The sequence below is a fragment of the Durio zibethinus genome, chromosome 10 (genome assembly GCF_047325235.1).
Source record: "Durio zibethinus cultivar Kanyao isolate XHJ-2024 chromosome 10, ASM4732523v1, whole genome shotgun sequence".
NCBI lineage: Eukaryota > Viridiplantae > Streptophyta > Magnoliopsida > Malvales > Malvaceae > Durio > Durio zibethinus.
This window is the reverse complement of record NC_143171.1, coordinates 22,685,922-22,758,010: the sequence shown is the minus strand read 5'-3', so window position 1 is coordinate 22,758,010 and position 72,089 is coordinate 22,685,922. Positions and strand designations below refer to the sequence as shown.

Below are 72,089 nucleotides of genomic sequence, written 5' to 3'. Positions count from 1 at the left end.
TGTCAAAAAGGTTGTCACACAACCCAATTTGCTTAGGATGACCCACGGAATGTTTTCCTTGTTAAATTTATGTTTTCAAGGTAAATTTTGATTTTTAAATATTCTTGAATTACTAGGATACTAAGAGAATTGTGTGATTTGCTACTTAAATTTTGGTTTAGCACATCAAATAAGTTACTTGATATCCCTTTAGTTTTTATATCCTTAAAAATCAACCTCAATATATTTAAAGTTGAAATATATAATATATATTATTTTGTCCATTTATTTTGTAAATCAGGTTGAGTATGTAAAATGTATAAATGTGATTTCTTTGTTATAAGTTTGGATATGATTTTATTATTTCATTGATCTCTGAACATGATTTCATAATAATATATTGGTATATCTATCGATTTTCTAAATACAAAATATTGTTTTGGAATGACATACGAAATTTGATATAAATGAAATATGTTTTGAGAAAGCATATGAATATTGATTTTGTCTACGTTGGGTAATTGAAAAATATATTTTAGTTTTTGTCTCCTAGTATGACTATGCTCTGACCCTATTAATGGGGGTTAGTTGTTAGTCATGTCAACATGTACTTTGTGATATCGATACTGGTTGACAATACTAATTTTTGTTCACCATACCATAAGTGATATACTTCTGTCCCATTGTACTAAAAGGGTTATGGTGATCTTTGTTTTGTACCATTGCACTAACAAGTTAATTACGATTATCAGTGCAATGATCTAGTTACTTCTGATATACTTCTATCTCATTGCACTACATGGGTAATTCTGATTTTGACCAATGCCATAAAGGTTAAGTGTGGTCATAGTATGTTACAAAAAACTAATAAACTCTACAATTTTGTGTTATTTTATTTCACTTTGTAATATGAGAATTTGATTTTGAGAATATGATTTGTGAAAATGTGTTTGAATACAAAATTATCCAAAATATTTTTGAATCATTTAGTTACTATTTTGGCCTAAATGTTTTGTGACATACCATATCCAATTGAAAGGATGTTGATTACTTGTTAAGCCATTGTACTTATTCTTTTAATTTTTTTTACTTTTTCAGATTTTGATGTTTATATATTAGGAGGCTTAATCTTGACAATTACTTGGATTAGCAAGATTAGCATCTGTCTTTAGCTTGGTATAATTTTTGAAAAAGTATTTGATTATTAATTCTAAAAGATATGCCAGTGAGAATTTTAGTATATTTGACCAACTTGTAAAGGGTATAATTTTATAGATTTGAGATTTTGTAAAATATTATTTTCGAGAATATTGAAGATTTTGGTTTAGTTTGATATTTGTTGCCTTGCATACTTGTGAAATTCATCTTATAAGTATATGACATTATTACGTCATAAATTTTCAGGTTTGGGGCATGACAAATTAGTGGTATCAGAGCCAGGTTTGTGATTCTGGAGATTTTAGGTTACTTTGTTCAATTAATATGAATGTATTAGTTTTGAAAATTCGTACTAAGGAAAAAGTTTGGATTAGTTTGTTAAGGAGTATTGATGATTGTAAGTGAAATGATTTTGATATGAATTTTGGTGAAAAGGGTATCTTAAGATCTATGATTATTATGGAGAACAATTTTGATCTTTCAAATTTTATGAATTTGAGATAGACTATATTTTTTATTTATGAAGATTTTTTGTGTTTAGTGGTTTTTTCGATATTAGATTTCCTAGTTTGATAGATTTTAAGGCTTCAGTTTTGGATTTTGTAATAAGGAGAAAGTTTGGTGAAATTAATTATGAGCAATAATAAGTTATAAGTACTTTTTGTGTTGATTTGATAAGATAGTAACCTTAATGCTCAAGCTGATAGTGGAGAATCTTTTTTTTTCTTTTATCTTTGGAGATCATATAGAATTGAGATTGAAATTTTTTATTTTTGGTGGTCTGTTTTGTGTTTGCTTATGGGTTTTGATGAATTTTCAATCATGATCTTTATTGTATCATTTGGAGCCAAAGTACGAAACATTAGAAATGCGATGAAGTGACTTTGGTGGGATTTTTATATAAATTGGATATTTTAAGCTTAAGAATTATTGTAGAGAATTATTTGGATCTTTTGAGATGTTATGATATTGAAGTTAGAATTTCAATCAATTAAGATTTCAGAGTTTTATGATAGATTTTTATTGAATTTTTTTATCATGGATATGAAATATTTTTGTTGAGATAAAGTATGAAAATTCATATTAATAAGAATTGATATGAGGCTTTAAGATATTATTATTGTTGTAAATTTTCTTCATGAATTATGATTTTAGACTTATAGTTAAGGTCAGTAGAAATTATGATGCAAATGAGGATTTTGATAATATTAGTGTGATTTTGATTTCAATGAGTAATACATAACTTGATGGTAAGAATTAACTTTTCAAAAATTTACTAGACTTCAATTATTATATGGATATGGTATTATGATGTTAGAATCTATCTTAATGGATTTTGTTTATTATATTATACTTATGGTAAATAACATTATATACATAAATAAGGATGTTTGTCTATATTGATATGTTTTATTTTATTGGAAATTGTTTGTCCTTAATGACAAGAGTTAGAATCTTAAGTAATTAGCCTACATTTTAAAAATTATATTTGTATTTGGATGGCTAAGAATTTATTAGTGGTTGTGGGATAAAATAGCAACTATGATTTATGATTGAGATAGAATATGAGTTCATTTGAGTAGTGTTAACAAAAAATATCACATATTATGGTATAAGACATATGATTTGATTTTTGCATGTAAAGTAAGGTTGCAATCGTTGAAAATGTCATTAAAGAAGTAGATTTTGACTGAGTATTAAGAATTAGCAAATTATGTTTTGCTAAGAATAAATCATTTTGAAATATACATAGAGGACATATTGGAAAAAAATTTTCTTTTAGCAAATTTTTAATAGTAATTTGTTGGACTACAAGGAAATTTTGAAGCATTATAATACTATAAGCTTGGTGAAGATTTTGATTAGTATTTAATATTCGACTTATAGAAATCAAAAGCTATTTATATATGAATTTGGAGTTATATTGTATACTCAATAGAATATATCTAAATTCTTGTACCTAGCATCTGTTTTTTGCTTGATATAGCTTTCGAGTGAGTATTTTATTATTGATTCTAAAAGTTTTGCTAGTAAGATTGTAGCATATTCGACCAACTTATAAAGAGTATAATTTTTTAGACCTAAGATTCTGTAAAGTATTATTTTGAAGATAATTGGAGATTTTAATTTAGTTCAATATTTCTTGCCTTCCATGATTGTGAGATTCATTTCATGTGTATGCGGTGTTATTATGTCCTAAATTTTTAGGTTGGGGCATGATAACATTTTCATGTAAAACACATAAATAATTTTCTTATCTCAAAACCAAAAGAATAAAAATTATATCAAATCGACAAAAAATAAATTTTTTTAATATCAATTAGACTTACATTTATGCTTAAATAAATAATTTTTAAAGCAAACTTTTGGTTTGAGAAATTAAAAAAAAAATTCTTAAGCAAATTTAGTTTGAAAAACATACATAAAGTTTTTGTAATTTAAAACAATTTGCAATTGAAGGCTTATAATAAAGATTAGTCACATGCTTGTAGACACTTAATTTTATCTCGATCGATTTAACTTTGTTTGACTTTTTTGCTTGATTTGAATGATTTGATTTAGGCTAATTTGAGCATTGTAATTGGATTAACTTGTTTAGGGCTTGTCTCAGATTAATTGCTTTTGATCATTTTACATAGGATAAAATTCAAATCTGACTTTATTTGAGTTAAAGCCCAATTTAATTGAGGTTAATTCAAAATTTAGTTATTCGGGTTTGAAATTTCGATAGAAGTCCAAGTTGTTTTTTTTAGGTCAAAAAAATTTAATGTTAACCCAAAACCTTGTTTTAGGCCCAAATTAAGTTTTAAGGCCCAATTTAATTTTTATTTCTTAGAATTAATCAAATTAAAAAAATTAATAAAAAAAACAAACATAGGAAATAACAAGAAAATTAAAGTGGCTAACAGTCACTACTGTACCAGAGGGAAACAATTCATAACATACCAAAAATTCTTAGGAGCTTTAGCTCTACGACCTTGCCATGCTGAGAAACATTGGACTGTTTTACAAATAGCCAAATAAAAACCAAGGAGAAAGCTTAACTAAAGAGGGGGCAATTTGCCAAAATTTTGAAAAAAACCATCACCAAGTTCCATTTGAACTGAAAACTTTCTCTAGGCCTACGACCATCAACCCCATGAATGGCACATGCATTGCATTTCTAGGAAATATGCATCATTTTTTTTACGCATACATTCATAAATTCTTCATGGAAATATTATGCCACTCATGAATCTATTTAACTGTTCTCTCATGACATCCCATCATTTGATGAATAAAAAGCATTTCGTGTTGGTAAAAAAAAATTCCTAAAGTTTTTGCAAGAAAGATCAAGCTCATTAAAATTTTTATAAAGTCCAGGTTATTTTCTAGTTTACTTCCTTTTTCATCTAAGTTTGGCAAGAATTTCAACAAGTTGAATATGAAAGAAGATTAAACATTTGGGAGTAAATAGGTCCAAGAGAAAAAAATAAGGTTATGGATATGAAAAACACAATTTTTTATCACAAACGATCTTTAGTCTCTTTAGCTTTGTACATAATTTCGTTTTGGAAATTCTTAAGAGTGGATTGTTGTTTCTTAAAGAATAAAGGAATGATTTTTTATTTTTGGACATTATAAATGATAACATATTGATTGGTTAGATTGGATTTGTAAATATTGTTTATATACTTTGTTTTCTAACTTTTGATTGAGAAAAATTTGAAAGAAAAAAGAGAAAATAAAATGATGTGGAATTGTTTGAGAATAAAGCCCCATATAAACAATTTTCAAGATTATGAAGGAAAATTGGGATAAAAATTTAAAAAAAAAATGGGTCTTTTCAAAAAAGAGAAGAAATATATGTTTGATAAACGTGAAAAGAGTCTTAAAATAAATGGCAATTACTATTAAGAATAAACTTGTTAAATACCTTTGCACCTTTTTAAATACTTTCATGTCCCTAATCACTCAAATGATTTCACTCATCAACCATAACTCTTGAAGAGGCATGAGTTTGAATTTGTGAACCTTGCCTTCGCTTGATAATATTGAGATACAAAAAAATGATAATCTTTTCCTAGGTAATGAACAATTAGACAATTAATTTAAAAAAAAAAAAACTCTTTAGGATTTCTAGAAGACTAAGTAAACATGACAAATTTTCAGATGTGGTAATTTGATGTGCAAAGCTATGCTATAACTTCAAAAATTCCCAAATCACAACCTTTCCAATATTTTAAAATGACTTCCAACACACAAGCCTTTTAGTTTTTCCCGAAATTATCCTTGTCCAGTGTCATAGGGCACATTGACCAAAATTGCCTTTAAAACAACTTGAATTATGATTAACCAGTTTTCTTTCTAGAGTGACATGAACCATTTGACACCTTAAACAAGTTCATTCCACATGACTATTTTCTCACATTAACCTTCATTAAGGGTGATTTGTCAAAATAGGGCATCTTTATTGAATTATGATGGAGGGCATGCAAAAAAAAAAAGAAAAAAAATTATTGATTATGACATCATGCACTTGAGATATTAAAACGAATCCAAAAATAAAAAAGATCTTCATAAATTTATAAAAAAACTAGGAAAAAAAAACCAGAAAGCCTAAATGAAAAAAAAAACAAAAGAGAAAGTAAAAAAAACTAAGAAATCCAAAAAAAAAGAAAAAAAGTTTTGAAAAAAAAAAACCTATCTTTAAATTCATTTTTTCCTAAAAGAACATGCTCTTTAATTTAGGTGATTATGCTTGAGATCTTTCATCATCTTTTCAAAAATATAAAAATTTATCTCTTTCTACTTCTTTAAGCCTGATAAATTTTTTTTTCAAAATAAACTCTAACCAAGGATCACTCCCCACACTATGGCCAAAAGGGATACATTTAGGGGTTAAGTATGATAATGTCCAAAAAGAAATTTAACACGTTAAGGGAAAATGTCCAAGGAAAAGTTTTCAAAGTTTTAAATTCACTCAATGAAAAAATAAAGAAAAATGAAAGAATAAAAGGGGAAAGGAAATAAAAAAAAAAAAAGAAAAAAAAGAAAAAATCAATGAAAAAAATGAAAGAAAAAGAAAGAAGAAAAAAAAAAGAAAAAGGAAAGGAGAAAAAAAAAGAAAAGATGAAGAGGAACAAAAGAAAAGAAAAAGAAATATTTGATTGGAAAGTATAAGAAAATAAAATAACAAATACTCTAAAGCAAATCGTTCAAATAAAAGAATGATTCTTGGTTTAAATTACCCTTAAACATTTATTTTGGGTCTATCTATCAATTTTGTTTTTGAAAACCCTAAATGTTGGCTTACGTTCCGTCCTTAGAAAATTTCATATTGGATCAAGTATAGATACTTAAAATTGAAAAGCTTCTCTTTAAGGAATAGTCATAAAACCCCGAATCTTGTTACCTCTCTTTACTACCTAATTACCCATTTGGGACCATTAGCACCTTTTGGATAAATTTGAATTCTTAAATACTTGGTATAAAGATTGAAGAGACTAAAAAAAATGAGAGAAATAAAAAAGAGAGAATAAAAGAAAAAAAAAGATAAATGTGGCCTTAGGGTGAAAACCCTACAAAAGGGCAGTTTAGAGTAAACTTTGAAGGCCTTAAAGCCACTTCTAATACTAGGTGAGATAGATGCTAACTAAAGGCAATCCAAACCCTTTGAAAGATTCAAATATATCAAGGTTCCAAAAGTTTGAAATGTATTGAAAATTTAAGCTTTCTTTTCTCATTCCCAAATGACCTTTCAAAACTTTGAGCCAATCACAATTGACTTTAACATATATTAAATTGTCATATTTGGATAAAAAAAAAGTGTCAAAATGGTTGACTTTAAAGGAATTCATGCTTTTTTTAAAAAAAAATTATGTTTTATTTATGAGCCTGCATGGAAAACTATACACCTCTTTTATTTTCTTTAAATGGTGAAACCACTTTAAATGAACTGAAACCTCCACGTGCTAAATCATTCAATTCACTTGAAAAGAAATTTTTCACCCTTTTCATTTCTAATAAGTAACACCAATTTTCAAGAGACTCTTATAGCGACATTCATTTAGGTATTCCGTTCTCTTTTACTAAGGAATATAATTGTGTGAGGCAATTTTGTTAACCATTTTGAAAAATTTTGGATAATCATTCATGCTTTGTTGTATAAAATAAAGAAATCATGTTTGGTGTAAAAGAAAATTTGAATTATGATAACCTTTACACTAGTTCAAATTTAAGGAAGAAAAATGTTTTTCACTGAAGAATCATTGTAGTCGAAAAAGAAAGAAAAAAAAAGAAAAAAAATGTTTTCAAGAATGATGGTGCATGTTTTTATTTTTGCAACAAAGCTCAAAACACATGTCGCATGTTGCATATTACATCTTGTATGTTGAAACTAAAAATAAAAAGAAAGCATGTTAAAAATGAGAGAAAAATCAAGAGAGTCTATCTAAAAGCAAAGAAGATAGGAATTGGTAAAACAAATTTAAAAAGAAAAAGGATAAAATAAGTGAAAGAACAGGTGAATGGTAAGTTAAGATCTTTTTAGGAAGAAATTGAAGATTTAATTGGATGGAAAAATAAGAAATAACCAAAATTGAGAAAGATTTTTTTTTATGAAAAATGAATTTTTTTTTTTTGTCTGCATTCATGTTAGGACACATAAATCATTAACTTTTTGCATTTGCATTGGCATTGGCATTTTCAAAACGAAATATTATAGTTGTAGAAAGCATTTGCATTATTGAAAAAAAAATGAATTTGCAAATTTGCATTTATACATTTGGGGTATTTGTATCATGTATGAACATTGTCATCTTTATTTGTAAAAAGCATTTGTATCATGAAAAAATTTCATCATTGGTAAGAATGGTTGTGTTTGCATCCTTATGTAGGGCATTTGCATCATAGAAATGATGGATGCATGTTTGTGGCATTGGATTTTGCATCTTTTCTCAGTGGTGATATCCGAAATCTCTTTAATGGTGATATTTGAAAATATTTGCATTCACTTGGTGGTGATATTTGAGTATCCAAGTTTGAGTTTGCATATTTTCTCGATGGTGATATCTGAGTACCCATATCTAAATTTGCATCTTTTCTCAATGGTGATATCTGAAGACATTTCCATTCACTTGGTGGTGATATCTAAATATCCATGTTTGAATTTGCATCTTTTCTTGGTAGTGATATCGAGGTCTCTTCGGTAATGATATTCGAAAGCAGTTGCATTCACTTGGTGGAAATATCCCATTATCCAAGTCTAAATTTACATTTCTTTTTAGTGGTGATATTCGAAGTCATTCGCATTTATTCAGTGGTAATATCTAAGTATCCAAATTTTGTATTTGCATCATCGTAGGGTCATTTACATGAAAAAAACATTGGCATTTGCATCATGAAAATGTTATGTCATTGTATGAATGCTTACATTTGCATAAAGGCATTTAGATTTGCATCATTTTTTGGAAATAGACACCTGCATTATTATTGTGCATGTCAATTTTGCAAATATTAGAAAAATACAAAAGAGATAAAAATAAAAACTTTTTAAGTAAAAATAAAGAAAAAAATGAGAAGAAAAAAGAAGAAAGTCTTGAAGAAAAGAGTTGAAAAAAAAAAGAGAGAGAAATGGAAAATTTTGTCAAAAAAAATTTAAAAATGAAAAGAATCTCCTAGTTCAAGAGGTAAGAACCAAAAAAAAAAGATAAAAGGAAAGAGTTTGAAGAAAGCAAGAAAAGAAAAAGAAAGAAAGAAAAAAAGAAAAAAAAAATTACAAAAAAGTATAGCATGGGACAAGAAAGAGAAATAAAAAAGAGAAAATAATTTAATCTACCAAAGATGAGAGGTTACTGAAGAAATATACGAAAAATGAAATATGATAATAACTCAAGTTTTCTTTAGAAAAAAGTAAATGTCAAGAAATTTTGAAAAAAAAAAGATTTAAGCCTAGTTTAACTGGCACATAAGTGAGAATTAAGCTTAGTTTAGCTAGCACCCAAAGAAGATTAAGCTTAGTTTAGCTAGCACCAATAAGATTTATGCCTAGTTTAGCTAGCACTGATAAGATCTAAGCCTAAATTAGCAGGCACTTTAAGCCTAATATAGCTCATTTTAAGCCTAAATTAGCTAGCACCTAAGCCCAAATTAACTGTCATCCAAATTTTAAACCCTTAGTTGGTACTTTAAGCTTGGATTAGTTTACACCGATAAGATTTAAGCCTAAGTTAGTTAGCACCCATTGATAAGATCTAAGCCTAGGTTAGTTGGCACCCAGATTTTTAGCCTAATAAAATTGGCACTAGTTAAAAAAAATATTATGATCAAGTTTTCTTCAAAATCACTTGGTGGTGATATTCAAGTTTTCTTTGATGACGATATCCAAAAATATTTGTATATTTTTTTTCGATGATGATATCTAAAGTTCATGAAATCTTAAAAATTAAATTTTTTTTCTATAAGAAAATTTTCAAAAAATGATTTGTAAGTCTTTCGGCATAATCCCTAATACCTCCAAGTAAATATTTGAATGATTTGTAAGTCTTTCGAGTATAATCTCTAAGACTTTTGGGCAAATTTTAGAAAACAAGTTTTAAGGCCTCTTTTTAAAGGAGCATTTTTAGATGTCGAGATTTATAATACCTTCAAATGTAATCTTTAAGTTCTCCAAGTAAGATTTGTAAGTCGTCCAAGTTGAATATTTTTTTAAATTTAAAATTGCAGAGCCTCTATCTAGAAGAGCATTTGTAAATGTTGGGATTCGTAATACCTCCGAGTGTAATCTTTAAGTCTTTCAGGTAGAATATATTTTAAAATTTAAAGTTGTAGAATCTCTGTCTAGAAGAATATTTATAGATGTTGAGATTTGTAAAACCTTCAAGCGTAATTTCTAAGTCCTTTGGGTGAGATTTGTAAGTCTTCTAAGCTAAATCTGTCTTAGTGTCTAGATTTATAAGACCTCAAGGCATAATTTTCGAGTTATTGTGTTTTATTTTTAAAACTCATCAAGCTTCTGTTTAAAAGAGCTTTTCCAAAATTTTAAAGTTGTCAAGCTTCTGTTTAGAAGAGCTTTCCTTAGTTTTTAAAGTTGTCGAGTCTTTGTTTAAAGGAATTTTTCCTAAATTTTAAAGTAATTAAGCATCTGCTTAGGGGAGCTTTCATAGTATTGAGATTTGTAATACTTCTAAGCGTAATCTTTAATTCTTTCATGTAAGATTCATAAGTCTTTTGAACTGAATTTGTTTTACTATCAAGATTTGTAAGACCTCCAAGCATGATCTCTTGTCTTATTTTTTAAAATTGTTGAACTTTTGTTGAAAGAAGCTTTTAAATTTGTCTTCAAAAGTTGTAAGTCTTTGCTTAAAAGAGCTTGTAAGTTTGTTTTCAAAAGTTATGGAACCTTTGTTAAGAGGATTTTTTTAATTCAAAAAAATCAAAAAATATTGAAAAAAAATTAAAAAAACTCAAAAATCAAGAAAACCTAACAAAACGAAAAAAAAGTAAAAAAGGGCAAAAAAGAGAAAAGAACAAAAAAACATAACAACAAAAAAAATTGAAGAATCCTTGATTTGACTCTAAACAAAATTATTGTCTATGTCTTTACTCTATTCTTGATCTCAATAATGTGTAAAGAATCACAACTATAAATACCTAATTTTGTCCAAGTCGATTCAACTTTGTTCAGTTTTTGCCTTTGATTCAAATGATTTGATTTAGGCTAATTTGAGCATTGTAATTAGATTAACTCATTTAAGACTTATCTTAAATTAATTGCTTGTGATCATTTTACATGGGATAAAATTCAAATCCAACTCTATATAGGTTAAAGCCTAATTTAATTGGGGTTAATTGAAAATTTAGTTTTTTGAGCTTAAAGGCCCGATAAAAGTTCAAGTTGTTTTTTCTAGGTCCAAAAAAAATTCAATGTTAAGCCAAATTTTTGTTTTAGGCCCAAATTAAGTTTTAAGGCCCAATTTATTTTTTTATTAAGTAATCAAATTAATAAAAAATAAAAAAAAACATAAAAAACAACAAGAAAATTGAAGTGGCCAATACCACTACTTACCAGAGGGCAATAATTCATAACATGCCAAAATTTATAAGAGCTTCAACTCCACAACCTTGCCATGTTGAGAAACATTGGACTGTTACACAAATGGCCAGATAAAAACCAATGAGGAGGCTCAGTTAAAGATGGGGCAATTTGCTAAAAATTAGAAAAAAAACTATCACCAAGATCAATTTGAACAGAAAACATTCTTCAGACCCACAGCCATCTTCATTATCAACCCTACAATCAATAGCCCACTCATTTTTCGTCATCCAAATTGATAGGGATTTTACACTGAGAAAAGCCAAAGAGTCTTCTAGCAATTTGATCGGCCACCCTCCATTACCATTCCCACTAACACTATAAAAAATCCATGCTACCACCATTCTTTCATACCTTAAACCACCACAATAGCCTACTATAATCCACTAAAAAAACAACATAATAAAAACCTCTTTTTAATGACAAAATAAACCCTCTACCACCACTCAAAACCACTATCCACCATGATCAACCCCTAGCACCACAGCTAAGTTTTTTTCCATACCTACCATAGCCCTATTCATCTGCACCATAGGCCAGCCATCACTCACTCGTACCAAAATTTAGCCACCACTTCACCAACCTTCAATCCCCACAAAGCTAGCACCTTTACAAAATCTCACACCATCCTCCAAACACCTCCACTATTGGCAACCATATACCACCATTACAAACCCAAAAGAAAAACAATAATGAAAAAACCCACCCGAAACCCATCTTACCAAACCATTGAAACCTAAAAAGAAAATCACAAAAAAAACCCATATCCTTGGGAGGGGGAAAGTAGCACCAACAAGCAAAAACCCATACAAAAAAAAGTAAATAAAAAATCCAAGAAAAAAAAAGAAGGCAAATCTCTTAGGGTTTATGATGAATTGAAGATAGGATTTTTTCTAGCTGAGAAAGGGAATGAATTGAAAAAGAAATATTTGCCTTATATAGTATAGTGGAAAAAAAAAGGACCAAACAAGTTGACCCACCAATTTGATCATCAACCTGTAGCAACTCGACCCAATTTGATTCTACCTCAGCCTATCATAGATTGGACCCAAGTTGTAGCCCATCTTTTTGGATCATGTTATTTTGACTTGGATTTGGCCCAATTTATGATAAATTTTATTTTAGTTTTAGTTGCTCATTTATGTATATATTTTAAGAAAATTTTAGTATAAAATAGATGAAATTGTTTGTGAATGATTGAGATTATAGCTTAAAGAAAGGGTTTTCACAAATGAATTACAATAATTTGGAATTAAAAGAATGATTGTTTAAAAAAAAGGAAAAGAAATGGCTTTTTTTTTTAAAAAAAATTGAGAGTTAACGTGAATTCTTGATGATGAGATTTCGAGAAATTTGAATGGAAATTCCCGATAACTCCTTAGGTGAGAAAAATCTTTAAAAAATTATTAAAGTATTGAAATATTTAGAAACTTTTTTCGATACAAAGATTGTCATTTTATTTCATATTTTTTTCTTTCTTTGCCCTTAAATTGAATGTTTTTAAGGAAAAAAATTAAAATATTTATAAAAATATACATTTTTTAGGAAATAAATTTATTTATGAATAATCATATTATTGCATAACTTTTAGAATGAAATGTTAATAATAAAAAATAAGTGAAATTTTTAAGGATGAAATCCTAAAAAAATTCGAGTAGTGATTTTTTAGAAACCTCTAAGTAACAATTTTTTTCTAAAACACTACCAAAGTAATAGGGCATTTAGAATAATTTTCAAAAAAGTTTTTTCTTTTCTTTTTATTTAATAAAAATAAATAAGAATTTTTTTTTTTAATATTAATTTTAAGGATAAATACAAATCACCGATGATGGGATTTCGAGAAATCCGAATAATGATTTCAGAAAACTCTTTAGTTGAGAAAATTCCTTTAAATTTTACTAATGTATTGGAATATTTTTAGGAAGTTTTCAATTCACAAGGTTTGTATTTATCTTTCAAACAAAAAATAAAAAAAAATAAAAGACTTTTGTTACAAATAGAAAATGAAAATTATTTTTTAAACACCAAAATTATGACCATTTTGACATGATTAAAGGATTACACATAATTAATTTGTATAATTTTCAGACAAAAGCCGTGAGGGTGCTAATCTTTTGCCATGTATAGCCGACTCTGGAGTCTAAACTGTTTCACAAATACTAAAAGTATCTTTTCAATAAACTTTAATTAATTTTAAGAATGTAAGTTTTAATAGGTGACCAATCACACCTAATAAAAAAAAATTAGTGGCAACTTTTTTTATTTTTTAAATTTTGTCTAATAGTCCTCAAAACTGTTACAACAATACTCACATGCAACATTGTCTTCTTTGTGTTGTCTTTATGTATTACATTGTCTCATCAGTAGTAAGAAAATTAATAGGAAAGTGGCATAGAGTACTTATGAAATAAATTAGGTTTAATTATGTAATTAATCTTGATACTGAGCCAAACTTTAAGATTTAGTTCATACAATATAATTCATATAAATTGAATCCCCATTCTATATCATTTTGATAATTTCCATCAAATTGATACTTTGTCAAATATATTTCATTAAATGTGCTAACATGATCGTTTGCTTTCTTAATATAGTCATTGATCGTTTCGATATGGTCTTTTATTGTGCTAACACAACACTTAATCTGCTTACATTGCATTTTCATTGAATTTGGAAATAAACTAAAGCTAATGTCGATTTTTATGTCACGTGGCATTCTTAGGTGTTGGGTGTCCCGTATTTCGCCCAAGAAAATGCCACCTTAATATTTTTATTTTTTTTACATTAATTATAAAAACTCTAAAAAATGTTTTAATATATAACATAAAATACCCAAAACACTAAACTTAAATATTTTAGTAAAACAAAACTTAAAAAAAAAAAAAGAAAGAGAATTAAAGCAAAAATTCCCAAAACAAATAGTAAAACATTTTTAAAAAGAAAATAGTATGAAATTACACTTTGACAAACAAATGAACAGGGACAAAAAAATCTTTCATTAATCTAAAAAAAACAAGAAAATCTTTTTCTAAGTAATAAAAATTAAGGTGAATTTACAATCAAATCCCAAAAAAACTTTGCTAAAAAATTAAAAAAAAAAAAACACACTACCAAAAAATGAAATATTAGCTACGAAAATTTTCATTGATAACATTTTATTTTCCATTGGTTATAATATTATTGATGAAAAATTTTCATTAATATAAACCTAATCGGTAATATAACTTCTTTGGTATTATAAAATTTAATTAGTAAATTACGATAAAAATTTCATTGATAAAAACATTTTTACTTCTAGGAGCCTATGATAAGAAGAGGAAGAAGGAAGAAAAAAGAAAATTGTTCGAAGCCATTGAAAGTCTAAAAATCGGAAGGCACTAGAACCAATGCAATGGATATAAGAAAGGGGCAAGAACAATAGGGGTCAAATTGGGGAAAGAGAATGTGAGGGAGGAAAAATAAAGAAAGAGGAAGAGGGTTAGGGATTTTGTTTTCCCAACTTTTTAGGTTGAAATTTAATTTTAATTGATCATCATGTACTATTGACATAATTTTTTCATCGATAATCCATCCTTAATCTGGTTCTCAATAGATTATCATGAAATATTTCGTTAGTAATTTACACATCAACTTTTCTTGTTTCCTTCAAATATTTACCTGTAAAATACTTACAAAATAAAATTTTGTTGATAATAGGTTCATAATTATATGATTAATTTGTTTATTTTATTTTGTCAATATTGATATTAAACAAATTTTTATTAGTAAAAAAATTATACTCATGAATTGATAGCCAAATATATTGAAAAAGGAAAGTTGGGTGCATGTATAACAAAAAAAAAACCATTTTCAATTTTTTCAAGGGACTGATCAAAATAACTCAAATAAGTGAACAATGCTACCTCCAACAATTCCTGATTAATGATCATTTAAAACATAACAATCCAATACACTCACTTGATTATGACATATAAAAATGAAAAAGACATTAAGAAATAACTGAAATAAAAAAGAGCAATACGCCATTTTTATTTGCCATAAGATGCTCACCATCAATGTGATTAGGAGTATAATTAATCAAGTTTGAACCGACACAGTATTAAGCTCAAACTCGAGCTTGACTTAAAGTTTGAGATTTGAAACTTTGCTCAAACTCGATCGAATTTTTTTTTTTTTATCTTAAGCTTGATTCGAGATAGAAATAGAGTTACTCGAGCTCGCTAAATTAAACTTGATTAACACATAAAAATAAGCTCGATTCTTATATTAGACAAAAACTTGATTATTTGTACTTGAGCTCAAACTCGAGTTTAAGATATTTTATTAATTAAAATATATTAAAATATAAAAACTTGATTAGGATTGCGAGCTACTTGAACCAAATATAAAAATACTCAAATTCGACTCAATTGATAAATCTAACTACTTGAGCTCAAACTTAACTTGATAATAATCAAACTAAATTTGAATTTTATTCAAATTGAATCCAAGTAACTTGAGAATATTAATATATTATTTACACATCTAATTGTGACAACAGAACCCAAGATATTAAAACACTTCAAACAAAAAAGGCATGGAAATTCCTATCTTGTATCATCTTCTCCATCTAAACCCATTTCCAAACATTAAATCAGTCAAATGCTAGGATCGGGCAAGGGATTTTTGCAGAAGAAGGAGATTTGGAGAAAATTAATTCAAAAAAGTTAAGAATGGAAGAGAAATAAAAAAGAGTTTTACGTAGAAGTGAGAACACCGGAGGACGATGAGGGACAACAGTACATGGTTAATGACGGGTTGTCGGATTTTAGGATTTAAAAGTGTAAAGGTGAAAAGCAATAATTAAAGACGGAGGATATAGAAAGAAAAATACTTTTTTTTTTCTTTTGAGCAATAGTTAGCCAACCCTACCTCTTAACCACATGAACAATAAAAAATTCTACATGATTAGTTCTCATGTTAATATATGCAATATGAGCATAGTCAATGACACGCAATGCCAACATGATCAATTATCGTACTAGCGATCGAAGATACCAGTGCAAATTTGATATTGTTAATTGTTAAATTAACCTTAACAAATCTTTAAAATATAAGGATGTGATTTATATAAATTATTCTGTAGAAATTAAATCTAAAATTTTAATTAAGTGTAGAAATTAATTACATAATTTGAAGAATAAATAAAAAGAAAAACTTTTATATTAATGAAGTGAAGACGATTCACTTAAGGTGATGATTCGCATCAAATATAAACTAAACAATCAATCCAACTTCTCAGCAAGTTCTTTAAACATCTTTTAGAAACAAAGAAGAGAAATTCCCCACCTCATGCTTTCTCAAAGCCAAACCAATCTCAACTCCCTTGCTCCCATCTCTACTCTCAGCCATGGAAATAGCTTCATTCTCATCAATGGAAACAACAACCACCTTCAATGGCTTCCCCCAACCAAAATCTGAACCATAAACATCAAATCGAGGTGACCCTGCAACACTAATAATCTGCGCTTGTTTTGATAACTTACTTAAATTCAAAACAGTTGACAACTTCTCTTCTATTCCTTCAAGAACCCCTCTCTCCAGCAATTCCTTAACCATGCCACTTACCTTTTGAACAGCTAAAACAAACCCGTTTTCACCAAAGAAATCTCTTGCCTTCAGTATATTTCCTGTAATTGTATTACAATTTCCGAAATAATTTTCTGGAACAGGAGGGTTTAATCGTGGCCTGCAATCGATTGTGAATCCTAAACAAACATTTCTACCACCATCCTCTCCTCTAGCTTTCACTATGCAAGTTGTTATATAAGCAAGTGTAAGCACAAAAGTCGATAGATGAAGTTCTTTCCCACTATCTGATAATTTAGACAAAACCCTTTCTCTTAATTTCTTGAAATCTTCTCGATTGATCTCAACCGTGACTCGAACTAGATTTGAAGCTTCTCGTTTGTTTGGCAAAATCTTCAAGCTTTTCTTATTAGTATCAGAATCTGACCCGATGCTAGCAAGCCATTGCTTCAAATATAACATGTCAAGTCCATCAGGATCTTTTATAACACTCCGATCAAAAAATGGGGTTAGCTCTGGAGGCAAGGGTAAGTTTTCTGTATTACCTTGCTTGCATATATAGGCCCAAGACTTGATGAACAAGGTTGTGGTTTTACCATCAAGAACTGCATGGTGAGCTGTGATTCCAATGCAAAACCCCATATTTGGAAAAAGGGTTATCTGCAAAGATATAGTTGATGCTGAATCATCTGATGTTACGAGCTTAGGTGTCAAAGGGTGTAACTCAACAGCTTCATAGATTCCATTGCCAGACAGAAGGTTAAAGTCTACGTCGGACTCAGCAACTGTGAGTGGCACTCCATCACTTGGAGTGTACAGAATGATGGGATTAGGGGCATTTGATGGCCACTTGAGGTTGCCGGCGAGGGGGAGGTAATGCAGAAGAGTGAGAGCAAAAGATTGCTTGAGTTTGGGAAGGATAACAGAGTTGAAACAAGCACGGGTTAACCCGTTGAGTTGGAAAAAATAAAGCCGCTCAACAGGAGGATGCTTCAACCAGAAAATATCATAAAAAGTGAGTGGAAGAGAGAATTCAACAGCAGATTCAGGCGAGTTAGAGGATGGAGCAACTTGGTTGACCTCAAGAATTTTCATTCTGGTAGGCAACGCAATGGCGGCGCACCTATGAAACAGCTCTTTTCTTGACCTTTTTCTTTTGTTTATCGGCTCTTCACGCCTATAACTATATCTATAATCTATACCAATACACTAATAGTAACATCATATGAATGTCCATTTTACCCTTATAAAATTTTCCCAATTACTTGACACAAATGGAAAAAGAATGTAACGCCTCCCCTGTATTAAACAACAAAAAAACCTTTTCTTTAAATGATAAACCGTTATAATGCCCCTCGTTTCTTAAATAATAATAATTATATCTTTTTAAAAAATGTCAAATAACTATAATGCGTCCTGTATGGCTATATCCCAATGATAAAAAAACTCTTCCTATTAATAACGAATTATGATAATACCTGTCTGTCAAAAATCATAGTTATGAAATTATTATATATCTCTCCTATTATAATTATAAAAATATGTTTATTATCAAAATTATTAAAATATTCTCTTATTATATTTACAAAATGTCTTCCTATCAAAATTGGTCAAAATAACTAAGATTAATAGCACCAATAATCCTCAAACTTTGACACAAATTTTATTTTGTCTCTTAATTTTTAAAAAATTTTAATGAGATCCCTAATTAGTTAAAGTTGTCTTATTTTTATCCTTCTTTCTATTTATTCATCTAAATCGATGAAAATATCAATTGATATTATATGATAACGTGGTTAATATCTCAAATAGTAGACAAGAATCTAAAATAGAATTCTCTTAAAATTTTGATATCAAAGTCGAAATTATCTCAAAATTTTATATATTTTATATATATTTTATAAACTACTAAATTTAAAATTTTTTTATATGTTTTATTATAATATAATTTATTACTTATACTTTTCCTTTTAATAAAAATAGTTTTTTAAAAATTAAAAATAAGTTAAAAATTCAAATTCAATATGATTTTAAAAACAAAAAATTATTTTCTATTAAAAATATTATTTTACTCATAAATCATAATAAAAGTATTATTTTTTATCCATAAAATATGTATTTTAAAATATTAAATATCTTTTATTTTCCTTTTTTCAAATATATTTTATAAAAATAAATGAAGGAAAAGATAAAAAAATAATTCAAGAAAAAATTGATTTGTATATATTTCAAATATATTTTCTAAAAGTTTTATTTTAATTCTTATTATAATTTGATTTATCAATAAAATAATATTTTTAATAGAACATAGATTTTTAAAAAATTAAAATTAAGTTGAAAATTTTAAAATAATCTTGTTAAATTTGTGATGCATTTAAAAAATTAAGTAAAAAATTTTTAAGTCGCTTAAGAAATTAAAAAAAAAAAAACACTCTATATCATTTTAAAATATTATGTAAAAATTTTAAGATCAATTTCAAAAATATAAAAACTTTATATTCATATAAAATAAAAAATATAATTTAGAACATTTTTATTTTTTCTTTTTTATAAAACTTATTTTATTAAATATATTTAAAAAGAAAAAATGAAATATATTTAATATTTAAAAAAATTTGGATAGAAAATAACATGTTTTATTATGACTTATGAGTAAAATAATATTTTTGTTGTTTTTAAAATGTATTGAATTTTTTAAAAAGTAATTTAAAAATGTTAACTTAATTTTAAGTTTTGAATATCTATTTTCTATTTAAAACAAAAAAATATATAATAACTTATATTATAATAAAAAAATGCAAATATAATTTTAAATTTAATATTTTTATAAATCATGTATAAAATATATAAAATTTTGAAATAGTTTTATTTTTTGTCCCTAAACATTCAAAAAATTTTATTTTGATCCCGTATCTACTACTTAAATTTCTAACTGACATCATCACACAATGTTAACCAGTATTTGCCCTCCATTTAGATGATTTTATAAACAGAAAGACCAAAATATAGTAACTTTAGGTAATTAGGGATCTAATTAAATTTTTTTTTTAAGATAAGAGAACAAAATAGAATTTTAGTTAAAGTTTAGAACTGCAGGTGCTATTAACTTAAATAACTATAATGCACCTTATAATTATTACAAAAATGATTTTATGATTACTTCATAAGAAGTTACGTGTAATATTTTATTTTAAAATTAGTATAATACCCATTTTAATTTACATATTAAATTTTAACATGAGACTATAAATTAATTATCTATTAAATTATTAAAATACATTTCTCATTGTTCATAGAAATTTGATGTGTGAAATTTTATTAGAAAATTGCTATAATATTATTTTTAAATTACATATACTAAATTTTAATATAATATAAAATTAATTACATATTAAATTACTAATCTCATTGAAATTATCAAAATACCCTTATAATTCTTTGATTAAGATTTGACATATGTCCTAAATAATTGTAATAGTCTTTTATCATAATTACAAAAAATCTCTCCTACCATAAATTAATTGAAATGATAGTGATGCCTTTCTTACCTTAATTTCAAAAAATTACTATGACACTTTTATTATCATAACTATGGAATTACCTTTTTTTTTTTTAACTTTTTAAAATTATTATAATACTCCTATTATAATTGCAAAAATATCTTTTTTTTATCATAATTGATTAAAATTATTAAAATGTCCCACATCGTAATGATAAACATACTCTTATGATTGTTTTATAAAAAATTGGCATATGACATTCTTTTTTTAAAATTATTATAATATATTTATTAAATTAAATATTAAAATAATTATAAATATATTTAAAATAATAAAAAATTAATAAATAATAATAATAATAAATTTTAACAGAAAAATAATTTATCCCAACATAACGATTAATTATTTCTAGTAATAATGTATAAGAGACGACAATATCAAGAAACAAGAATATAAGGGCAAAAAATATGATCGTTGAATCATTAGATCATTGATTCTGACTCTCGCTTTATTCACAGTTCTCACTTATTATTCGACTGACATTGCTGGCCTCACCTTGAAACAAATATAAAATGGCTCACCCAAATTAATTCGAATCATGAAATAATATTTTCATGCGTTTTATAAGTTTTTCTATTCTTAATACACTCAAAAAAATTTGAATCAATCTTTTAATTTTGTTAATTTTAACAATGCACGAAATAATATTTATGCATAATGTTTTTGGTAAGAAAATATCTGTGATCTGCCATGCTTCCCAGCAACCCCTCCCTTGTATCTTTTCATCCACGTGCAAGTATCCCTCTGATTGATTTCTCACTCAGCGTCGGTAACAAATGCCAAGATTCCATGTCCACAGAACCCCGTGAATTTTCAAAGCTCCCCAGACGCTATCGGTTGCTACAGTAATCTGCCCATCAATATGCCGAGACCCATCAACAACGATACAATTTACGGAAAAACAATGATCGAAACATCATTTTCACGCATCCATTCCTATTTCTCTTCTCCTTCTCTTGGTTTCCATGAGAAAGAGCAATCAGAGGTTTTTATTATTGACCAATTTGGCCAATTCATGAACTGACTGAGAGACCCCAACCTTATCTGGTTCCAAATTGGCTCATTTAATCATCATTTTAAAATTTTCATATGTAAATATTAAAATACTTTAATCTGATAAATTAAATTGTATATTTATTTGAACAATCATGATTGATAACCAAATATGATGGTAATGTTTTTTCACCATCTAGTTTTTTCCTTCGCTCTTTTCTTACTTTCATAGATACTGTGTGTTAGAAATTAAAATAAGACTTTAGTCATATATTTATATTGAAACTCTATAAACTTTCCCACACAATGCTTATTAGATCAAAAACCTACATAATAATCAAATCATACTGAGCAAATACGATATACAAAACTTATATATTAATGATCACTATTGAATTATTTAAGCTCTTATATATGTAGTATATTAAGATTAAATTTACCAATATGTTTTATTAAACTTTAAAATCATTAACTAATTGTAATTCACATTACGAAAATATAAACATTCTCCCATTGAGATAATATTAATTGGGCTATTTAATTCTAATAAATCAATTCTTTAATTTTAAGAAAACACAATTTGAAAATCTGACTTCAGACTAAATAACTTTCTTTTATTGTGATCATAGTTTAAAAAACAAAATTTATTGTAACATTAAACTCTTCGTTTATAATCTCCCAAGCTTCCATAGCTTGAACCATGGATAAAAACATTCATCCTTATCCTCCAATGAATATACTTTGAACTATCTAGTATAGGAGGCTTCAAGATGCAAAAGCTCTAAAACAAATTGTTAGTTAAGTATATATAAATCAATTCAAGAGAGAGTGAATTGGATTGACTTCAAGTTTTTTCTAAAATTAAATTTCAATAAATGTTTGTGTAAAAATAATAATATATGAAATATATATAAATGAAATGTAAGTACAATTGAACTTGAAATTAAATAGAATATAAGGGATAGAGAATTTAAATACGATAAGTTATAGAGGTTTATGTTGGTATTTAACCTCTAAATCAAATCATATTTTGGCCAAGACAGTCATATTTATAGTACTTCGATATTCGATATGTTATAAAGGTCTTGTTTATTTATCATGAAGTTTATTTACATGTATTTCACTGTTGATACTTACATAATAAAGTCTTCGAAATATAAATAAAACTTTGCAAGAAAATTAAAATGAGATCGTAATTATGAGATTATCATTACATAAAAGCTATATGTTCCAAAATAATTCTTAGTTGATGTTTTATCAATAAGAAGACATGGATAAAAGCTATTGAGACTAGCACATAGTTATGCTCTTACTTATGAAGCAAGCAATTGATCTCATAGGTTGATGTTTCGGTTAAATTTAAGCTAACATGTTGGTGCTTATTACGAGAACAAGTTCACTGAACATAACTTCATATGGCTAATACTATATGACAATTCATATAGTGTCTATAGCTACATTCTCATATGATGGTTATATAAGTGATCTTTTGACTTAAGATTACTTATGATTTTATATGATGAATGTTATATTTTGATTTTACTTATGGTTTTAACCAAGAATGCTTCAGTTGAGTTTTGTTGTGTATAATACAAAGCATATAAAGATGCATGAAGTAATCAATAAGGGATTCATCACCTTGTGTGATCAAGGGAGTATCTTAATTAGTCTTGATTAAATTAACTAGAGAAATTTTTGGTCAAAGTAAAATAAGAGTTTAAAATTATTCTAAAACTTTTTTATGAGTTAATATTAACGACAAAACTTAACATGTTGAACATGATCGAGTAGATACTAAACCATACTCAATATTCAAACCGAAATACTACGTGATGAAAAGATTTTATTTATACACTAAGATCATTCGAGATAGGTTGTCAATTCATATTAACTTTTCTTTAGCAATTGGGGATTATGGCAATGAAATTAGCACTAATCATGATTTATAAACATTTTGAGAATTACTGATGAATCAAAAAATTTGTTTCATCCATAGCCAAATACTAAGGCTTACAATGCTTGTGTTTATTGCTAACATGTTAAAAACCCTAATGGATCACAAACAATAAGACGATTTTGAAAGATTAAAACTGTGACAAATTAAATTGAACTTAATTTATTTTTAGCATGACCAAAAATTAGAGGAAATAAATAAGAAAGAGTGACTTTCCTTGTTTAGTGCATTTGGCCAAGCATGGGTATTTATGGAGATATGCATGCCTTACTTAACCTAATGTGGCTGAATGTCCCTTTATATAAGGAACACTAAGTTGCTGCCTCTCTTATAAAAAGATACAATACATACTTGATACAAAAATAAGCTAAGAGAAAGTCTAAGCAAAAAATTGAGAAAAAAAAAAAAAGGTTTTGCAAGCACTCACTAGCTAGAGTGTGGTTTGTGCTCTTCCCTACCTTAGAGAAGGATCTTTCATAAGAGTTAGTGTTGGTGACCATTAAAGGTTGTATACGTGAGTAGTCATTTGGCTTCAGAAACTATTGAAAGATCACCACCTAGAACGAAAAGAGTTTTAGTACATAAGGTATACATAATAGCTAAAACCCATATAATTTTTATCTATTGTATGTTTGTATGATCTTGTTGATTGATCTTTGTTTTAGGGAATTAAAAATTTTAAATTTTTTTCACTTTAACTTTGATTATTAATTCTTAATTACCTTGAGTTTGATCCTTCTTACGTCACCTATGTTCTCTTCCTTGACTTCCTTTTACGAATAAGTCCAATCCACTAAATTTTCAATCATATAATTACCTTTTAAGGTTTAAGTATAACCTTGAGAGTTTCAAACCTAAACTCACAAATTCTCTTAAAAAGATACCCCTTCTTTTAAACATTCAAAAGCTCTAATCTTACAAATGATTTTGCAAACTAAAATACCTCTTAAAGGTTTAATGTTTGCTAATTTAGTATAATACACTATTAGAAAACTGTTAAACAGCAAAAAAGTTTTGCCAACAAAAACTTTTCATCAACAATTATCGATGGATTAATGACGATTTATGAACATACCATTAAAAAAGATTACTATAAATTTACCAACAGAATACCGAGGGAATTTACTGATGAAAAAAAAATCCATTGGTATTTTGTAGTAGATGTTAGTGCAAGAAATTAGTAAATTGGTGTAAGATTGACCAATGAAAAAATCAGTAGGTAATCCATAGGTAAAGTCTTTACTGACGGATTTTTTCATCGATAAAAAAGTTTTTAAAAAAGCTAATTCGGTGTAAAAAGATATTGAATGAAAAAAATTTTGGATTAACGACGAGTTTCGTTGATGAAAGTCATAAAAAATTTGAATTATCAACGAATTTTGTCGGTAATCCATTGTTAAAAGTTATAAAATTTTGAATTATCGATAAAAATTTCATCGATAATCCGTTGCTAAAAACATTTAAAAATCAAATCATCTTTCTTTTCTTCATCCCCTGATCGACAAAAATTCCTAACCCCTCTTTTAATTTCTCATCTCTCTTCTCAATCTCCCATCTTTTCATCGTTGTATGTGAAGTCAAGTCACTCATGAAACCACTGTCGATCATTCTTTCGTCACTAGTTACTTATCCTTTAGTATCCCTTACCGCACCTGTTTCTCTCACACCTTGCCTTGCTTTTTTCGTGGTTCTTACCATCCTTACTTTCTTGTATAGATACTAACTTGAAAAATGTAAATATGCATTAAAATTTTATGTTATTAGACTAAATCTTTGTTTAAAATTTATTGTTGGGTAGAAATAGTTATTTAATTTTTTTATTTGAACTAGAAATAAGTATTTATATGCTTGTATTGGAGAATTTGTATACTTGTGTTAGAAAATAAAATTTCAGTATCTAACTTTAAACAATATATTATTGCATATGTATTTGTGTTGGAGAATTTATGTTGAAATATTGTGTTATTGGATTGAATGTGTTGAAATTTTGTTCTTCACCTTGAAATAGTTATTTCTTTTTTTGTTTATTTGAACTAAAAATAGGCATTTATGTGCTTGTGTTAGAGAATTATATACTTGTGGTAAAAAGTAAAATCTCAATCTCTAACTTTAAACAATATATTATTGCATATGTACTTATGTTGGGGAATTTGTATTGAAATTTTTTATTCTTGTTGCTTACTTTCTTTGGAGTAAAATGGGTAATTTCTTTTTTGTTTATTTGAAGTTGAAATAGGCATTTCTTTATTATTGCAATAAATGCATAATTATGCAAATTAAAATCTCAAAACATATTCTCAAACTTTAAACAAAGTATTATTGCATATGTATTTGTGTTGTAGAAATTATTAAGTAAAATTTCAAATTGATATGGTTTTGATAGCTATATAAAAAACTATTAATTCAAACAATGTGACTTTTGAGCCTTTGTTCGTGTACACACCTATAAAATATACGTGCATGCATGTGTTAAATACCAATAATTGCTTTTTAGGACTTTAATTATTTATATTTTAGTTTAATATACTAAGAGTTACATTTTTGGGACCTTTATGATGATGCAATTAGGATTGAAAAAATAGACAAAGATCATTCTTGAATGTATTCTCATTTAGATATAAAGAGATACATGAGCCAAAACTTCTGTGATGGTATAGGAAAATTTATTGAAAATGCTTATTCTCAACCATACTTTGTAAATAATGAAAAGAATAGGTGTCTTTGTACTCAATATGAAAATAGATGATTTTTAAAAGCAAATGTTGTGCGTGAGCTCTTTTATTATAAAGGATTTACTCTTTATTATATGAGTTGGGTCTCAAATGACGAGTTGGAAGTAGGACAACCATTCATAAGGAGAGATAACTTTGAATTGATTAGTGAAGTAGGAATAGAAAATCCGTATACTTGAATGGTTATGGATGCTGTTTATCCTAATTTTAGGGTGGATGCTTCTCCTGCTAGTGAGGTAAAAGTTGATGAGGAATATCCCAATGCAGACACGACAAGCTTGTATTCTTTGTTGAGTGATGTAGATGAACCGTTGTGGTCAGACTATATGAAGGACACAATCCTCTTTTCTATGTAGCAACTTTTAAATTATAAATCAAAATTTAACATGAATCAATCATGTTTTAATAATTTGATAAGCATAGTGAGGGATTTGTTACTGGTAGATGATAAATTACCAAAAAAATTCTATAAAACGAAAAAAAAAAGAAAAAATGACGAAACTTAGACTTGGTTATGAGAAAGTTCATATATGTAAAAACAATTATATGTTGTTTTATATGAAAACAACAAATTTGGGTCCTCATTGATATTTAAGGAATAAGTCTAGTAGTGAGGCGAAAAATATATTCCTTATAAAATCTTATGTTATATGCCACTGATATCGAGACTTCAAAGACTTTATATGTCAACTGAAACTACTGAATATATGAAATTTAAAAAAGCAAATAGTATGAAAATACACTTTGGCAAACAAATGAACAGGGACAAAAAAAAATCTTTCATTAATCTAAAAAAAATGAAAATATTTTTCAAAGTAATAAAAATTAAGGTGAATTTACAATCAAAACCCAAAAAAAAATTTATTAAAAAATGAAAAAAATAAAAAAAAATCCTAGAAAATGAAGTTTTAGAAATGAAAATTTTTATCCATAATACTTTATTTTCCATTGGTTATAATATTATTGACAAAAAATTTTCATTGATATAAACCTAATCAGTAATTTAACTTCTTCAGTATTGAAAATTTTAATTAGTAAATTACAATAAAAATTTAATTGATAAAAATATTTTTACTTTTAGGAGCCTATGACAAGATGAGAAAGAAAGAAGAAAGTTGTCCGAAGCCTTTGAAAGTCCAAACGTTAGAAGGCACAAGAACAAATGCGAGAGATATGAGAAGGGGCCGAGAATGATAGCGGTCAAGTTAGGGAAAGAGATTGTGAGGGAGGAAAAATAAGAAAGAGAAAGAAGGTTAGGGATTTTGTTTTTTCAAATTTTTGGGTTGAAATTTAATTTTAATTAATTGCCATGTACTATTGATAGAATTTTTTCATCATTAATCCATCCTTAATCTGGTTCTCAATAGATTACCACGAAATATTTTGTCGGTAATTTACATGTCAACTTTTCTTGTTTCCTTCAAATATTTACCTTTAAAATACTTACAAATAAAATTTTGTCGATAATAGGTTTATAATTATTGGATTAATTTGTTTATTTTATTTTGTCAATATCGGTATTAAACAAATTTTTAATAGTAAAAAAATTAAGCTCATGAATTGATGGCCAAATATATTGAAGAAGGAAACTTGGGTCCATATACAACAACAAAAAAAAAAAACCATTTTCAATTTTTTAAAGGGACTAATCAAAATAACTCAGATAAATGAACTGTGCTACCATATATAACAAAAAAAAATCACTTTCAATTTTTTAAAGGGACGAATCAAAATAATTCAGATAAATGAACTATGCTACCACCAAAAATTCCTTATTAATGATCATTTAAAACATAACAATCCAATGCACACTTGATTATGACACATTAAAATGAAAGGACATTAAGAAATAATTGAAGAAAAAAAAAGGATCAATACGCCATTTTTATTTGCCACAAAATGCTCATCATCAATGTGACTAGGGGTATAATTAATCGAGTTCAAACTAATACAGTATTAAGCTTGACCTCGAGCTCGACTTATAATTCGAGACTCAAAATTTGACTCGAAATCGATTAAGTTTTTTTCTTAGCTCGAACTCGACTCAAAATAGAAATTGAATTACTCAAACTCGGTCGATTATGTTCAATTAACGTTTAAAAATAAGCTTAATTCTTATATTCGATAAAAACTCGATTATTTGTATTTGAGCTCGAATTCGAGTTCGAAATATTTTATTAATTAAAATATATTAAAATATAAAAGCTTGATTAGACTTGCGAGCAACTAAAGTCAAATATAAGAATATGAAAACTTGATTAGGATCGCGAGCAATTCGAGTGAAAAATAAGAATGCTTAAATTTGGCTCGATCAATAAGTCAAGTTATTTGAGCTCGACTTAATAATAATCGAGCTGAATTCGCATTTTATTTGAATTAAATCTAAATAATTTACGTGGATTAATATATCCTTTACACATCTAAACGTGACAACACAAGCTAATAATATTAAAATGCTACGAACAGAAAAGGCATGGAAATTCCTATCTTGTATCATCTTCTCCATCTAAACCCATTTCCAAACATTAAATCAGTCAAATGCTAGGATCGGGCCAGGGATTTTTGGAGAAGAAGCAGATTTGGGGAAAATTAATTCAAAAAAGCAAAGAGGGGAAGAGAAATAAAAAAGAGTTTTACGTGGAAGTGAGAACACCGGAGGACGATGGTGGACAACAGTTCATGGTGGCAATGACAGTCAGATTCTAGGTTAAGGGTTGTCGGATTTTGGGATTTAAAAGTGTAAAGGAGACAGGCAATAATTAAAGAGGAAGGATATAGAAAGAAAAATACCTTTTTGGGGAGCAATAGTTAGCCAACCCTACCTCTTAACCACATGAACAATAAAAAATTCTACATGATTCGTTGTCATGTTAACATTAGCATCTACAAAGCAATATGAGCATACTCAATGACACACAATGTCACCATGATCAATTATCGTACTAGCGATCGAAGATACCAGTGCAAATTTGATATTGTTAATTGTTAAATTAACCTTAACAAATCTTTAAAATATATGGATGTGATTTATATAAATTATTCTGTAGAAATTAAATCTAAAATTTTAATTAAGTGTAGAAATTAATTACATAATTTGAAGAATAAATAAAAAGAAAAACTTTTATATTAATGAAGTGAAGATGATTCACTTAAGGTGATGATTCGCATCAAATATAAACTAATACAATCAATCCAACTTCTCAGCAAGTTGTTTAAACATCTTTTAGAAACAAAGAAGAGAAATTCCCCACCTCATGCTTTCTCAAAGCCAAACCAATCTCAACTCCCTTGCTCCCATCTCTACTCTCAGCCATGGAAATAGCTTCATTCTCATCAATGGAAACAACAACCACCTTCAATGGCTTCCCCCAACCAAAATCTGAACCATAAACATCAAATCGAGGAGACCCTGCAACACTAATAATCTGCGCTTGTTTTGATAACTTACTTAAATTCAAAACAGTTGACAACTTCTCTTCTATTCCTTCAAGAACCCCTCTCTCCAGCAATTCCTTAACCATGCCACTTACCTTTTGAACAGCTAAAACAAACCCGTTTTCACCAAAGAAATCTCTTGCCTTCAGTATATTTCCTGTAATTGTATTACAATTTCCGAAATAATTTTCTGGAACAGGAGGGTTTAATCGTGGCCTGCAATCGATTGTGAATCCTAAACAAACATTTCTACCACCATCCTCTCCTCTAGCTTTCACTATGCAAGTTGTTATATAAGCAAGTGTAAGCACAAAAGTCGATAGATGAAGTTCTTTCCCACTATCTGATAATTTAGACAAAACCCTTTCTCTTAATTTCTTGAAATCTTCTCGATTGATCTCAACCGTGACTCGAACTAGATTTGGAGCTTCTCGTTTGTTTGGCAAAATCTTCAAGCTTTTCTTATTAGTATCAGAATCTGACCCGATGCTAGCAAGCCATTGCTTCAAATATAACATGTCAAGTCCATCAGGATCTTTTATAACACTCCGATCAAAAAATGGGGTTAGCTCTGGAGGCAAGGGTAAGTTTTCTGTATTACCTTGCTTGCATATATAGGCCCAAGACTTGATGAACGAGGTTGTGGTTTTACCATCAAGAACTGCATGGTGAGCTGTGATTCCAATGCAAAACCCCATATTTGGAAAAAGGGTTATCTGCAAAGATATAGTTGATGCTGAATCATCTGATGTTACGAGCTTAGGTGTCAAAGGGTGTAACTCAACAGCTTCATAGATTCCATTGCCAGACAGAAGGTTAAAGTCTACGTCGGACTCAGCAACTGTGAGTGGCACTCCATCACTTGGAGTGTACAGAATGATGGGATTAGGGGCATTTGATGGCCACTTGAGGTTGCCGGCGAGAGGGAGGTAATGCAGAAGAGTGAGAGCAAAAGATTGCTTGAGTTTGGGAAGGATAACAGAGTTGAAACAAGCAGGGGTTAACCCGTTGAGTTGGTAAAAATAAAGCCGCTCAACAGGAGGATGCTTCAACCGGAAAATATCATAAAAAGTGAGTGGAAGAGAGAATTCAACAGCGGATTCAGGCGAGTTAGAGGATGGAGCAACTTGGTTGACCTCAAGAATTTTCATTCTGGTAGGCAACGCAATGGCGGCGCACCTATGAAACAGCTCTTTTCTTGACCTTTTTCTTTTGTTTATCGGCTCTTCACGCCTATAACTATATCTATAATCTATACCAATACACTAATAGTAACATCACATGAAATGTCCATTTTACCCTTATAATATTTTCCCAATTACTTGACGCTAATGGAAAAAGAATGTAACGCCTCCCCTTTATTAAACAACAAAAAAACCTTTTCTTTAAATGATAAACCGTTATAATGCCCCTCGTTTCTTAAATAATAATAATTATATCTTTTTAAAAAATGTCAAATCACTATAATGCGTCCTGTATGGCTATATCCCAATGATAAAAAAACTCTTCCTATTAATAACGAATTATGATAATACCTGTCGATCAAAAATCATAGTTATGAAATTATTATATATCTCTCTTATTATAATTATAAAAATATGTTTATTATCAAAATTATTAAAATATTCTCTTATTATATTTACAAAATATCTTCTTATCAAAATTGGTCAAAATAACTAAGATTAATAGCACCAATAATCCTCAAACTTTGACAAAAATTTTATTTTGTCTCCTAATTTTTAAAAAATTTTAACGGGATCCCTAATTAGTTAAAGTTGTCTTATTTTTATCCTTCTTTCTATTTATTCATCTAAATCGATGAAAATATCAATTGGTATTATATGATAATGTCGGTTAATATCTTAAATAGTAAACAAGAATCTAAAATAGAAATCTCTTAAAATTTAGATATCAAAGTTAAAACTATCTCAAAATTTTATATATTTCATATATATTTTATAAACTACAAAATGAAAATTTTTTTTATATGTTTAATTATAATATAATTTATTACTTATACTTTTGCTTTTAAAAAAAATAGTTTTTTAAAAATTAAAAATAAGTTAAAAATTCAAATTCAATATGATTTTAAAAACAAAAAATTATTTTCTATTAAAAATATTATTTTACTCATAAATCATAATAAAAGTATTATTTTTTATCCATAAAATATGTATTTTAAAATATTAAATATCTTTTATTTTCCTTTTTTCAAATATATTTTATAAAAATAAATGAAGGAAAAGATAAAAAAATAATTCAAGAAAAAATTGATTTGTATATATTTCAAATATATTTAATAAAAGTTTTATTTTAATTCTTATTATAATTTGATTTATCAATAAAATAATATTTTTAATAGAAAATAGATTTTTAAAAAATTAAAATTAAGTTGAAAATTTTAAAATAATCTTGTTAAAATTGCGATGCATTTAAAAAATTAAGTAAAAAATTTTTAAGTCGCTTAAGAAATTAAAAAAAATAAACACCCTATATCATTTTAAAATATTATGTAAAAATTTTAAGATCAATTTCAAAAATATAAAAACTTTATATTCATATAAAATAAAAAATATAATTTAAAACATTTTTTTCTTTTTTATAAAACTTATTTTATAAAATATATTTAAAAAGAAAAAATGAAATATATTTAATATTTAAAAAAATTTGGATAGAAAATAACATGTTTTATTATGACTTATGAGCCAAATAATATTTTTATTGTTTTTAAAATGTATTGAATTTTTTAAAAAGTAATTTAAAAATGTTAACTTAATTTTAAGTTTTGAATATCTATTTTCTATTTAAAACAAAAATATATATAATAACTTATATTATAATAAAAAAAATGCAAATATAATTTTAAATTTAATATTTTTATAAATCATGTATAAAATATATAAAACTTTTAAATAGTTTTATTTTTTGTCTCTAAACATTCAAAAAATTTTATTTTGATCCCTTATCTACTACTTAAATTGCTAACTGACATCATCACACAATGTTAACTAGTATTTGCCCTCCATTTAGATGATTTTATAAATAGAAAGACCAAAATATAGTAACTTTGGGTAATTAGGGATCTAATTAAAATTTTTTTTTTAAGATAAGAGAACAAAATAGAATTTTAGTTAAAGTTTAGAATTGCAGGTGCTATTAACTTAAATAACTATAATGCACCTTATAATTATTACAAAAATGTTTTTATGATTACTTCATAAGAAGTTACGTGTAATATTTTATTTTAAAATTAGTATAATACCCATTTTAATTTACATATTAAATTTTAACATGAGACTATAAATTAATTATCTATTAAATTATTAAAATACATTTATCATTGTTCATAGAAATTTGACGTATGAAATTTTATTTGAAAATTACTATAATATTATTTTTAAATTACATATACCAAATTTTAATATAATATAAAATTAATTATATATTAAATTACTAATCTCATTGAGATTATTGAAATACCCGTATAATTCTTTGATTAAGATTTGACATATGTCCTAAATAATTGTAATAGTCTTTTATCATAATTACAAAAAATCTCTCCTACCATAAATTAATTGAAATGATAGTGAAGCCCTTCTTACCTTAATTTCACAAAATTACTATGAGACTTTTATTATCATAACTATGGAATTACCTTTTTTTTTTTTACTTTTTAAAATTATTATAATACTCCTATTATAATTGCAAAAATATCTTTTTTATCATAATTGATTAAAATTATTAAAATGTCCCACATCGTAATGATAAACATACTCTTATGATTGTTTTATAAAAAATTGGCATATGACATTCTTTTTTTAAAATTATTATAATATATTTATTAAATTAAATATTAAAATAATTATAAATATATTTAAAATAATAAAAAATTAATAAATAATAATAATAATAAATTTTAACAGAAAAATAATTTATCCCAACATAACGATTAATTATTTCTAGTAATAATGTATAACAGACGACAATATCAAGAAACAAGAATATAAGGGCAAAAAATATGATCGTTGAATCATTAGATCATTGATTCTGACTCTCGCTTTATTCACAGTTCTCACTTATTATTCGATTGACATTGCTGGCCTCACCTTGAAACCAATATAAAATGGCTCACCCAAATTAATTCGAATCATGAAATAATATTTTCATGCGTTTTATAAGTTTTTCTATTCTTAATACACTCAAAAAAATTTGAATCAATCTTTTAATTTTGTTAATTTTAACAATGCACGAAATAATATTTACGTATAATGTTTTTGGTAAGAAAATATCTGTGATCTGCCATGCTTGCCAGCAACCCCTCCCTTGTATCTTTTCATTCACGTGCAAGTATCCCTCTGATTGATTTCTCACTCAGCGTCGGTAACAAATGCCAAGATTCCATGTCCACAGAACCCCGTGAATTTTCAAAGCTCCCCAGACGCTATCGGTTGCTACAGTAATCTGCCCATCAATATGCCGAGACCCATCAACAACGATACAATTTACGGAAAAACAATGATCGAAACATCATTTTCACGCATCCATTCCAATTTCTCTTCTCCTTCTCTTGGTTTCCGTGAGAAAGAGCAATCAGAGGTTTTTATTATTGACCAATTTGGCCAATTCATGAACTGACTGAGAGACCCCAACCTTATCTGGTTCCAAATTGGCTCATTTAATCATTATTTTAAAATTTTCATATGTAAATATTAAAATACTTTAATCTGATAAATTAAATTGTATATTTATTTGAACAATCATGATTGATAACCAAATATGATGGTAATGTTTTTTCACCATCTAGTTTTTTCCTTCGCCCTTTTCTTACTTTCATAGATACTGTGTGTTAGAAATTAAAATAAGACTTTAGTCATATATTTATATTGAAACTCTATAAACTTTCCCACACAATGCTTATTAGATCAAAAACCTACATAATAATCAAATCATACTGAGCAAATAAGATATACAAAACTTATATATTAATGATCACTATTGAATTATTTAAGCTCTTATATATGTAGTATATTAAGATTAAATTTTCCAATATGTTTTATTAAACTTTAAAATCATTAACTAATTGTAATTCACATTATGAAAATATAAACATTCTCCCATTGAGATAATATTAATTGGGTATTTAATTCTAATAAATCAATTCTTTAATTTTAAGAAAACACAATTTGAAAATCTGACTTGAGACTAAATAACTTTATTTTATTGTGATCATAGTTTAAAAAAAAATTTTGTTGTAACATTAAACTCTTCGTTTATAATCTCCCAAGCTTCCATAGCTTGAACCATGGATAAAAACATTCATCCTTATCCTCCAATGAATATACTTTGAACTATCTAGTATAGGAGGCTTCAAGATGCAAAAGCTCTAAAACTAATTGTTAGTTAAGTATATATAAATCAATTCAAGAGAGAGTGAATTGGATTGACTTCAAGTTTTTTCTAAAATTAAATTTCAATAAATGTTTGTGTAAAAATAATAATATATGAAATATATATAAATGAAATGTAAGTACAATTGAACTTGAAATTAAATAGAATATAAGGGATAGAGAATTTAACTACAATAAGTTATAGAGGTTTATGTTGGTATTTAACCTCCAAATCAAATCATATTTTGGCCAAGACAGTCATATTTATAGTACTTCGATATTCTATATGTTATAAAGGTCTTGTTTATTTTCATGTATTTCACTGTTGATACTTACATAATAAAGTCCTCGAAATATAAATAAAACTTTGCAAGAAAATTAAAATGAGATCGTAATTATGAGATTATCATTGCATAAAAGCTATATGTTCCAAAATAATTCTTAGTCGGTGTTTTATCAATAAGAAGACATGGACAAAAGCTATTGAGACTAGCACATAGTTATGCTCTTACTTATGAAGCAAGCAACTGATCTCATAGATTGATGTTTCGGTTAAATTTAAGCTAACATGTTGGTGCTTATTACAAGAACAAGTTCACTGAACATAACTCCATATGGCTAATACTATATGACAATTCATATAGTGTCTATAGCTACATTCTCATATGATGGTTGTATAAGTGATCTTTTGACTTAAGATTACTTATGATTTTATATGATGAATGTTATATTTTGATTTTACTTATGGTTTTAACCTAGAATGCTTCAGTTGAGTTTTGTTGTGTATAATACAAAGCATATGAAGATGCATGAAGTAATCAATAAGGGATTCATCACCTTGTGTGATCAAGGGAGTATCTTAATTAGTGTTGATTTAATTAACTAGAAAAATTTTTGGTCAAAGTAAAATAAGAGTTTAAAATTATTCTAAAACTGATTTATGAGTTAATATTAACGACAAAACTTAACATGTTGAACATGATCGAGTAGATACTAAACCATACTCAATGTTCAAACCGAAATACTACGTGATGAAAAGATTTTATTTATACACTAAGATCATTCGGGATAGGTTGTCAATTCATATTAACTTTTCTTTAGCAATTGGGGATTATGACAATGAAATTAGCACTAATCATGATTTATAAACATAATATTAGTTAATTGAAGAATTAGTGATGAATCAAAAAATTTATTTCATCCATAGACAACTACTAAGGTTCACAATGCTTGTGTTTATTGCTAACATGTTAAAGAACCTAATGGATCACAAAGAATAAGACAATTGTGAAAGATTAAAATGTGACAAATTAAATTGAACTTAATTTATTTTTGGTATGACCAAAAATTATAGGGAATAAAACAAGAAAGAATGACTTTCCTTGTTTAGTGCATTTGGCCAAGCATGGAGTATTTATGGAGATATGCATGCCTTACTTAACCTAATGTGGCTGAATGTCCCTTTTATATAAGGAACACTAAGCTGTTGCCCCTCTTATAAGAAGATACAATACATACTTGATACAAAAATAAGCTAAGAGAAAGTTTAAGCAAAAAATTGAGAAAAAAAAAAAGAGGTTTTGTAAGCACTCACTAGCTAGAGTGTGGTTTGTGTTCTTCCCTACCTTAGAGAAGGATCTTTCATAAGAGTTCATGTTGGTGACCATTAAAGGTTGTATACGTGGGTAGCCTTTTGGCTTCAGAAACTATTGGAAGATCACCACCTAGAACAAAAAGAGTTTTAGTACATAGGGTATACACAATAGCTAAAACTCATATAGTTTTTATCTATTGTATGTTTGTATGATCTTGTTGATTGATTTTTGTTTTAGGGAATTAAAAGTTTTAAAATTTTTCCACTTTAACTTTGATTATTGATGCTTAATTACCTTTAGTTTGATCCTTCTTACGTCACCTGTATTCTCTACCTTGACTTCCTTTTATGCATAAGTCCAATCCACTAAAATTTCAATCATATTATTACCTTGCAAGGTTTAAGTATAACCTTGAGAGTTTCAAACCTAAACTCACAAATTCTCTTAAAAAGATACCCCTTCTTTTAAACATTCACAAGCTCTAATCTTACAAATGATTTTTGCAAACTAAAATACCTCTTAAAGGTTTAGTGTTTGCTAATTTAGTATAATACACTACTAGAAAATTGTTAAACAACAAAAAATTGTCATCAATAATTATTGATGGATTTCTGACGATTTATGAACAGACCATTAAAAAAAATTACTATAGATTTACCAACAGAAAGCTGAGGGAATTTACTAACGAAAAAAAATTCATTGGTATTTTGTAGGAAATGTTAGTGCAAGAAATTAGCAAATTGGTGCAAGATTGACCGATGAAAAAAATCAGTCGGCAATCCATAGGTAAAGTCTTTATTGACGGATTTTTTCATCGATAAAAAATTTTCTAAAAAAGCTAATTCGGTATAAAAAGATATTGAATGAAAAAAAATTTTGGATTAACAACGAGTTTCGTTGATGAAAGTCATAAAAAATTTGAATTATCAATGAATTTTGTCGGTAATCCATTGTTAAAAGTTATAAAAATTTGAATTATCGATGAAAATTTCATCGATAATCCATTGCTGAAAACATTTAAAAATCAAATCATTTTTTTTCTTCATTCCCTGATAGGTAAAAATTCCTAACCCCTCTTTTAATTGCTTATCTCTCCTCTCAATCTCCCCACTTCTTGTCATTGTACGTGAAGTTGTGTCACTCATGAAACAACTATCGATCATTCTTTCATCACTGGTTACTTATCCTCTACTATCCCTTACCGCACCTGTTTCTCTCACACCTTGCCTTGCTTCTTTCGTGGTTCTTACGATCCTTGCTTCCTTGTATAGATACTAACTTGAAAAATGTAAATATGCATTAAAATTTTGTGTTATTAGACTAAATCTTTGTTTAAAATTTATTGTTTGGGTAGAAATAGTTATTTAATTTTTTTATTTGAACTAGAGATAAGTATTTATATGCTTGTATTGGAGAATTTGTATACTTGTGTTAGAAAATAAAATTTCAGTATCTAACTTTAAACAATATATTATTGCATATGTATTTGTGTTGGAGAATTTATGTTGAAATATTGTGTTATTGGATTGAATGTGTTGAAATTTTGTTCTTCACCTTGAAATAGGTATTTCTTTTTTTGTTTATTTGAACTAAAAATAGGCATTTATGTGCTTGTGTTAGAGAATTGTGTACTTGTGGTGGAAAGTAAAACCTCAATCTCTAACTTTAAACAATATATTATTGTATAAGTACTTGTGTTGGAGAATTTATATTGAAATTTTTTATTCTTGTTGCTTACTTTCCTTGGAGTAAAATGGGCAAATTTCTTTTTTGTTTGTTTGAACTTGAAATAGGCATTTATTTGTTCTTGCAATAAAAGCATAATTATGCAAATTAAAATCTCAAAACATATTCTCAAACTTTAAACAAAGTATTATTACATATGTATTTGTGTTGGAGAAATTATTGAGTAAAATTTTAAATTGATAAGGTTTTGATAGCTATATAAAAAACACTATTAATTCAAACAATGTGACTTTTGAGCCTTTGTTCATGTACACACCTATAAAATATACGTGCATGCATGTGTTAAATACCAATAATTGCTTTTTAGGACTTTAATTATTTATATTTTAGTTTAATATACTAAGAGTTACATTTTTGGGACCTTTATGATGATGCAATTATGATTGAAAAAATAGACAAAGATCATTCTTAAATGTATTCTCATTTAGATGTAAAGAGATACATGAGCCAAAACTTCCGTGATGGTGTAGGGAAATTTATTGAAAATGCTTATTCTTAACCATACTTTGTAAGTAACGGAAAGAATAGGTGTCTTTGTACTCAATATGAAAATAGATGATTTTTAAAAATAAATGTTGTGCGTGAGCTCTTTTATTATAAAGGATTTACTATTTATTATATGAGTTGGGTCTCATATGAGGAGTTGGAAGTAGGACAACCATTCATAAGGAGGGATACCTTTAAACTGATTAGTGAAGTAAGAATAGAAAATTCGTATACTTGAATGGTTATGGATGTTGTTTATCCTAATTTTAGGGTGGATGCTTCTCCTGATAGTGAGGTAAAAGTTGATGAGGAATATCCCAATGCAAATGCGACAAGCTTGTATTCTTTGTTGAATGATGCAGATGAACTGTTGTGGTCAGCCTATATGGAGCACACAATCCTTTTTTCTATGTAGCAACTTTTAAATTATAAATCAAAATTTAACATGAGTCAATCATGTTTTAATCATTTGATAAGCATAGTGAGGGATTTGTTACTGGTGGATGATAAATTACCAAGAAAATTCTATAAAATGAAAAAATAAAAGGATGACGAAACTTAGACTTGGTTAAAAGAAAGTTCATACATGTAAAAACAATTATATGTTGTTTTATAAGAAAACAACAAATTTGGGTCATCATTGATATTTAAGGAATAAGTCTAGTAGTGAGATGAAAAATATATTCCTTATAAAATCTTATGTTATATGCCACTGATATCGAGACTTCAAAGACTTTATATGTCAACTGAAACTACTGAATATATGAAATTTTAAAAAGCAAATAGTTTGAAAATACACTTTGACAAACAAATGAACAGGGACAAAAAAAAATCTTTCATTAATCTAAAAAAAAGAAAATATTTTTTGAAGTAATAAAAATTAAGGTGAATTTACAATCAAAACCCAAAAAAAATTTATTAAAAAATGAAAAAAAAACTACCAAAAAATGAAGTATTAGCAATGAAAATTTTTATCCATAATACTTTATTTTCCATTGGTTTTAATATTATTGACAAAAAAATTTCATTGATATAAACCTAATCAGTAATATAACTTCTTCAACATTGAAAATTTTAATTAGTAAATTACGATAAAAATTTTATTGATAAAAATATTTTTACTTCTAGGAGCCTATGATAAGATGAGAAAGAAAGAGGAAAGTTGTCCGAAGCCTTTGAAAGTCCAAACATTAGAAGGCACAAGAACAAATGCAATGGATATGAGAAAGGGCCGAGAATGATAGCGGTCAAGTTAGGGACAGAGATTGTGAGGGAGGAAAAATAAGAAAGAGAAAGAAGGTTAGGGATTTTGTTTTCTCAAATTTTTGGGTTGAAATTTAATTTTAATTAATTGCCATGTACTATTGATAGAATATTTTCATCAGTAATCCATCCTTAATCTGGTTCTCAATAGATTACCGTGAAATATTTTGTCAGTAATTTACATATCAATTTTTCTTGTTTCCTTCAAATATTTACCTTTAAAATACTTACAAATAAAATTTTGTCGATAATAGGTTTATAATTATTGGATTAATTTGTTTATTTTATTTTGTCAATATCGATGTTAAACAAATTTTTAATAGTAAAAAAATTAAGCTCATGAATTGATGGCCAAATATATTGAAGAAAGAAACTTGGGTCCATATACAACAAAAAACAAAAAACCATTTTCAATTTTTTAAAGGGAATAATCAAAATAACTCAAATAAATGAACTATGCTACCATATATATATATATAAAATCATTTTCAATTTTTTAAAGGGAAGAATCAAAATAATTCAAATAAATTAACTATGCTACCTCCAAAAATTCCTTATTAATGATCATTTAAAACTTAACAATCCAATACACACATGATTATGACACATTAAAATGAAAGGACATTAAGAAATAACTGAAGAAAAAAAAAAGAGCAATACGTCATTTTTATTTGCCACACAATGCTCATCATCAATGTGACTAGGGGTATAGTTAATCGAGTTCAAACTAATACAATATTAAGCTTGAGCTCGAGCTCGACTTAAAATTCGAGGCTCAAAATTCGACTCAAACTCGATTGAATTTTTTTCTTAGCTCGAACTCGACTCGAAATAAAAATTAAATTATTCAAACTCATTCGATTAAGTTCAATTAACGTTTAAAAATAAGCTCAATTCTTATATTCGATAAAAACTCTATTATTTGTATTTGAGCTTGAATTGGAGTTCGAGATATTTTATTAATTAAAATAATTAAAATATATTAAAATATAAAAGCTTGATTAGGCTTGCGAGCAACTCGAGTCAAATATAAGAATATAAAAACTTGATTAGGATCGCGAGCAATTCGAGTGAAAAAAAAGAATGCTTAAATTCTGCTCTATCAATAAGTCAAGTTATTTGAGCTCGACTTGATAATAATTAAGCTGAATTCGTATTTTATTCGAATTGAATCTAAATAATTTGTGAGTATTAATATATCCTTTACACATCTAAATGTGACAACATGAGCTAATGATATTAAAATGCTACGAGCAGAAAAGGCATGGAAATTCCTATCTTGTATCATCTTCCCCATCTAAACCCATTTCCAAATATTAAATCAGTCAAATGCTAGGATCGGGCCAGGGATTTTTGGAGAAGAAGCAGATTCGGGGAAAATTAATTCAAAAAAGTAAAGAGGGGAAGAGAAATAAAAAAGAGTTTTACGTGGAAGTGAGAACACCGGAGGACGATGGAGGACAACAGTTCATGGTGGCAATGACAGTCAGATTCTAGGTTAAGGGTTGTCGGATTTTGGGATTTAAAAGTGTAAAGGAGACACGCAATAATTAAAGAGGAAGGATATAGAAAGAAAAATACTTTTTTTTTTGGAGCAATAGTTAGCCAACCCTACCTCTTAACCACATGAACAATAAAAAATTCTACATGATTAGTTGTCATGTTAACATTAGCATCTACAAAGCAATATGAGCATACTCAATGACACACAATGTCACCATGATCAATTATCGTACTAGCGATCGAAGATACCAGTGCAAATTTGGTATTGTTAATTGTTAAATTAACATTAACAAATCTTTAAAATATAAGGATGTGATTTATATAAATTATTCTGCAAAAATTAAATCTAAAATTTTAATTAAGTATAGAAATTAATTACATAATGTGAAGAATAAATAAATAAAGAAACTTTTATATTAATGAAGTGAAGATGATTCACTTAAAGGTGATGATTCGCATCAAATATAAACTAAACAATCAATCCAACTTCTCAGCATGTTGTTTAAACATCTTTTAGAAACAAAGAAGAGAAATTCCCCACCTCATGCTTTCTCAAAGCCAAACCAATCTCAACTCCCTTGCTCCCATCTCTATTCTCAGCCATGGAAATAGCTTCATTCTCATCAATGGAAACAACTACCACCTTCAATGGCTTCCCCCAACCAAAATCTGAACCATAAACATCAAATCGTGGTGACCCTGCAACACTAATAATCTGCGCTTGTTTTGATAACTCACTTAAATTCAAAACAGTTGACAACTTCTCTTCTATTCCTTCAAGAACCCCTTTCTCCAACAATTCTTTAACCATGCCACTTATGTTATATGTCACTGATATCAAGATATCAAAGACTTTATATGTCAACTGAAACTACTAAATATATGAAATTTTAAAAAGCAAATAGTATGGAAAAATACTTTGACAAACAAATGAATGGGGTAAAAAAAAATCTTTCATTAATCTGAAAAAAAGGAAAATATTTTTTGAAGTAATAAAAATTAGGGTGAATTTACAATGAAACCCAAAAAAAAATTTATTAAAAGATGAAAAATAAAAAAATACAGGAAAATGAAGTATTAGCAATGTAAATTTTTATCCATAATACTCTATTTTCCATTGGTTATAATAGTATTGACAAAAAAATTTCATTGATATAAACTTAATTGGTAACATAACTTCTTCAGTATTGTAAAATTTAATTAGTAAATTATGATAAAAATTTCATTTATAAAAATATTTTTACTTATAGGAGCCTATGACAAGACGAGAAAGAAGAAAGAAAGTTGTCTGAAGCCATAGAAAGTCCGGAAGGCATAAGAACAAATGTGATAGATATGAGAAGGGAGTGATAACGATAGCGGTCAAGTTAAGGAAAAAGATTGTGAGGAAGCAAAAATAAAAAAGAGAAAGAAGGTTAGGGATTTTGTTTTCTCAATTTTTTGGGTTGAAATTTAATTTTAATTAATCGCCATGTATTATTGACAAAATTTTTTTCATCCGTAATCCATCCTTAATTTGGTTTTCGATAGATTATCGCAAAATATTTTGTCAGTAATTTACACGTTAACTTTTTCTTGTTTCCTTCAAATATTTACCTTTAAAATACTTACAAATAAAATTGTTTCAATAATAGGTTCATAATTATTGGATTAGTTTGTTTATTTTATTTCTTCAATATCGGTATTAAACAAATTTTTAATAATAAAAAAATTAAGCTCATGAATTGATAGCCAAATATATTGAAGAAGGAAACTTGGGTCCATATATAACAAAAAAAAAAAACCATTTTCAATTTTTTAAAGGGACTAATCAAAATAACTCAGATAAATGAACTATGCTACCTCCAACAATTCCTTATTAATGATTATTTAAAACATAACAATCCAATACACTCACTTGATTATGATGCATAAAAATGAAAAGGACATTAAAAAATAACTGAAGAAAAAAAAGTGCAATATGTCATTTTTATTTGCCACAAGATGCTCATCATCAATGTGACTAGGGATATAATCAATCGAGTTCAAACCAATACAGTAATAAGCTCGAGCTTGACTTAAAATTCGAGACTCGAAATTTTACTCAAACTCGATCGAATTTCTTTTTAGCTTAAACTCGACTCGAAATAGAAATTAAATAAACCAAACACGTTTGATTAGGCTCAATTAACATTTAAAAATAAGTTCGATTATAATATTTGACAAAAACTTGATTATTTGTATTTGGGCTTGAACTCGAGTTCGAGATATTTTATTAATTAAAATAATTAAAATATATTAAAATATAAAAGTTCGATCAGATTTGTGAATAACTCGAGTCAAATATAAGAATATAAAAATTCGATTAGGATCATGAGCAATTCAAGCAGAAAATAAAAATGCTTGAATTCGACTCGATCAATAAGTTAAGTTATTTGAGCTCGATTTAATAATAATCGAGCTGAATTCAAATTTTATTACAAAAAAATCTAAATAATTTACAAATATTAATATATCATTTACACATCTAAATGTGACAACACAAGCCAATGATATTAAAATGCTACGAACAGAAAAGGCATGGAAATTCCTATCTTGTATCATCTTCTCCATATAAACCCATTTCCAAACATTAAATCAGTCAAATGCTAGGATCGGGCTAGGGATTTTTGGACAAGAAGCAGATTTGGGGAAAATTAATTCAAAAAAGTAAAGAGGGGAAGAGAAATAAAAAAGAGTTTTACGTGGAAGTGAGAACACCGGAGGACGATGGAGGACAACAGTTCACGGTGGTAATGACGGTCAGATTCTAGGTTAAGGGTTGTCGGATTTTGGGATTTAAAAGTGCAAAGGAGAAAAGCAATAATTAAAGAGGAGGATATAGAAAGAAAAATACTTTTTTTTTTGAGCAATTGTTAGCCAACCCTAACTCTTAACCACATGAACAATAAAAAATTCTACATGATTAGTTGTCATGTTAACATTAGCATCTACAAAGCAATATGAGCATACTCAATGACACACAATGTCACCATGATCAATTATCGTACTAGCGATCGAAGATACCAGTGTAAATTTGATATTGTTAATTGTTAAATTAACCTTAACAAATCTTTAAAATATAAGGATGTGATTTATATAAATTATTCTGTAGATATTAAATCTAAAATTTTAATTAAGTATAGAAATTAATTACATAATGTGAAGAATAAAATAAAAAAACTTTTATATTAATGAAGTGATGATGATTCACTTAAGGTGATGATTCGCATCAAATATAAACTAATACAATCAATCCAACTTCTCAGCATGTTGTTTCAACATCTTTTAGAAACAAAGAAGAGAAATTCCCCACCTCGTGCTTTCTCAAAGCCAAACCAATCTCAACTCCCTTGCTCCCATCTCTACTCTCAGCCATGGAAATAGCTTCATTCTCATCAATGGAAACAACTACCACCTTCAATGGCTTCCCCCAACCAAAATCTGAACCATAAACATCAAATCGTGGTGACCCTGCAACACTAATAATCTGCGCTTGTTTTGATAACTCACTTAAATTCAAAACAGTTGACAACTTCTCTTCTATTCCTTCAAGAACCCCTTTCTCCAACAATTCTTTAACCATGCCACTTACCTTTTGAACAGCTAAAACAAACCCGTTTTCACCAAAGAAATCTCTTGCCTTCAGTATATTTCCTGTAATTGTATTACAATTTCCGAAATAATTTTCTGGAACAGGAGGATTTAATCGTGGCCTGCAATCGATTGTGAATCCTAAACAAACATTTCTACCACCATTCCCTCCTCTAGCTTTCACCATGCAAGTTGTTATATAAGCAAGTGTAAGCACAAAAGTCGATAGATGAAGTTCTTTCCCACTATCTGATAATTCAGACAAAACCCTTTCTCTTAATTTCTTGAAATTTTCTCGATTGATCTCAACCGTGGCTCGAACTAGATTTGGAGCTTCTCGTTTGTTTGGCAAAATCTTCAAGCTTTTCTTATTAGAATCAGAATCTGACCCGATAGTAGCAAGCCATTGCCTCAAATATAACATGTAAACTCCATCAGGATCTTTTATAATACTCCGATCAAAAAATGGGGTTAGCTCTGGAGGCAAGGGTGAGTTTTCTGTATTACCTTGCTTGCATATATAAGCCCAAGACTTGATGAACAAGGTTGTGGTTTTACCATCAAGAACTGCATGGTGAGCTGTGATTCCAATGCAAAACCCCATATTTGGAAAAAGGGTTATCTGCAAAGATATAGTTGATTCTGAATCATGTGATGTTATGAGCTTAGGTGTCAAAGGGTGTAACTCAACAGCTTCATAGATTCCATTACCAGACAGAAGGTTAAAGTCTACATCGGACTCAGCAACTGTGAGTGATACTCCATCACTTGGAGTGTACAGAACGATTGGATTAGGGGCATTTGATGGCCACTTGAGGTTGCCGGCGAGGGGGAGGTAATGGAGGAGAGTGAGAGCAAGAGATTGCTTGAGTTTGGGAGGATAACAGAGTTGAAACAAGCAGGGGTTAACCCGTTGAGTTGGTAAAAATAAAGCCGCTCAACAGGAGGATGCTTCAACCAGAAAATATCATAAAAATTGAGTGGAAGAGAGAATTCAACAGCAGATTCAGGAGAGTTGATGGAGTAACTTGGTTGACCTCAAGAATTTCATTCTGGTAGGCAACGCAATGGCGGCGCACCTATGAAACAGCTCTTTTCTTGACCTTTTTCTTTTGTCTATCGGCCCTTGACGTCTATAACTATATCTATAATTTATACCATACACTGATAGTAACATCGCAGTAAATGTCCATTTTACCCTTCTAATTTTTTGCCAATTACTTGACACTTGTAGAAAAAGAATGTAACGCCTCCCCAGTATTACACAACAAAAATACCTTTTCTTTAAATGATAAACCGTTACAATTCCCCTCGTTTCTTAAATAATAATAATATCTTTTTAAAAAATTATCAAATCACTATAATGCATCCTATGTCCCAATGATAAAAAAATTCCCCCTATAAATAACGAATTATAATACCTTTATGTCAAAAATCATAATTATAAAATTATTGTATATCTCTCTTATTATAATTACAAAAATATGTTTATTATCAAAATTATTAAAATATCCTCTTATTATAATTATAAAATTATTGTATATCTCTCTTATTATAATTACAAAAATATGTTTATTATCAAAATTATTAAAATATCCTCTTATTATATTTACAAAATGTCTTCCTGCCAAAATTGATTAAAATAACTAAGATTAATAGCACCAATAATTCTTAAACTTTGACACAAATTCTATTTTGTTTCCTAATTTTTAAAAAATTTTAATCAAATCCTTAATTAGTTAAAGTTATCCCATTTTTGTCCTTCTTTCTATGTAATCATCTAAATCGACGAAAATATCAATTTACATTATGTGATAACTTTAGTTAATATCTCACATAATAGACGAGAATCTAAAACAGAATTCTCTCAAAATTTAGATATCAAAGTCTAAACTATATCAAAATTTTATATATTTCATATATATTTTATAAACTATTAAATTTAAAATTATTTTTTATATGTTTTATTATAATATAATTTAACAGTTATATTTTTATTTTTAATAAAAAAATGGTTTTTTAAAAATTAAAAATATGTTAAAAATTCAAATTCAATATGATTTTAAAAACAAAAAATTATTTTCTTTTAAAAATATTATTTTACTCATAAATCATAATAAAAGTATTATTTTTTATCCATAAAATATGTATTTTAAAATATTAAATATCTTTTATTTTCCTTTTTTCAAATATATTTTCTAAAAAAGTAAATGAAGGAAAAGATAAAAATAATTCAAGAAAAATTTGATTGTTATATATTTCAAATATATTTTATAAAAAGTTTTATTTTAATTCTTATTATAATTTGATTTATCACTAAAATAATATTTTTAATAGAAAATAGATTTTAAAAAAGTTAAAATTAAGTTGAAAATTTTAAAATAATCTTGTTAAAATTGCAATGCATTTAAAAAATTAAGTAAAAATTTTTTAAATAGTTTAAGAAATTAAAAAAAAAAAAACACTCTATATCATTTTAAAATATTATGTAACAATTTTTAGATCATTTTCAAAAATAGATTTATTAATATATTCAAAAATATAAAAACTTTATATTCGTATAAAATAAAAAAAATAATTTAAAACATTTTTATTTTTTCTTTTTTATAAAACTTATTTTATAAAATATATTTAAAAAAAATGAAAGATATTTATTATTTTAAAAAATAAAATTTTTGAATAGAAAATAATATGTTTTATTATGACTTATGAGCAAAATAATATTTTTAATAATATTTTTATTGTTTTTAAAATGTATCATTTTTTAAAAAATAATTTAAAAATGTTAACTTCATTTTAAGTTTTGAATATCTATTTTCTATTTAAAACAAGAAATATATAATAACTTATATTATAATAAAAAAAAGCTAATATAATTTTAAATTTAATTTTTTTATAATTCACGTATAAAATATATAAAATTTTGAAATAATTTTATTTTTGGTCCCTAAACATTCAAAAATTGTTATTTTGATCCCTCATCTACTACATAAGTTGCTAACTGACATTATCACATAATATTAACTGGTATTTATCATCAATTTAGATGATTTTATAAACAAAAAGACCAAAATATAGCAACTTTGGGTAATTAGAGATATGATTAAAACTTTTTAAGAAAATAGATCAAAATTGAATTTTGGTTAAAGTTTAGGAACTACAAGTGTGGAGACTACACCCAACCTACGAGTTATTATTCACTTTTACCCAAAGGTTTCACGGTTTTGTCCAACAAAAGGTGCCTTACAAGTTTGGGATTAAGTTTCTGCATATATATCATTTCTTATCCACACATTCTTCTAATATAGGATTGGAGGCGTTACTATCTCCCCACCTTTAAAGCTTGACGTCTTTATCAAGCTGAGTTGTAGCACTTAGTGACTTTCACGATCGTTGACTGGTGACCAATCTTATACCATTTATGGATACCCGTACCCAACCTACGAGGTATTGTCCGCTTTAACCTGAAAGTTTTATGATTTTATCCCACAAAAATCGCCTTACAAGTTTGGGTTTAAATCTCTACATATATAACATTTTTTATTCACACATCCTTTTCGATGTGGGATTGAAGCGTTACAATCTCTCCCCCTTTAATGCTTGATGTCCCCATCAAGTCGAGTCCATCCACAAAACCAAGATCACACTAGACCACCGTGTAGCATTTAGTAACTCCCATGATCCCATCGTGTAACACTTAGTGACTTCAACAGCCATCGACTGATGATTGCTCTGATACCATTTGTGGAGATCTACACCCAACCTGCGAGGTATTATATGCTTTGACCCAAAGATCTCATGATTTTATCCCATAAAAGGTACTTCACAAGTTTGAATTTAGATCTCTACATATATATTATTTCTTACCCACACATCTTTTTTGATGTGGGATTGAGAGCCTTACAACAAGTGTTATTAATTTAAATAACTATAATGCACCTTATAATTATTACAAAAATGTTTCTATGATTACTTCATAAGAAGTTACAGGTAATATTTTATTTTAAAATTGCTATAATATTTTTTTAATTTACATAATAAATTTTAACATAATAATATAAATTAATTATCTATTAAATTATTAAAATACCTTTATCATCATTCATAGAAATTTGACGTGTGAAATTTTATTTAAAAATTGCTATAATACTATTATTAAATTACATATATTAAATTTTAATATAATAAAAAATTAATTATGTATTAAATTACTAATCTCATTAAAATTATCAAAATACCCTTGCAATACTTTGATTAAGAGTTGATATATATCGTAAATAATTATAATAGCCTTTTATCATAATTACAAAAAGTCTCTCCTACCATAAATTAATTGAAGTTACAGTGATGCCCTTCTTACCTTAATTTCACAAAATTACTATGACACTTTTATTATCATAACTGTGGAAATAGCTTATTTTTTCTAACTTTTTAAAATTATTATAATACTCTTATTATAATTACAAAAATATCTTTTTTATCATAATTTATTAAAATTATTAAAATATCCCATATCGTAACGATAAAAATGCCCTTATGATTGTTTTATAAAAATTGACATATGACATTCATTTTTTAAAATTATTATAATATCTTTATTAAATTAAATATTAAAATAATTACAAATATATTTAAAATAAAAAATAATAATAATAATAAATTTTAACAGAAAAATAATTTATCCCAACATAACGATTAATTATTTCTAGTAATAATGTATAACAGACGACAATATCAAGAAACAAGAATATAAGGGCAAAAAATATGATCGTTGAATCATTAGATCATTGATTCTGACTCTCGCTTTATTCACAGTTCTCACTTATTATTCGACTGACATTGCTGGCCTCACCTTGAAACCAATATAAAATGGCTCACCCAAAATAATTCGAATCATGAAATAATATTTTCATACGTTTTATAAGTTTTTCTATTCTTAATACACTCAAAAAAATATGAATCAATCTTTTAATTTTGTTACTTTTAACAATGCACGAAATAATATTTATGTATAATGTTTTTGGTAAGAAAATATCTGTGATCTGCCATGCTTCCCAGCAACCCCTCCCTTGTATCTTTTCATTCAGGTGCAAGTATCCCTCTGATTGATTTCTCACTCAGCGTCGGTAACAAATGCCAAGATTCCATGTCCACAGAACCCCGTGAATTTTCAAAGCTCCCCAGACGCTATCGGTTGCTACAGTAATCTGCCCATCAATATGCCGAGACCCATCAACAACGATACAATTTACGGAAAAACAATGATCGAAACATCATTTTCACGCATCCATTCCAATTTCTCTTCTCCTTCTCTTGGTTTCCATGAGAAAGAGCAATCAGAGGTTTTTATTATTGACCAATTTGGCCAATTCATGAACTGACTGAGAGACCCCAACCTTATCTGGTTCCAAATTGGCTCATTTAATCATTATTTTAAAATTTTCATATGTAAATATTAAAATACTTTAATCTGATAAATTAAATTGTATTTATTTGAACAATCATGATTGATAACCAAATATGATGGTAATGTTTTTTCACCATCTAGTTTTTTCCTTCGCTCTTTTCTTACTTTCATAGATGCTGTGTGTTAGAAATTAAAATAAGACTTTAGTCATATATTTATATTGAAACTCTATAAACTTTCCTACACAATGCTTATTAGATCAAAAACCTACATAATAATCAAATCATACTGAGCAAATAAGATATACAAAACTTATATATTAATGATCACTATTGAATTATTTAAGCTCTTATATATGTAGTATATTAAGATTAAATTTTCCAATATCTTTTATTAAACTTTAAAATCATTAACTAATTGTAATTCACATTATGAAAATATAAACATTCTCCCATTGAGATAATATTAATTGGGTATTTAATTCTAATAAATCAATTCTTTAATTTTAAGAAAACACAATTTGAAAATCTGACTTGAGACTAAATAACTTTATTTTATTGTGATCATAGTTTAAAAAAAAAATTTATTGTAACATTAAACTCTTCGTTTATAATCTCCCAAGCTTCCATAGCTTGAACCATGGATAAAAACATTCATCCTTATCCTCCAATGAATATACTTTGAACTATCTAGTATAGGAGGCTTCAAGATGCAAAAGCTCTAAAACTAATTGTTAGTTAAGTATATATAAATCAATTCAAGAGAGAGTGAATTCGATTGACTTCAAGTTTTTTCTAAAATTAAATTTCAATAAATGTTTGTGTAGAAATAATAATATATGAAATATATATAAATGAAATGTAAGTACAATTAAACTTGAAATTAAATAGAATATTAGGGATAGAGAATTTAAATACAATAACTTATAGGGGTTTGTGTTGGTATGTAACCTCCAAATCAAATCATATTTTGGCCAAGACTGTCATATTTGTAGTACTTCGATATTCGATATGTTATAAAGGTCTTGTTTATTTATCATGAAGTTTATTTACATGTATTTCACTGTTGATACTTCCATAATAAAATCCTCAAAATATAAATAAAACTTTGCAAGAAAATTAAAATGAGATCGTAATTATGAGATTATCATTGCATAAAAGCTATATGTTCCAAAATAATTCTTATTCGATGTTTTATCAATAAGAAGACATGGACAAAAGCTATTGAGACTAGCACATAGTTATGCTCTTACTTATGAAGCAAGCAACTGATCTCATAGGTTGATGTTTGGGTTAAATTTAAGCTAACATGTTGGTGCTTATTACAAGAACAAGTTCACTGAACATAACTCCATATGCTAATACTATATGACAATTCATATAGTGTCTATAGCTACATTCTCATATGATGGTTATATAAGTGATCTTTTGACTTAAGATTACTTATGATTTTATATGATGAATGTTATATTTTGATTTTACTTATGGTTTTAACCAAGAATGCTTCAGTTGAGTTTTGTTAGGTATAATACAAAGCATATGAAGATGCATGAAGTAATCAATAAGGGATTCATCACATTGTGTGATCATGGGAGTATCTTAATTAGTCTTGATGAAATTAACTAGAGAAATTTTTGGTCAAAGTAAAATAAGAGTTTAAAATTATTCTAAAACTTATTTATGAGTTAATATTAATGACAAAACTTAACATGTTGAACATGATCGAGTAGATACTAAACCATACTCAATGTTCAAACCGAAATACTATGTGATGAAAAGATTTTATTTATACACTAAGATCATTCGGGATAGGTTGTCAATTCATATTAACTTTTCTTTAGCAATTGGGGATTATGGCAATGAAATTAGGACTAATCATGATTTATAAACATAATATTAGCTAATTTGAGAATTACTGATGAATCAAAAAATTTATTTCATCCATAGCCAAATACTAAGGCTCACAATGCTTGTGTTTATTGCTAACATGTTAAAAAACCTAATGGATCACAAACAATAAGACGATTTTGAAAGATTAAAATTGTTACAAATTAAATTGAACTTAATTTATTTTTACCATGACCAAAAATTAGAGGAAATAAAATAAGAAAGAGTGACTTTCCTTGTTTAGTGCATTTGGCCAAACATGGGGTATTTATGGAGATATGCATGTCTTACTTAACCTAATGTGGCTGAATGTCCCTTTATATAAGGAACACTAAGTTGCTACCTCTCTTATAAAAAGATACAATACATTCTTGATACAAAAAAAAGCTAAGAGAAAGTCTAAGCAAAAAATTGAGAAAAAAAAATGGTTTTGCAAGCACTCACTAGCTAGAGTGTGGTTTATGCTCTTCCCTACCTTAGAGAAAGATCTTTCATAAGAGTTAGTGTTGGTGACCATTAAAGGTTGTATATGTGAGTAGCTTTTTGGCTTCAGAAACTATTAGCAGATCACCATCTAGAACGAAAAGAGTTTTAGTACATAAGGTATACATAATAGCTAAAACCCATATAGTTTTTATCTATTGTATGTTTGTATGATCTTGTTAATTGATCTTTGTTTTAGGGAATTAAAAGTTTTAAAATTTTTCCACTTTAACTTTGATTATTGATGCTTAATTACCTTCAGTTTGATTCTTCCTACATCACCTATGTTCTCTTCCTTGACTTCCTTTTACGAATAAGTCCAATCCACTAAATTTTCAATCATATAATTACCTTTCAAGGTTTAAGTATAACCTTGAGAGTTTCAAACCTAAACTCACAAATTCTCTCAAAAAAATATCCCTTCTTTTAAACATTCAAAAGCACTAAGCTTACAAATGATTTTTGCAAACTAAAATACCTCTTAAAGGTTTAATGTTTGTTAATTTAGTATAATACATTGCTAGAAAACTGTTAAACAAAAAAAAATTTTTACCAATAAAAAATTTTCATCAACAATTATCGGTGGATTAATGACGATTTATGAATAGACCATTAAAAAAAATTACTATAGATTTACCAACAGAATACTGAGGGAATTTACTGATGAAAAAAAAATTCATTGGTATTTTGTAGGAGATATTAATGCAAGAAATTAGCAAATTGGTGCAAGATTGACCGATGAAAAAATCAGTAGGTAATCCATAGGTAAAGTCTTTATTGACAGATTTTTTCATCGATAAAAAATTTTCTAAAAAACCTAATTCAGTGTAAAAAGATATTGAATGAAAAAAAATTTGGATTAATGACGAGTTTCATTGATGAAAGTCATAAAAACTTTGAATTATCAACGAATTTTGTCAGTAATCCATTGTTAAAAGTTATAAAAATTTGAATTATCGATGAAAATTTCATCGATAATCCGTTGCTAAAAACATTTAAAAATCAAATCATCTTTTTTTTCTTGATCCCCTGATCGACAAAAATTCCTAACCCCTCTTTTTTTTTTTCATCCCCTGATCAACAAAAATTCCTAACCCCTTTTTTAATTGCTCATCTCTCTTCTCAATCTTCCATCTTTTTGTCGTTGTATGTGAAATCAAGTCACTCATGAAACCACTGTCGATAATTCTTTCGTCACTGGTTACTTATCCTCTACTATCCCTTACCGCACCTATTTCTCTCACACCTTGCCTTGCTTTTTTCATGGTTCTTACCATCCTTGCTTCCTTGTATATATACTAACTTGGAAATTGTAAATATGCATTAAAATTTTATGTTATTAGACTAAATCTTTGTTTAAAATTTATTGTTTGGGTAGAAATAGTTATTTAATTTTTTTATTTGAACTAGAAATAAGTATTTATATGCTTGTATTGGAGAATTTGTATACTTGTGTTAGAAAATAAAATTTCAGCATGTAACTTTAAACAATATATTGTTGCATATGTATTTGTGTTGGAGAATTTATGTTGAAATATTGTGTTATTGGATTGAATATGTTGAAATTTTGTTCTTCACCTTGAAATAGGTATTTCTTTTTTTGTTTATTTAAACTAAAAATAGGCATTTATGTGCTTGTGTTAGAGAATTGTGTACTTGTGGTGGAAAGTAAAATCTCAATCTCTAACTTGAAACAATATATTATTGCATACGTACTTATGTTGGGGAATTTATATTGAAATTTTTTATTCTTGTTGCTTACTTTCTTTGGAGTAAAATGGGCAATTTCTTTTTTGTTTATTTGAACTTGAAATAGGCATTTCTTTGTTATTGCAATAAAAGCATAATTATGCAAATTAAAATCTCAAAACATATTCTCAAACTTTAAACAAAGTATTATTACATATGTATTTGTGTTAGAGAAATTATTGAGTAAAATTTCAAATTGATAAGGTTTTGATCGCTACATAAAAAAACTATTAATTCAAACAATGTGACTTTTGAGCCTTTGTTAGTGTACACACCTATAAAATATATGTGCATGCATGTGCTAAATACCAATAATTGCTTTTTAGGACTTTAAGTATTTATGTTTTAGTTTAATATACTAAGAGTTACATTTTTGGGACCTTTATGATGATGCAATTAGGATTGAAAAAATGGACAAAGATTATTCTTAAATGTATTCTCATTTAGATGTACAGAGATACATGAGCCAAAACTTCCGTGATGGTATAGGAAATTTTATTGTAAAAATGCTTATTCTCAACCATACTTTGTAAATAATGGAAAGAATAAGTGTCTTTGTACTCAATATGAAAATAGATGATTTTTAAAAGCAAATGTTGTGCGTGAGCTCTTTTATTATAAATGATTTACTCTTCATTATATGAGTTGGGCCTCACATGAGTAGTTGGATGTAGGACAACCATTCATAAGGAAGGATATCTTTGAACTGATTAGTGAAGTAAGAATAGAAAATTCGTATACTTGAATGGTTATGGATACTGTTTATCCTAATTTTAGGGTGGATGCTTCTCCTACTAGTGAGGTAAAAGTTGATAAGCAATATCCAATGCAGACGCGACAAGCTTGTATTCTTTATTGAATGATGTAGATGAACCGTTGTGGTTAGACTATATGAAGCACACAATCCTCTTTTCTATGTAGCAACTTTTAAATTATAAATCAAAATTTAACATGAATCAATCATGTTTTAATCATTTGATAAACATAGTGAGTGATTAATTACTGGTAGATGATAAATTACCAAAACAATTCTATAAAATGAAAAAAAAAAAAAAAGATGACGAAACTTAGACTTGGTTATAAGAAAGTTCATATATGTAAAAACAATTATATGTTGTTTGATAAGAAAGCAACAAATTTGGGTCATCATTGATATTTAAGGAATACGTCTAGTAGTGAGGCGAAAAATATATTCCTTATAAAATCTTATGTTATATGCCACTGATATCGAGACTTCAAAAACTTTATATGTCAACTGAAACTACTGAATATATGAAATTTTAAAAAGCAAATAGTATAAAAATACACTTTGACAAACAAATGAATAGGGACAAAAAAAATCTTTCATTAATCGAAAAAAATAATCTTTTTCAAAGTAATAAAAATTAAGGTGAATTTACAATCAAAACCCAAAAAAAAATTTATTAGAAAATGAAAAAAAATAAAAAAAAACTCCCAGAAAATGAAGTCTTAGCAATGAAAATTTTTATCCATAATACTTTATTTTCCATTGGTTATAATATTATTGACAAAAAATTTTCATTGATATAAACCTAATCAGTAATATAACTTCTTTAGTATTGAAAATTTTAATTAGTAAATTACGATAAAAATTTAATTGATAAAAATATTTTTACTTCTAGGAGCCTATGACAAGATGAGAAAGAAAGAAGAAAGTTGTTCGAAGCCTTTGAAAGTCCAAACATTAGAAGGCATAAGAACAAATGCGATAGATATGAGAAGGGGCCAAGAATGATAGTGGTCAAGTTAGGGAAAGAGATTGTGAGGGAGGAAAAATAAGAAAGAGAAAGAATGTTAGAAATTTTGTTTTTTCAAAATTTTGGGTTGAAATTTAATTTTAATTAATTGCCATGTACTATTGATAGAATTTTTTCATCAGTAATCCATCCTTAATCTAGTTCTCAATAGATTACCATGAAATATTTTATCAGTAATTTACATGTCAGCTTTTCTTGTTTCCTTCAAATATTTACCTTTAAAATACTTACAAATAAAATTTTGTCAATAATAGGTTTATAATTATTGGATTAATTTGTTTATTTTATTTTGTCAATATCGGTATTAAACAAATTTTTAATAGTAAAAAAATTAAGCTCATGAATTGATGGCCAAATATATTGAAGAAGGAAACCTGGGTCCATATACAACAACAAAAAAAAAACCATTTTCAATTTTTTAAAGGGACTAATCAAAATAACTCAGATAAATGAACTATGCTACCATATATAACAAAAAAAAATCACTTTCAATGTTTTAAAAGGACGAATAAAAATAATTTAGATAAATGAACTGTGCTACCTCCAAAAATTCCTTATTAATGATCATTTAAAACATAACAATCCTATACATATTTTATTTTAAAATTACTATAATATCCCTTTTAATTTATAAATTAACATAATAATACAAAGTAAATATCTAATAAATTATTAAAATACCTTTATCATCGTTCATAAAAGTTTGACATGTGAAATTTTATTTGAAAATTACTATAGCACTATTGTTAAATTATATATATTAATTTTAATATAATATAAAATTAATTATGTATTAAATTACTAATCTTATTCATATTATCAAAATACCCTTATAATTCTTTGATTAAGAGTTGACATATGTCTTAAATAATTATAATAGTCTTTTATCATAATTACAAAAAGTCTTGCCTACCATAAATTAATTGAAATTACAATGATGCCCTTCTTACCTTAATGTCACAAAATTACCATGACACTTTTATTAACATACCTGTGGAAATACGTCTTTTTTTCTAACTTTTTAATATTATTATAATACTCCAATTATAATTGCAAAAATATATTTTTTATGATAATAGATTAAAATTATTAAAATGTACCATATCGTAATGATAAAAATGCTCTTATGATTGTTTTATAAAAAATGGACATATGACATTCTTTCTTAAAAATTATTATAATATCTTTATTAAATTAAATATTAAAATAATTACAAATATATTTAAAATAATAAAATTTTAATAAATAATAATAATAATAATAAATTTTAACAGAAAAATAATTTATCCCAACATAACTATTAATTATATCTAGTAATAATGTATAAGAGACGACAATATCAAGAAACTAGAATATAAGGGCAAAAAATATGATCGTTGAATCATTAGATCATGGATTCTGACTCTTGCTTTATACACAGTTCTCTCTTACTCTATGCTTTTATTTATTCGACTGACATTAATGGCCTCACCTTGAAACCAATATAAAATGGCTCGCCCAAAATAATTCGAATCATGAAATAATATTTTCATACGTTTTAAAAGTTTTTATATTCTTAATACACTCAAAAAATTATGAATCAATCTTTTAATTTTGTTAATTTTAACAATGCATGAAATAATATTTATGTATAATGTTTTTGGTAAGAAAATATCTGTGATCTGCCATGCTTGCCAGCGAGAAGTCAGGACTACAAACAGGAACCCATTGGAACCCACGATCATCCACTCGTCCTCCTTTAATATCTGTGATCTGCCATGATTGCCAGCAACCCCTCCCTCGTATCTTTTCATTCACGTGCAAGTATCCCCCCGATTGATTTCTCACTCAGCGTCGGTAACAAATGCCAAGATTCCATGCCCATAGAACCCCGTGAATTTCCAAAGCTCCCCAGATGCTATTGGTTGCTACAGTAATCTGCCCATCAATATGCTGAGACCCATCAACAACAATACAATTTACGGAAAAACAATGATCGAAGCATCATTTACACGCATCCATTTCAATTTCTCTTCTCCTTCTCTTGGTTTCCACGAGAAAGAGCAATCAGAGGTTTTTATTATTGACCAATTTGGCCAATTCATGAACTGACCGAGAGACCCCAACCTTATCTAGTTCCAAATTGGCTCATTTAATCATTATTTTAAAATTTTCATATGTAAATATTAAAATACTTTAATCTAACAAAATAAATTGTATATTTATTTGAACAATCATGATTGATAACCAAATAAGATTGTAATGTTTTTGAAGAATCTAGTTTTTTCCTTCGCTCTTTTCTTACTTTCATAGATACTGTGTGTTAGAAATTAAAATAAGACTTTAGTCATATATTTATATTGAAACTCTATAAACTTTGCCACAAAATGCTTATTAGATAAAAAACTTACATAATAATCAAATCATACTGAGCAAATAACATATACAAAACTTATATATTAATGATCATTATTGAATTATTTAAGCTCTTATACATGTATTATATTAAGATTAAATTTACCAATATGTTTTATTAAACTTTAAAATCACTAACTAATCATAATTCACATTATGAAAATTTAAACATTCTCCCATTAAGATAATATTAATTGGGTTATTTAATTCTAATAAACCAATTCTTTAATTTTAAGAAAACACAATTTGAAAATGTGACTTCAGACTAAATAACTTTATTTTATTGTGATCATAGTTTAAAAAAAAAGCAATTTATTGTAATATCAAACTCTTCGATTATAATCTCCGAAGCTTCCATAGCTTGAACCATGGATAAAAACATTCATCCTTATCCTTCAATGAATATACTTTGAACTATCTGGTATAGGAGGCTTCAAGATGCAAAAGCTGTAAAACTAATTGTTGGTTAAGTATAGATAATCAATTCAAGAGAGAGTGAATTGGATTGACTTCAAGTTTTTTCTAAAATTAAATTTCAATAAATGTTTGTGAAAAAATAATAATATATGAAATATATATAAATGAAATTTAAGTACAATTGAACTTGAAATTAAATAGAATATAGGGGATAGAGAATTTAAATACAATAAGTTATAGATGTTTGTGTTGGTATTTACCCTCCAAATCGAATCATATTTTGGTCAGGACAGTCATATTTGTAGTACTTTGATATTCGATATGTTAAAAAGGTCTTGTTTATTTATCATGGATTTTATTTACATGTATTTCACTGTTGATACTTACATGATAAAGTCCTCAAAATATAAATAAAACTTTGCAAGAAAATTAAAATGAGATCGTAATTATGAGATTATCATTGCATAAAAGCTATATGTTCGAAAATAATTCTTAGTCAATGCTTTATCAATAAGAAGACATAAACAAAACCTGTTGAGACTAGCACATAGTTATGCTTTTACTTATGGAGCAAGCAACTAATCTCATATGTTGATGTTTGGGTTAAACTTAAGCTAACATGTAGGTGCTTATTGCAAGAATAAGTTCACTGAACATAACTCGATATGCCAATACTATATGGTAATTCATATAGTGTCTATAGCTACAATCTCATATGATGGTTATATAAGTGATCTTTTGACTTGAGATTACTTATGATTTTATATGATGAATATTAGATTTTGACTTTACTTATGGTTCTAACCAAGAATGCTTCAGTCGAGTATTATTGGGTATAATACAAAGCATATGAAGATGCATGAAGTAATCAATAAGGGATTCATCACCTTGTGTGATCAAGGGAGTATCTCAATTAGTCTTGATTGAATTAACTAGAGAAATTTTTTGTCAAAGTGAAATAAGAGTTTAAAATTATTCTAAAACTTATTTGTGGTTAATGTTAGTGACAAAACTTAACATGGTTGAACATAATCGAGTAGATACTAAACCATACTCAATGTTCAAACTAAAATACTATGTGATGAAAAGATTTTAATTATACACTAAGATCATTCGAGATAGGTTGTCAAGCCATATTAACTTTTCTTTAGCAATTGGGGCTATGGCAATGAAATTAGCACTAATCATGATTTATAAACATAAGATTAGCTAATTGAAGAATTAGTGATGAATCAAAAAATTTGTTTCATCTATAGCCAATTTCTAAGGTTCACAATGCTTGTGTTTATAGCCAATATGTTCAAGAACTTAATAGATCACAGACAATAAGACAATTGTGAAAGATTAAAAGTGTGACAAATTAAATTGAACTCAATTTATTTTTTGTATGACCAAAAATTAGAGGAAATAAAATAAGAAAGAGTGACTTTCCTTGTTTAGTGCATTTGGTCAAGCATGGGGTATTTATAGAGATATGCATGCCTTACTTAACCTAATGTGGTCGAATGTCCCTCTATAGAAAGAACACTAAGCTACTACCCTTTTTATAAGAAGATACAATACCTAATTGATACAAAAATAAGCTAAGAAAAAGTCTAAGCAAAAAATTGAGAAAAAAAAAATTGTAAGCACTCACTAGCCAGAGTGTGGTTTGTGTTCTTTCCTACCTTAGAAAAAGATCTTTCATAAGAGTTTGTGTAGGTCACCATTATAGGTTTCACACTGGGTAGCCTTTTAGCTTCGAAATCTATTGAAAGATCACCATCTAGAACCAAAATAGTTTTAGTACACAGGGTACACACAATAGCTGAAACTCATATAGTTTGTATCTGTTGTGCATTTATATGATCTTGTTGATTGATCTTCATTTTAGGAATTAAAAATTTTAAAAATTTTCCACTTTAACTTTGATTATTGATGCTTAATTACCTTCAGTTTGATCCTTTCTTAGGCACCTACATTCTCTTCCTTGGCTTGCTTTTACGAAATCAGTCAATTCCACTAAATTTTCAATCATATAATTACTTTTCAATGTTTAAGTATAACCTTGAGTGTTTCTAACCTAAACTCACGAATTCTCTTAAAAAGATACCCCTTCTTTTAAACATTCACAAGCTCTAATCTTACAAATGATTTTTGCTAACTAAAATACCTCTCAAAGGTTTAGTGTTTGCTAATTTAGTATAATACATTATTAGAAAACTATTAAACACCAACAAATTTTTACCAACAAAAAATTTTCATCGATAATTATCAGTGGATTGTTGATGATTTATGGATGGACCATTAAAAAAAATTACTATAGATTACCAATGGAATACCGAGGGAATTTACTGACAAAAAAAATCCATTAGTATTTTGTAGGTGATGTTAGTGCGAGAAATTAGCAAATTGGTGCAAGATTGACCGACGAAAAAATCAATCGGTAATCCATAGGTAAAGTCTTTATTAGATGGATTTTTTCATTGATAAAAAATTTTCTAAAAAAACTAATTTGGTATAAAAAGATAATGAATAAAAAAAATTTTGGATTAATTATGGATTTCGTCAATGAAAGTCATAAAAACTTTGAATTATCAATGAATTTTGTCAGTAATCCATCAAAAGTTATAAAAATTTGAATTATCAATGAAAATTTCATTGATAATCCGTTGCTAAAAACATTTAAAAATCAAATTCTCTTCCTTTTTCTTCCTCCTTTGATCAACAAAATCCCTAACCCCTCTTTTAATTGCTCTTCTCTCTTTTCAATCTCCCCTCTTTTCGTCGCCATACGTGAAGTCATGTTGTTCATGAAACCACCATCGATCCTCCTTTCGTCATTGGTTGCTTATCCTTTACTATCCCTTATCGGCCATATTTCTCTCGCACCTTACCTTGCTATCTTCGTGGTTCCTACCATCCTTGTTTCCTTGTATAGATATTAACTTGAAAAATGTAAATATGCATTAAAATTTTATGTTATTAGACTAAATCTTTGTTGAAATTTTATTGTTTGGGTAGAAATAGTTATTTAATTTTTTTATTTGAACTAGAAATAAGCATTTATGTGGCTGTATTGGAGAATTTGTATACTTGTTCTAGAAAATAAAAATCTCAATATCTAACTTTAAACAATATATTATTGCATATGTACTTGTGTTGGAGAATTTATATTGAAATTTTGTATTCTTGGATTAAATTTGTGTTGAAATTTTGTTCTTTGCCTTGAAATAAGTATTTCTTTTTTTGTTAATTTGAACTAGAAATAGGCATTTATGTGCTTGTGTTAGAGAATTGTGTACTTGTGGTGGAAAGTAAAATCTCAATCTCTAACTTTAAACAATATATTATTGCATATGTACTTGTGTTGGAGAATTTATATTGAAATTTTTTATTCTTGTTGCTTACTTTCTTTGGAGTAAAATGGGCAATTTCTTTTTTGTTTATTTGAACTTGAAATAGGCATTTCTTTATCATTGCAAAAAAGCATAATAATGCAAATTAAAATCACAAAATATATTCTCAAACTTTAAACAAAGTATTATTACATATGTATTTGTATTGGAGAAATTATTGAGTAAAATCTCAAATTGATAAGGTTTTGATAGCTATATAAAAAAACTATCAATTCAAACAATAAAACTATCAATTCAAACAATGTGACTTTTGAGCCTTTGTTTGTGTACACACCTTTAAAACATAAGTGCGTACATGTGTTAAATACCAATAATTGCTTTTTAGGGCTTTAATTATTTATATTTTAGTTTAATATACTAAGAGTTACATTTTTTTGACCTTTTATGATGATGCAATTAGGGTTGAAAAAATGGACAAAAATCACTCTTAAATGTATTCTCATTTAGATGTAAAAAGATACATTAGCCAAAACTTCCGTGATGGTGTAGGGAATTTATTGAAAATGCTTATTCTTAACTATTGTGTAAGTAATGAAAAGAATAGGTGTCCTTGTACTCAATATGAAAAAAGATGATTTTTAGAAGCAAATGTTGTGCATGAGCTCTTTTATTATAAAAGATTTACTTTTTATTATATTAGTTGGGTCTCATATGGGGAGTTAGAAGTAGGACAATCATTAATAAGGAGGGATACCTTTGAACTGATTAGTGAGGCAGAATAGAAAATTCATATACTTGAATGGTTATAGATGTTGTTTATCCTGATTTTAGGGTGGATGCTTTTCCTACTAATGAGGTAAAAGTTGATGAGAAAGATCCCAATGCAAATGTGAGAAGCTTGTATTCTTTGTTGAATATTGCAGATGAGCCATTGTGGTTAGACTGTATGAAGCACCCAATCCTCTTTGCTGAATAGCAACTTTTAAATTATAAATCAAAATTTAACATGAATCGATCATGTTTTGATCATTTGATAAGCATAGTGAAGGATATGTTATTGGTGGATGATAAATTACCAAAAAAATTTTATAAAATGAAAAAAAAAAAGGGATGACAAAACTTAGACTTGGTTATAAGAAAGTTCATATATACAAAACAATTGCATGTTGTTTTATAAGAAAACAACAAATTCAGGTCATCATTGATATTTAAGGAATAAGTATAATGGTGAGACGAAAAATATATTCCTTATAAAATCTTATGTTATTTGCCATTGATATCGAGACTTTAAAAACTTTAAATGTTAACTGAAACTACTGAATATATGAAATTTTAAAAAGCAAATAGTATGAAAATACACTTTGACAAACAAATGAATGGGGACAAAAAAAAATCTTTCATTAATCTAAAAAGAAATAAAATCTTTTTCGAAGTAATAAAAATTAAGGTGAATTTACAATCAAAACACATAAAAAAATTTATTAAAAAATGAAAAATAAGCAAAAAAAAAAAACTACCAGAAAATGAAGTATTAGCAATGAAAATTTTTATCCATAATATTTTATTTTCCATTGGTTATAATATTATTGACAAAAATTTCATTGATATAAACCTAATCGGTAATATAACTTCTTTAGTATTGTAAAATTTAATTAGTAAATTATGATAAAAATTTCATTGATAAAAATATTTTTACTTCTAGAAGCCTATGACAATTTGAGAAAGAAGGAAGAAAGTTGTCTGAAGCCATCGAAAGTCCAAACATCGGATGGCATAAAAACAATTGTGATGGACATGAGAAGGGGGTGAGAATGAAAACGGTCAAGTTAGGGAAAAAGATTGTGAGGGAAGAAAAATAAAAAAGAGAAATTTTGGTTTCTCAAATTTTTGGGTTGAAATGTAATTTTAATTAATCGCCATTGACAAATTTTTTTCATTTGTAATCCATCCTTAATCTGGTTCTCGATAGATTATCGCGAAATATTTTGTCAGTAATTTACACGTTAACTTTTCTTGTTCAAATATTTACTTTTAAAATACTTGCAAATAAAATTTTGTCCATAATAGGTTCATAATTATTGGATTAATTTGTTTATTTTATTTCGTCAATATCGATTTTAAACAAATTTTTAATAGTAAAAAAATTAAGCTCATGAATTGATAGCCAATTATTTTGAAGAAGGAAACTTGGGTCCGTATTTAACAAAAAAAAAAACCATTTTCAATTTTTTAGAGGGACAAATCAAAATAACTCAGATAAATGAACTATGCTACTATATATAACAAAAAAAAAAAAACAATTTCAATTTTTTAAAGGGGCTAATAAAAATAACTAAGAAAAATGAACTATGCTACCTCCAACAATTCCTTATTAATGATCATTTAAAACATAACAATCCAAAACACTCACTTGATTATGACACATAAAAATGAAATGGACATTAAGAAATAACTGAAGAAAAAAAGAAGAGCAATACATTATTTTTATCTGCCACAAGATGCTCATCATCAATGTGATTAAGGGTATAATTAATTGAGTTCAAACCAATATAGTATGAAGCTCGAGCTCAAGCTCAACTTAAAATTCGAGACTCAAATTTGACTCGAACTCGATCGAATTTTTTTTTAGCTCAAACTCGACTCGAAATAAAAATTAAATTGCTCGAACTCGTTCAATTAGGCTCAATTAACATTTAAAATGAGCTTGATTCTTATATTCGATAAAAACTTGATTGTTTGTATTTAAGTTCGAACTTAAGTTTGAGATATTTTATTAATTAAAATAATTAAAATATATTAAAATATAAAAGTTTGATAAGACTTCCGAGCAACTCGAGTCAAATATAAAAATATAAAAATTCGATTAGGATCGCGAGCAATTCGAGTGAAAAATAAAAATGCTCGAATTTAGCTCAATTAATAAGTCAAGTTACTTGAGCTCGACTTGATAATAATCGAATTGAATTTGAATTTTATTCAAATCAAATCTAAATAATTTGTGAGTATTAATATATTATTTACACATCTAAATGCGACAACACAAGCCAATGATATTAAAATGCTACGAATAGAAAAGGCATGGAAATTCCTAAGTTGTATCATCTTCTCCATCTAAACCCATTTCCGAACATTAAATCAGTCAAATGCTAGGATCGGGCTAGGGATTTTTGGAGAACAAGCAGATTTGGGGAAAATTAATTCAAAAAAGTAAAGAGGGGAAGAGAAATAAAAAAGAGTTTTACGTGGAAGTGAGAACATCGGAGGACGATGGAGGACAACAGTTCATGGTGGCAATGACGGTCAGATTCTAGGTTAAGGGTTGTTGGATTTTGGGATTTAAAAGTGTAAAGTAGAAAAGCAATAATTAAAGACGGAGGATATAGAAAGAAAAATACTTTTTTTTGAGCAATAGTTAGCCAACCATACCTCTTAACCACATGAACAATAAAATATTCTACATGATTAGTTGTCATGTTAACATTAGCATGTACAATGCAATATGAGCATAGTCAATGACATGCAATGTCAACATGATCAATGATCGTACTAGCGAAGATACGGGTGCAAATTTGATATTGTTAATATTTAAATTAACATTAACGAATCTTTAAAATAAAAGGATGTGATTTATATAAATTATTCTGTAGAAATTAAATTTAAAATTTTAATTAAATATAGAAATTAATTACATAATGTGAAGAATAAATTAAAAAAAAAAAACTTTTATATTAATGAAGTGAAGATGATTCACTTAAGGAGATGATTCGCATCAAATATAAACTAATACAATCAATCCAACTTCTCAGCATGTTAAAACATCTTTTAGAAACAAAGAAGAAAAATTCCCCATCTCATGCTTTCTCAAAGCCAAACCAACCTCAACTCCCTTGCTCCCATCTCTACTCTCAGCCATGGAAATAGCTTCATTCTCATCAATGGAAACAATTACCACCTTCAATGGCTTCCCCCAACCAAAATCTGAACCATAAACATCAAATCGAGGTGGCCCTGCAACACTAATGATCTGCGCTTGTTTTGATAACTCACTTAAATTCAAAACAGTTGACAACTTCTCTTCTATTCCATCAAGAACCCCTTTCTCCAACAATTCTTTAACCATGCCACTTACCTTTTGAACAGCTAAAACAAACCCGCTTTCACCAAAGAAATCTCTTGCCTTCAGTATATTTCCTGCAATTGTATTACAATTTCCGAAAAAATTTTCTGGAACAGGAGGGTTTAATCGTGGCCTGCGATCGATTGTGAATCCTAAACAAACATTTCTACCACCATCCCCGCCTCTAGGTCTCACTATGCAAGTTGTTATATAAGCAAGTGTAAGAACAAAAGTCGATAGATGAAGCCCCTTCCCACTATCTGATAATTTAGACAAAACCCTTTCTCTTAATTTCTTGAAATATTGATCTCAACCGTGGCTCGAACTAGATTTGGAGCTTCTCGTTTGTTTGGCAAAATCTTCAAGTTTTTCTTATTAGTATCAGGATCTGACCCGATACTAGCAAGCCATTGCTTCAAATATAACATGTCAACTTCATCAGGATCTTTTATAACACTCCGATCAAAAAATGGGGTTAGCACTGGAGGCAAGGGTGAATTTTCTGTATTACCTTGCTTGCATATATAAGCACAAGACTTGACGAACAAGGTTGTTGTTTTACAATCGAGAACTGCATGGTGAGCTGTGATTCCAATGCAAAACCCCATATTTGGAAAAGGGTTATCTGCAAAGATATAGTTGATGCTGAATCATGTGATGTTATGAGCTTAGGTGTCAAAGGGTGTAACTCAACAGCTTCATAGATTCCATTGCCAGACAGAAGGTTAAAGTCTACGTCGGACTCAGCAACTGTGAGTGGCACTCCATCACTTGGAGTGTACAGAATGATGGGATTAGGGGATTTGATGGCCACTTGAGGTTGCCGGCGAGGGGGAGGTAATGGAGGAGAGTGAGAGCAAGCGATTGCTTGAGTTTGGGAAGGATAACAGAGTTGAAACAAGCAGGGGTTAACCCGTTGAGTTGGTAAAAATAAAGCCGCTCAACAGGAGGATGCTTCATCCAGAAAATATCATACAAAGTGGTTGGAAGAGAGAATTCAACAGCAGATTCAGGCGAGTTAGAGGATGGGGTAACTTGGTTGACCTCAAGAATTTTCATTCTAGTAGGCACCGCAATGACGGTGCACCTATGAGACAGCTCTTTTCTTGACCTTTTTCTTTTGTCTATCGGCTCTTGACGTCTATAACTATATCTATAATTTATACCATACACTGATAGTAACATCGCAATAAATGTCCATTTTACCCTTCCAATTTTTTACCAATTACTTGACACTTATAGAAAAAGAATGTAACGCCTCCCCTGTATTAAACAACAAAAATACATTTTCTCTAAATGATAAACCGTTACAATGCCCCTCGTTTCTTAAATAATAATAATATCTTTTTAAAAGATATCAAATCATTATAAATAACGAATTATTAGAATACTCAAAAATCATAATTATAAAATTATTGTATATCTCTCTTATTATAATTACAAAAAAATGTTTATTATCAAAATTATTAAAATATCCTCTTATTATATTTACAAAATATCTTCCCACCAAAATTGATTAAAATAACTAAGATTAATAGCACCAATAATCCTTAAACTTTGACACAAATTATATTTCGTTTCCCAACTTTTAAAAATTTTAATCAGATCCCTAATTTGTTAAAGTATCCTAATTTTGTCCTTCTTTCAATGTAATCATCTAAATCGACGAAAATGTCAATTAACATTATGTGATAACTTTAGTTAATATCTCACATAATAGATGAGAATCAAAAATAGAATTCTCTCAAAATTTAAATATCAAAGTCCAAACTATATCAAAATTTTATATATTTTATATATATTTTATAAAATATTAAATTTAAAATTATTTTTTATATGTTTTATTATAATATAATTTAACAGTTATATTTTTGTTTTTAATAAAAAATATTTTTAAAAAAAATTAAAAATATGTTAAAAATTCAAATTCAACATGATTTTAAAAACAAAAAATTATTTTCTTTTAAAAATATTATTTTACTCATAAATCGAAATAAAAATATTATTTTTTATCCATAAAATATGTATTTTAAAATATTAAATATCTTTTATTTTCCTTTTTTCAAATATATTTTATAAAAAAGTAAATGAAGGAAAAGATAAAAATAATTCAAGAAAATTTGATTGTTATATATTTCAAATATATTTTATAAAAATTTTAATTTTAATTCTTATTATAATTTGATTTATCACTAAAATAATATTTTTAATAGAAAATAGATTTTTAAAAAATTAATTAAGTTGAAAATTTTAAAATAATCTTGTTAAAATTGCAATGCATTTAAAAAATTAAGTAAAATTTTTTTAAATAGTTTAAGAAATTAAAAAAAAACACTCTATATCATTTTAAAATATTATGTAACAATTTTCAGATCATTTTCAAAAATAGATTTATTAATCTATTCAAAAATATAAAAACTTTATATTTGTATAAAATAAAAAATATAATTTAAAACATTTTTATTTTTTCTTTTTAATAAAACTTATTTTATAAAATATATTTAAAAAGAAAAAATGAAAGATATTTATTATTTTAAAAAAATAAAATTTTTGGATAGAAAATAATATGTTTTATTATGACTTATGAGCAAAATAATATTTTTAATAATACTTTTATTGTTTTTAAAATGTATTGAATTTTTAAAAAAATAATTTAAAAATGTTAACTTGATTTTAAGTTTTGAACATCTATTTTCTATTCAAAACAAGAAATATATAATAACTTATATTATAATAAAAAAATGCTAATATAATTTTAAATTTAATTTTTTTATAAATCATGTATAAAAATATATAAAATTTTGAAATAATTTTATTTTTGGTCCCTAAACATTTAAAAATTATTATTTTAATCCCTCATCTACTACATAAGTTGCTAACTGACATTATAACATAATATTAACTGGTATTTATCATCAATTTAGATGATTTTATAAACAAAAAGACCAAAATATAGCAACTTTGGGTAATTGGAGATCTGATTAAAACTTTTTTAAGAAAAGAGATCAAAATTGAATTTTGGTTAAAGTTTAGGAACTACAAGTGTGGAGACTACACCTAACCTGCGAGTTATTATTCGTTTTGACCCGAAACTCTCACGGTTTTGTCCAACAAAAGACGCCTCACAAGTTTGGGACTAAGTTTTTACATATATATTATTTCTTATCCACACATTCTTCTAATATGAGATTGGAGGCGTTACTATCTCTCCACCTTTAAAACTTGACGTCCCTATCAAGCTGAGTTGTAGCACTTAGTGACTTTCACGATCGTTGACTGGTAACCGATTTGATACCATTTATGGAGACCCGTGTCCAACCTATGAAGAATTGTCCACTTTGACCAAAAAGTTTTACAATTTTATCCCATAAAAGGCGTCTTATAAGTTTGGGTTTAGATCTATATATATATATCATTCTTTATCCACACATCCTTTTCGATGTGGGATTGGGGCCGTTATAATCTCTCTACCTTTAATGCTTGACGTCCCTATCAAGTCGAGTCCATCCACAAAACCAAGATCACACCAGACCACCGTGTAGCACTTAGTGATTCCCACAACCGTCGACTGATGACCGCTCTAATACAATTTGTGAAGATCCACACCCAATCTGTGAGGTATTATCCGTTTTGACTCAAAGATCTCACGATTTTATCCTATAAAAGGTACTTCACAAGTTTAAATTTAGATCTCTACATATATATTATTCTTTACCCACACATCCTTTCTGACGTGGGATTAAGAGCCTTGCAACAAGTGCTATTAATTTAATAACTATAATGCACCTTATAATGATTACAAAAATGTTTCTATGATTACTTCATAAGAAGTTACAGGTAATATTTTATTTTAAAATTGCTATAATATTTTTTTTTAATTTACATATTAAATTTTAATATAATAATATGAATTAATTATTTATTAAATTATTAAAATACCTTTATCATCATTAATAAAAATTTGACGTGTGAAATTTTATTTGAAAATTGCTATAATACTATTATTAAATTACATATATTAAATTTTAATATAATATAAAATTAATTATGTATTAAATTACTAATTTCATTGAGATTATCAAAATACCCTTGCAATACTTTGATTAAGAGTTTATATATGTCGTAAATAATTATAATAGCCTTTTATCATAATTACGAAAAGTCTCTCCTACCATAAATTAATTGAAATTACAGTGATGCCCTTCTTACCTTAATTTCACAAAATTACTATGACACTTTTATTATCATAACTGTGGAAATACCTCATTTTTTTAAACTTTTTAAAATTATTATAATACTCTTATTATAATTGCAAACGTATCTTTTCTATCATAATTGATTAAAATTATTAAAATATCCCATATCGTAATGATAAAAATGCTCTTATGATTGTTTTATAAAAATTGACATATGACATACATTTTTAAAAATTATTATAATATCTTTATTAAATTAAATATTAAAATACTTACAAATATATTTAAAAAAATTAATAAATAATAATAATAATAATAAATTTTAACAGAAAAATAATTTATCCCAACATAACGATTAATTATTTCTAGTAATAATGTATAAGAGAGGACAATATCAAGAAACTAGAATATAAAGGCAAAAGATATGATCGTTGAATCATTAGATCATTGATTCTGACTCTTGCTTTATTCACAGTTCTCTCTTACTCTATGCTTTTATTTATTCGACTGACATTGCTGGCCTCACCTTGAAACCAATATAAAATGGCTCGCCCAAAATAATTCGAGCCATGAAATAATATTTTCATACGTTTTATAAGTTTTTATATTTTTAATACACTCAAAAAAAAATGAATCAATCTTTTAATTTTGTTAATTTTAACAATGCATGAAATAATATTTATATATAATGTTTTTGGTAAGATAATATCTGTGATCTGCCATGCTTGCCAGCAAGAAGTCAGGACCACTAACAGGAGCCCATTGGAACCCACGATCATCCACTTGATGTTGCCAGCGAGGGGAAGGTAATGGAGGAGAGTGAGAGAAAGAGACTGCTTGAGTTTGGGGAGTATAACAGAGTTGAAACAAGCAGGGGTTAACCCGTTGAGTTGGTAAAAGAAGGGACGCAGCACAGGAGAAAGCAAGAACCAGAAAATGTCATAGAAAGTGAGTGGAAGAGAGAATTCAACAGCTGATTGAGGTGAGTTAGAGGATGGAGTAACTCGGTTGACCTCAAGAATTTTCATTCTGTTGGGCAAAGCAATGGCGCAGCTATGAAACAGCTCTTTTCTTGACGTTTTTCTTTTGTTGATTGGCTCCTCCCAGATTAATGTAGAAGGGATGATAATATCAAAGAAACTCAGTATAAAGGAAATTAAATGTGATAGAAACTTTGAAAGGAACAGTTCATTGAATTATTATTTACAGTTCTCTGACCATTGATAATATCAAAGAAACTTAGTATAAAGGAAATTAAATGTGATAGAAACTTTGAAA

At 27.3% G+C, this 72,089-nt stretch overlaps 1 protein-coding gene and 3 pseudogenes across 1 annotated transcript; all 4 read right to left on the bottom strand.

Moving 5' to 3' along the window:
- Positions 1-16,501: 16,501 nt before the first annotated feature.
- LOC111292995 (phenolic glucoside malonyltransferase 1-like) lies at positions 16,502-17,875 on the bottom strand. The gene has a single exon (XM_089767299.1). It carries the CDS (start codon positions 17,873-17,875, stop codon positions 16,502-16,504), a length of 1,374 nt encoding a protein of 457 aa, XP_089623425.1.
- An 11,224-nt stretch (positions 17,876-29,099) lies between these two features.
- LOC111292986 (phenolic glucoside malonyltransferase 1 pseudogene) lies at positions 29,100-30,605 on the bottom strand (annotated as a pseudogene).
- A 14,112-nt stretch (positions 30,606-44,717) lies between these two features.
- LOC111293357 (phenolic glucoside malonyltransferase 1 pseudogene) lies at positions 44,718-58,142 on the bottom strand (annotated as a pseudogene).
- An 8,102-nt stretch (positions 58,143-66,244) lies between these two features.
- Positions 66,245-67,733, bottom strand: LOC111293356 (phenolic glucoside malonyltransferase 1 pseudogene; annotated as a pseudogene).
- Positions 67,734-72,089: the final 4,356 nt, after the last annotated feature.

What these genes read in the sequence shown, in the direction of transcription:
- LOC111292995 (XM_089767299.1), bottom strand. Translation starts at nt 17,875, where the DNA reads ATGAAAATTCTTGAGGTCAACCAAGTTGCTCCATCCTCTAACTCGCCT.